The 72,089-nt window shown below is 40.7% G+C and overlaps 1 protein-coding gene across 5 annotated transcripts; it reads right to left on the bottom strand.

The window, feature by feature from the left end:
• Positions 1-22,469: 22,469 nt before the first annotated feature.
• LOC148023231 (uncharacterized) lies at positions 22,470-59,675 on the bottom strand. Of its 5 annotated transcripts, none has more exons than XM_087696245.1 (3): positions 59,370-59,663; positions 22,737-22,877; positions 22,470-22,662 (listed from the first exon to the last, which is right to left on the bottom strand). In XM_087696245.1, the coding sequence occupies exons 1-2, from the start codon at positions 59,529-59,531 to the stop codon at positions 22,740-22,742; spliced, it is 300 nt and encodes a 99-aa protein (XP_087552371.1). In that variant the 5' UTR covers positions 59,532-59,663; the 3' UTR covers positions 22,470-22,662; positions 22,737-22,739. The 5 variants fall into 5 exon arrangements, 4 of the variants coding, with proteins under 4 accessions (XP_087552371.1, XP_087552374.1, XP_087552370.1 ...); XM_087696248.1 differs by adding an exon at positions 58,298-58,368 and having other exon boundaries at positions 22,470-22,877; positions 59,370-59,506; XR_015693626.1 differs by lacking the exon at positions 22,470-22,662 and adding an exon at positions 58,298-58,368 and having other exon boundaries at positions 22,854-22,872; positions 59,370-59,674.
• Positions 59,676-72,089: the final 12,414 nt, after the last annotated feature.

The following is a 72,089-nucleotide window of genomic DNA, read 5'->3' on the forward strand; positions in this document are numbered from 1 at the left end:
CCATTCATATTGAACACAATTAATTTTCAGGTTGTGGGAGGTAGCTATACATGCATACATGGAAGGGTGAGCACCCATGTATATGTATGATGAAAAAGAACACTACATTACAATCAGATATTGTACAAGTTTATGTAAACATGTTACCTTTGCTCTTAGATATCTTCCATCTTCGGTGAAGCGATACAGACATGCAATTAGTTTATTGGAATTTAGTGCTACCAATGCAAAGTCACCACATCCCACATTGCAATCTAAAATGGTGTCCCTTTCTTTTGTGTACATTTGCAAGAACAAGCTCCAAAAAGCCCTACCACATTGCATGCCACCTACAATAATTGGTAGTCATATAACAGATTACGAATCTACTAAATGTTTACAAAACATATCTACAATAGTTTAACAACATTGGATCTCATATTGACCTCTCATTAGGGATTGTGATGTATCTCGAACCCACTCATTCGCAACAGTAATGTCGTCTTTTATGAACTCCGAAGGTATGCTTTCATTGTAAGCGATATCTGAATGCATGTATAGTAATTATACTCACTAAATGGAGCCAATAAGTGTGATACATAAACAATATCCAACATGAGCATACCATAACTTTAAAACTCTCACCTCTCTACCTCCAATGACACATATAGGCATCTCGCAATGAATTACCGGTGCCATGCATAAGGCCCAACACTTTTTCCCTGACTCCATCTGTCGGTGTCGATCCTCCATAACCTACTCGACAAGCTTTACCATGGAGTGTGTTGTGGCAAGGAAAAGTAACATCCTTGCGTCCTTGAGAACACGATCAGCCAAATACATGGCATCAACTGACGTTGCCTCAGCATGGGAGTTCCATAACAAAATTCCATTCCCCAATCCATGCACGGCACTATCTTCAGGGAGACAAACCACCATGATATTGCATGCTGTGTTTGTGGTTTCTTCGTCAACCTCGACCATCTTGTTTTGGTTGACCTCCTCCAATGCCTCTACCAATTGAGAGAACACCTCACTTGGTGGATCATTTCCCAATGCATGTCCGATTCTCGAATGGGTCGCAGAGAATAGTATGCCACTCCACCTTCGCCATCATATCGGCATGGAAGATAGTGACTTGTAAGGGGTCTTCCATGGGGCTTTCAATGTTGTGGACCTCTACACATTGACTCCTTGATTAGTAACATATTCTTCTTATTGAATGTTAACGATAGATAATATTCTTCTTACATGTTTGTTTACATGCATGTGTGGTTCGAATATCTTGCACCATTGTAGCTTTGTGGGATACGATGTCTTGCAAGTGGACTTCCACGTGACTTTTAGTATGGGCCTGTGCATGATAAATACATAATTAGTAACATATTTTTCGTTCAAAATGTTATTGTAGATAGTATTATTGAGACACATTAGTTCACCAATTTTTGTTTCTAGCACATCCTCCAGCATTATAGGTTGAAAATCAAAAAAATATAGACCATTCTTATCAGCATTGTATTGTGGGAAAAAAAAACCACAAGTCACGCTTGTTTACCAGTAGCTGCCATGTCCCTTAGCATGGCTAGTTTGTGTTCTTGCATTCTTTCCTTCCCTACAAAAGGACACACATCACTATTAACATCATATAACGATAGAATATTTTAAAGCTCTGATATCATCCAATCATGACATGTGTAGAATTCACGAGCATCGTTTCTTTACATCTCTGCGCATGCACCATGTCCAATGTGACCTCAAATCCAAGACACTCAATTCATCCACCTTTTGCATGTTAAAAAATATTACTGGTGTTACTTTGGTGATGAAAAAAATTTATGTGCCTTCACATCATGAGTTTTGTACAAAAGCAAGCTTACCATCTTAGTGCTCTATAATACGTGTGTCAATTCCATGCGATGCCTCACTACTTCTCGTCATTGTCATGCATCTCTCTATAGTTGTGTGTAAGGTAACACTCTCCACCGCAAGATCCGAAAGAACTTGTTGTATCCTTCTATCCATGCCAATGTCGCGGACCTCCTCGGTGATGCCTTTAATTGTGATCTGCTATTCAATGGTATCAATGAAGGGGCCTACATGGTTTGGTGGTTACGATTCATATTCAAGGAAATATTTTCACTACTGTAGGGACACAAGAGATGTCTTGGCTATAGTACTTCAACACATCAAACCTTTTAGGTGTGAAGAAACCAAATTAATTGGTGATGAGGGCCATCTTTGCTTGGCCTCTCTTCAATGATATTGGATGTGCGCTTGCTCTTTTGTTTTCTTTTTATAGTAACCACACTACTAGTATCAGTTTCCTGTGAACTCATCATAGTCTCTTCATTAGGAGACATCAAAGTGCAATATACTCGTGTCTTTGGATCCTTGTGTCTCTTGTGTTTGTTTTTTTCTTGAGTATTTTTGGTACAAACCTTTCTCATTGGAGGGGTATTCACCTTCTGAATATTCAAGGAAAATAGAGCATCTTCGATATACCTCCTCGTCCCATTCTTACTCTAACTAGTAATCCTCATACATGCACTGATCCTCCTACACGTTTGCCCAGTCCTCACACTCTCCGGGCAGAGTTTGTATAGCCCTCCTCTCCATCTGCCCGTGACTTGCAAAGTCAACATTACAAATCTTGAATGGATTGGCAAGATAGCACCACAAACATGCTACTAAAGAAGGATATTGTGAACTACCTGTACAGAAGCCTCCATGCTACCACAGACTTTTGTGAATCTATATCTTCGTTTGGCTAGACACCAGAGAAGACTATGCGAAACATTTGCTCTCTATGTTTTCTCTTTATCTCTTGGGTGTATTGGAAGAACAAACCGTGTTCCACTCGAATGTTATAGTAGTCCTCTCAACTCAAAAGCAATCTCTTTCTGTCGTCTTGCAACATGGCCCAAAAGTTATCTTATCTTACCCAACTTTGAAACGGTGCATTTCCATCTACTTGAATCAAAGACATGTCATTTAATACTAATTCGTCAAACTTATTATGCACATAATTTAGATGAACAAGAATAACCTACATTCATGCATGCCCATCAATGTTCGAATTTTCCTGTCAGAACTCTCCACTGCCTTCAATATCCTTACGTGATCTACCTCGTTTAGCTTTGAGGATGCCAATGTATATACTCTCTCCTTGTTCAATACACCCCCCGTCTTGGATGTGATAGTTTTGCATTGACAAAAACATTGTTACTTGGACCAATGTTGTATGGGTACATATAGATGGTAGGTACAAAGAGGTAGCAACTTACTGATACCACTTCTCTCCAAGGTTGGGATCTCCAACTCTTAGCAAACGTAGAGTTTTCTTGGCGAGTTTTTCATTGACACTATAGTACGCCTCGCCCCACTTGGTTATAAACTCAAAGTTAGAGAGCTCTGTATGTTTCTGTTCGATCAGTCACACTGCCATATCATACTCGTCCTACACTTGGTAATTAGGGACATCATTGCATTAAGAAAAAATGAATCAGGAAAAGCATTGTTAAGATAGCTTGAAGAACTACCTACCTTCCACATAATGTAGGCCAGTGTAATCAATTGTGCCTTGTACCATGCGAGAATGGGCGTCAGTGGCTTTTTGTGCACTTGCACCCATGCCTTTGCCTCATCAGTTAGCTTGTCAAAAATAGTTGCATGGTCAGCCTGCCCTAGCATCCTTGCTTCACAAACAAGGTCTGGATACAAGGTATGGACAATCTTCCTTTGTGCTAGCCTGTGTACATTCTATATTAGGATCTCATGAATATGGTCCATTTCACACCTGTTTGTCCTCTGCCAAACTTGTCACTTTCACAAGGCGACAATCAACGCGCACATGTTGCCTCACATTATCTGGAAAGGCTGTTGCAAACAGTCAATTATGTTAAGGATGATGTAAGAAACAAACACATTGCAGAATGTTAAGGTCTTTTGGTTTAGGACCACTCACATGTGCATATCTCATTCATCCATGCTGTGAACCAATGGTTACCATCCCAAACATAAAACATGCAATTTGACAAAAAGACCCAATCATTGCCGCTAATTTTTTGGTCAAAATCCTCATGCTTCTTTAGTCAATGGGGGTCCCACTCAGTTCTAATCATATCATCAATCTCCTTGCACTGGTGTCTTAGAGTCTCTAATGACACTATGAATATATCCATCCCTCTAACGTACCCATTGCTAAAAAAGGTTTTTGAGAGTTGCTTGTACCTCAATGTGACCTGTCTAATTGTAGGCATGGAAAGCAAACCATATAATGGGATGGGTGGCAAACGTATGGACGTCCACATCCGAATGAGACGATGAAGTAATTAATGTCCAATCAACGTAAAGAAATAATAACCATAATCTAAATCATGCTACCATCTCTTACAAGCACTCACCGTCAATGTTTCCAATTGGTCTTCTATGCATGCTTGCATAATATATTTATCGCAAGTGACTGTGAGAGTGGTCTCTCAACGTCAATCTCAATATTGTCTTTGACACGAGCCTTCACACCCCTCTAATGCACAATGGTGATAAGAACTCCCACTCGTCCAGGGAGCAAGCTTGGTGAGGAGAACATTTGTCGAATTAAACCTTCTGCAATCCTTTCATCACCCTCATAAAGGGTGACATGAACTTATCTTTTGAAATCAAATTTGGGCATGATAGAGGGGCTTAAGGTTACTTCTACATATATATTGCTTCCTCAATTTCCTGCCATTGAAATACCAATTGTGTGTGTGTGTGTGTGTGTGTGTGTGTGTGTGTGTGTGTGTGTGTGTGTGTGTGTGTGTGTGTGTGTGTGTGTGTGTGTGTGTGTGAAGGGGGGAAGGAAGAGAGATAAAGAGAGTATGTGTGTGTGAGGTAGATACACGGAGAGATAGCGAGAGCAAGAGCGACGGAGAGGGAGAGAGACATAAAGAGGGGAGAGAAATGAGGGGATAGAGAGAGGGAGGAAGGTGGGGATAGATTGAGAGAGAGAGAGAGTGTGTGTGTGTGTGTGTGTGTGTGTGTGTGTGTGTGAGGGGAAAATCCTAGGATAGAATGATAAGATAGAGTATGTGTGACTATGTTAGAGAGAGAGGTGTGGAGAGAGAGGGGGGAGAGAGAGACAGAACTGTACTGAGGGTAGGGAGCAGAAAACAAGAAGTTGAATTGCAAGGGGAGGGGGGTCCTTTTTAAAGACAAAAAGGAGAGAGAGTGAGGGAGGGATAGAGAGAGAGAGAGAGAGTCACATACTAAGAGTGGAACGATTTGCAATGTGAAAAGGGGGGATGGGTCCTTTTATAGGTGAAGGAGAGAGAAAATAGGGGGAGAGAGAAAAAATGATGAAAGAGAGGGGGAAAGAGGAAGAGCATGTGATATGTGTAATTTTTTCTCACCAAAAAGAGGTCGCCAGCAGCCCCTTGTCGGACGAATCGTTTTTCGTTGACCCATTCTTGGATAGTAATTTTTGGCCCAACTAGATTTGTGGCTTTTTTCGCCCACTAAGGGGTTGTTGGAAACCCCTTTTTAGCAAAAAAACAAGCCACATATCCAAGAATATACAGCATGGGGAGAATATGGACCAATACAACTAATGGATTTGTGGTTTGTTTTTTCGCTAAAAAGGGGATCGTCACAGCAACCCCTTATTAGGTGAAGAAAACCCACAAATCCAGTTGGGCAAAAAGTTACTCTCGCAAGGAATGGGTCACCATTAAAAAAATTTGTCCGATAAGGGACTGTCAGTGACCCCTTTCTGGCGAGAAAAAATTACACACATCACATGCCCTCTCTCTCATCACCCTTTCTCTCTCTCCTCCCATTTTCTCAACTAATTAACAAATATTTACTTAATTAACTTTACGAGTGAAAGAGAGATATAATTTTCTAAATAGTAGATCTTTACACTCTTGGAAGCATAATATGAGATAGTCACACAAAGTAGTAGCTTATATACTCTCATTCAAACATTGCTTTATTGCTTTAAAAACACACTCGTTCAAACATTGCTTTATTCATGTTCTCTCTCTCTCTCTCTCTCTCTCTCTCTCTCTCTCTCTCTCTCTCTCTCTCTCTCTCTCTCTCTCTCTCTCTCTTTGTTACTCTCTCTTCCCTCGCCCAACTAGATTTGTGGTTGTTTCTTCGCCAATTAAGGGGTTGTTGGCAACCCCTTTTTGGTGAAAAAACAAACCACAGATCCGAGAATATACAACATGGAGACAATAGGGACCAATAGGATATGGGTTTTTTTTTCCGCTCTTGGGTGGAAAAAAAAACCCGTATCTTATTGGTCCCTATTTTCCCCATGATGTATATTATTGGATCTGTGGTTTGTTTTTTCGCCAAAAAGAGTTGCCGACAACCCCTTATTAAGTGAAGAAAACCCACAAATTCAGTTGGGTGAAAAGTTATTCTCACAATAAATGGGTCGCTATAAAATTTTTCGTTCGGTAGGGGACTGTCGGCGACCCCTTTCTGGCGAGAAACAATTACACACATCACATGCCCTCTCTCTCATCACCCTTTCTCTCTCTCCCCCCATTATCTCAACTAATTAACAAATATTTACTTTATTAACTTTACAAGTGAAAGAGAGAGATATACTTTTCTAAATAGTAGATCTTTACACTCCCAGAAGCATAATATGAGATAGTCATACAAAGTAGAAGCTTATACATGCTCGTTCAAACATTGCTTTATTGCTTAAAAAACACACTCGTTCAAGCATTGCTTTATTCATGTTGTCTCTCTCTCTCATCCCTCTCCCATCACTTTGTTACTCTCTCTTATCTCACCCAACTAGATTTCTGGTTTTTTTTCTTCAATTAATGGGCTGATGGCGACCCATTCTTGGTGAAAAAACAAACCACATATCCGAGAATATACAGCATGGGGAGAATAGGGACCAATAGGATTTGTTGGGGGGAGGGGGAAGAGAATGTAATGTCCCCATTACTTTTTTTATTTTAATAAACAATGTACGTATACATTCCAAAGAAAATTGATTTATGTTGCACATTTTTAAAAACTAGCTCTAATTATGAAATTGACTCTACTTATGAAGATAATTGTTATTATTAATGAGGTTTTATATGCCAATTCATGGAAGAAAAACTTGAGAAATCCTCCCAAGACTAGCTTATTAAAATTATGCATGTAGTATAGAACAACAAAAAGAACTAGCCTAGCGGATAGTCACTTGGCATTTAAGTGTACTTGGGTGACGACAATGCTAAGATGGGTGAACTCCCGAGAAGATTTTCCCACAAGCTAGTGGGAGCTTCTATTTAATAGTAATTAGGTAACTAATTATTTAATTAACTAATTACTCATTAATCTTACTAATTAACTTAATTAATAAATTAACTTGCTAATTAATTAATTATACTAAATAACTAATTAGGTAAATAATTATTGAGTCAAAATTACATATTAACTAACTCAGCAAATTAACTATTAAGTATTTGATTAATTATTAATCAAATTCACTTACTAATCAATCTAATAATTAATTAAGCAACTAAAAATTTTAAGTAATAGCTTATTTGAACAATTGATTAATTAATATATTTTTTAATTTAATTATTTAATAAGTAATTAATTAATTAAGTAACTAATTAACCAATAAATTAATAATTAATTAATAATTAATTATCTAATTAAAAACCAAGTAACTAATTAAGTAACCATCTAATCAATTAGGAAATCAACAATTAATTAATAAATAACATTATATTTTATATTAGTTACATACTTAAATAGTTAATTACTTAAACTTAATAATTAATAAAACTAATTTTTATATTAACTATTAATTAATTACTTAATCAATAAAATTATATATTGATCGAATAATTGAAATGAAAAACAAATTGCTTAAAATTAGTAACTACAAACTAAAAAACAATTAGTAATAGTCAATAACTAGTTATTTAAAATTAATAAATAATTCATTGAAATTAATAACTAATAATCAATAATTGATGATTTATTAATTAGTTATAAATTAGTTTTTAACAACCAATAAATATCTTTTATTCAAGTAGTAATTGCTAATGGTAATATTATGTATTTATTTTATTTAAAAATATTAAATAATTTATCACATAGTTATTTAGTAATTAAAACTATTTATTTCTCAATTAATAAATATTCATCTATTAATTCAATTTATATTACTTTAATATAAATCAAATAATATTTAATAAGATAATATATGTTAGTTCATTGATTAGATAATTAGAGTATCAATCAAATTATATCAATTAAATTATTATTTAATTTCTTAATTAATAATAGTTAGCTTATTTTTTAATTTATATATATCAACTAGCTTATTGATTAATTAGTTATTATAGTAATCAATTAGTATGGAGTGAATCATTAGTATATTAATATTACTTAACTTGTTTATTAATTTATATATTACTATTAATCATTTCATATAAATCAATATATTGTAATAGTAATACTAATTAATCAGTTAATATGATTATACATTAATACGTTAATTGTATGGGATTTTTTTAAAAGGGAATAAAGAGAGTGCAAGTGCATGTGGATTAGGATCATTCTGCCCGCCGAGAAAGGGATCGCCAGCGTGCCTACATCTATCTTAGTTACTTGGGTTTAGGGTCCAAGGTATGAGAGAGTGTGTGTGTGTGGGCCAGGATGGCTAATGAGAGAGAGTGCATGTGGATTAGGATCATTTTGCTGCGAAAGAAGGGGTCAACGATGGGGGCCCAATATTTGGTGTAGAAAAATATGACTAGCACCCCCCCTTCTCACATCTCTCTCTTCGTAAGGCACATCTCTCTCTCTCTCTCTCTCTCTCTCTCTCTCTCTCTCTCTCTCTCTCTCTCTCTCTCTCTCTCTCTCTCTCTCTCTCTCTCTCTCTCTCTCTCTCTCTCTCTCTCTCTCTCTCTCTCTCTCTCTCTCTCTCTCTCTCTCTCTCTCTCTCTCTCATGCATTTAATGCCCCACTATGTCAAAGTGGGGCAATATAAGGCCACACACCCCCTATGACACAACGTCTCCCCCTCCCTCAAGTTGTGGATTATCTTCTTAATCTCACAGGTACATACATATCTCTCTCTCTCTCTCTCTCTCTCTCTCTCTCTCTCTCTCTCTCTCTCTCTCTCTCTCTCTCTCTCTCTCTCTCTCTCTCTCTCTCTCTCTCTCTCTCTCTCTCTCTCTCTCTCTCTCTCTCTCTCTCTCTCTCTCATGCATTTAATACCCCACTATGTCAAAGTGGTTATATAAGGCCACACACCCCCTATGACACGACGTCTCCCCCTCCCTCAAGTTGTGGATTATCTTCTTAACCTCACAGATACATACACATCTCTCTCTCTCTCTCTCTCTCTCTCTCTCTCTCTCTCTCTCTCTCTCTCTCTCTCTCTCTCTCTCTCTCTCTCTCTCTCTCTCTCTCTCTCTCTCTCTCTCTCTCTCTCTCTCTCTCTCTCTCTCTCTCTCTCTCTCTCTCTCTCTCTCTCTCTCTCTCTCTTTGTGTGTGTTATATATGACACTTGTATCCATACACAAACACACACATACACACTCTAAACCCTAAATCTCTCTCTCTCTCTCTCTCTCTCTCTCTCTCTCTCTCTCTCTCTCTCTCTCTCTCTCGTATGACATACACCCCCACACTGTCTTTCAATGTCACCCATATCTAACATGAGTATTCGTACATGTGTAAGCTTTGGAAATGGATCCATTGCTACACCAAATACCGAGGTCTGCATATATGTAGCGTCCCTCTTTGCTAAACCTATTATGCATTACACAGGTAGTCAGTTCCTGATGTTGAAGGAGGAAGACATTTGCAATGGTGATGGCTATCGTGCTCTTGCTATCACCCATACAAATGGCCAAATACAAAACACGCCGGTCCATTGTAACAATGACCATGAGGTTATCCAAGTATATGTTCTGGATACCTTGGTCTTGCAAGACTATCTTGTCGAATAAGGAAATGGGCCTACATTGCAACCTTCCCCCACCATAGACCTCACCCGGAGCCCTTGTAGCTTTGAGAAAACAACAATCTCCATGGAAGCCTCACCACCCCCCTTGGACATTGAGAAAAACAAAACCATCCCTATCATGCTTGATGTGGAAGAGGAGGGGATGCGATAATCCTCTTATGTTGTAAGCGTGGTTGAGTACATAATGTCTTCGAGGGGGCGACATCCAATCTTACATCATTTGCTTCAAAATACGAGTGCTATAGAGAGAGTGGAGGAGATCCCAGTTTTCTAGTATGGCAATGTGGCGTACGAGCTTCCACCAATAGCAAACAATATGCGTCCAATGGAGGATATGGAGCAAAAGTACGATGGCCATTGCTGAACAAGGCCCACGTCAACATCGATGGCATTTCTCAGTATTGTTCGCCGAAGCAAATGTATCGGAGAGCTAGAGTGTCTCAATAGAGATTGTACTCGCAAGTCGATTTTTAGCTCCCCAAACAAGGTGGCATGGACAAGTGCAAGATTCTTGATTCGCTCCACTATCATTAAAGTGATTGCAGAGTCGCATGACATGGTTCTAGTATCCTATCGCAAGTAAATTGCATTAATCAAGTCCAAATACATGCCATGCAGGTAAACTCAGTACCACCATATCGATTGTTGGAATGTCAACTGATGGTCTCAAAAGCCTTGGATACTTTTATTGTAAGAACCCCCCCATCCTGCTCTCCAAGTGCAAGTGTGTAGTGTATTATGTGATGTCAACAAGGCCAATGTCAAGACTATTTATTCATCAAGGCATGCATAACCATGAGGTACAAAGAGGCACATGTAGAGCTAATGTCAAAGAGGTGCGAAAGACCGTAGAGGAAATGGTAAGAGACTTTAGTGCAGCTGGACCTCGACACCTGCAAATGATTGTGGCTAGAAGGCTAGTGATGGGTGCCTTGGTTCATGAGCAAGGTGTCCCCATGTCCAACATTGGACTCTTGATGATGCTCAAGGAACTCCAACCATTGATTCAGAGGAACAGGTAACATATTATTCCATTCACAACACATTTCAAAATATCTTTAAAAGGCCATGCATATGAGATCAATATTTTATGCACGCAGGTTCAAACACATGGTTCGTGCAGCACGCGCTGAGGGTGATGAGGGAATGAAATCTCATCTTCTAAAGTTAAAGCAACATTGTGCATGCATATTTTTCCATGGTAGCCTATTTCCTATGCAAGGCGTTGACAATGATAGTAGGTGCTTTATATTCAAAATGTCAACAACTAGGCTAGCCTCAGGGGTTGACTTAGTGAATCGTATGCAAAGAAATGGCATTGGGGACCTACACAATAGCTGGGTATGCTTTCACCATGTGCATCACATTAATTATTGGACCACCATGGCAGCACATGTGTATGACCCAAGGTAGTTTCTCTTACCTGATTCTAGTGTCACAACACAAACTTAGGTAACATAGTTCTCCTTACTCTCCCATTCCTTTCTTGTGTTTTTGTAGTGTACAAGAGTTGATGACTATGGCAACATGTGAGATGAAGGAAGATGATATAGATACACAAGCTCTTTTTTGGACAAAGATGAATGAGGTGATGGAGAAGTGTGGACACCCAAGTGCTGATTTTCGAGCATTCATGGCAGACAAGGCAGCTACCAATTGGAGGGCCATCCGCACACTGTTCAATGGTGGTCTAAACAACGTAATGCAAGGGAGAGATCTTTCTTATTTCATTGTGAACAAAGTCTCCAAATACACACATCACAATATGTGCACAAGACTCTTAAAGATGAGCATAAGCGCTTGTGCCACATGTGGAGGTGTGCAATCACGGAAGATGGTGCAACAATGCAATATCGATTCATTCGGGCTTGGTGGGCCTCAGGGAAGGTTGCGGATTGCAATATACCAGCAATGGAGTGTTGGCTTAGTTGGTGGCATATCAGATATCCACATTGGAAGTGGCACTTTATTGAGGTAAGACCAGTTTGTAATAGCAGGATGTGACATGTGGTGCATTTTTTTTCTCACGCTCCATACCTTCTTGTGCTGTAATTTTGTCCAAGTGGTGGAGGACATTGCTCATATGCCAACCACGAACTTGGTAGAGCCAATGCATGCAAGTTGGTTGGCAAGGGAGGGATTCAAGGGATCTATCAGCTTGTACGATGCATGTGTCAATGATTTGGCCAATGATTTGACCAACGCTCTACTACATATCACAAAATCGTATGCATTCATTGGTGGAAAGTTCCATGGTGTAGGACCTAGTGTAGAGAAGCTTTTGAGTTGACTACAACAAGGAATTAGCACCATACCTTGAGCAACGGTAAGGATGGTTGAGGAGGTGGAAAGAGGAACTGAATTGCATAAACATCCCAATTTTTGAGGGGACAATGTGACTATAGTAAGAAAATGCAAGGTTGATAGGAAAGTGGAGTTAGAGGAAGCCAACGCCTCTCACAAGCCTAAGTATGTGACCGAAAACATACCTAGAAGAAAGGGTACAAGAAAACTAAACTTTGAGACCAAGTTTCCTTCCGACCAATCAAGGGAAGTATCACCAAATTGTTCGAAGGAAATGATGATGGAGAAGTCCTTCATGACACTGTTTGGGATATAAGAAGGATTCCATCTCGCAGATGTGTACAATGTCAAGGATGGTTGGGAGCTAGAGAGGGAAATTGCAAAAAACCTATAAAAAATACATCACATGGGATACCTGCACCTTCATTTTGGGGCATCATGGAGTGGTCTAGCTCAAGAGGAGAAGCTAGCAATCAACATGGAATGCGGCGCCAGTTCATGTGGTTTTGTAATGATAGTGTGGCCCATACATGGAACATTTGTTCTTCCATTCAACATGCACTGCCCAAGGTTCCACAAGTATGGCCAGTGGAACAAGGCACTAATTTTACCGTAGAATAAATCCACATGTTGGAGAGTGGTGGGTTTTTTACATAGGCGGCACAAGAGGTGGATGTTAACGAGGGCTCGTGTAGATATGGAAGAGATGTTTCACAAGCTACAAGGAAAAGGATAGAACACAATATTAGTGAGTTTGGGATCTACCAATTCCCATTTTTTGAATACTAAAAAGGTGGCACCCGGATAACATGCCCATAAGTTTCTCAAAACCATATGATGTGACCTATCATTGAAAAGCGCTTGAAAAATGGAATCTATTGAGCTATAGAGTGCTCGATTTGGAGTTATAGTGTTCAAGTTATGAAAAATCCAAAGATTTGACCACGTGTCCCAAACTTATGGAAATTTCCCATATTCCCCAATATGGTGTTATAGACTCAGCATTGGCTCTAGATGCAACTGTGAAGGGCCACACAGTGGTGAAGGCCTTGAAGCATGAGGTTTTCAAACTAGACACAACTAACTCAAGTGTCATCCATAAGTGTTGTGATGTGCACATTGCAAAGAATCCAACATGTAATTGTTGGGATTTCATGGACCATACCGCAAAATGAAAAACGTATTTGGCATGCAAGCACCTATACGATGTGTACCTCCGAGTGTTTGGGATGGATGCAAATGCTAACATGTTTATACACCGACCCACACTCACTGAAGAAAACTTGCACATTGTATTTAGAAGTAGAATAACTTTTTCCACACCACCTATATACTGACCAACAATGCAATGCTAACACTACCTCTTACCACAACCGCATTTTATTTTGTTGAGAAGTCAATGTTATACAATCCATTTGAATGGCAAGCCTTTGATGAACTTGTCTCTCTTAATTTGACAAGCAAAAGTACATTTTCCAAAGTTAGCACAATATAAATGTACATTTGGATTGCTTGTATGAATTGTCTTTTATTATATTTGTTGGGAAGAGGAGGGGAAGGGAGAGAGAGAGAGGAGGGAGCTATCAATACATTGAAATTAAAGTTCTAAAAACACCGAGTGGCTACCCAACCATTCACATTATGTGAGAGAGACAGAGACAGAGACAGAGACGTATTAGGATTTAAGAGAAGCGCTTGTTACAACACATGCTATAATCTAATGTAAGGCATTATGATACAATGTGGAGTAATTGCATGCATAAGAGAGAGAAAGTGAGAAAGATATATATATATATAAACACGGAGAGTGAGTGACTAAGATTTATATACATATATATATATATATATATATATATATATATATATATATATATATATATATATATATATATATATATATATATATATATATATATATATATATATATATATATATATATATATACGTGTGTGTGTGGGGGGGGGGGAAGGGAGAGAGAATGTAGATTGAGAGGGAGAAATTGCATATACAACCCTAAACTAAGAGAGAGTAAAGACATGGAGTAATTCATGAGAGAGAGACAAAGGGAGAGGGAAAGAGAGAGAGAGAGAGAGAGAGAGAGATGTGGGCCGTGGTGTTCCATTTTTCCAAGGTGATCGCATGAATGAATCCACGTTAGATGCTAGAGAGAGAGAAATTGTTTACATGAGATGGAATGCTATTTGATCGAGTGTGCTAAAAAGAGAAAAAGAGAATATACACATAGAGGGAGAAACTGAGAGTAAGTGAGTGAGTGTGTAAGTCAGTGAGTGAAGGTAGTGGTGGCAATCATGGAGGTGGTGGGGATAATGGTAATGGTGGTGGAGATGGAGATGGCAATAGTATTGGTGGCCGCGACAGAGATGGTGGTAGTGGTGGAGGTAGTCATGGTAATGGTGGCGGCAGTGGCGGCAACGGCAGTGGCGGTGGCAGTGGTGGTGGAGGAAGTTGTGGTGGTAGTGGTGGTGGAGGTCAAAAAAATCAAGGGGTGGAATAAGTGGACTATGTGGAACAAGAAATGGAGGTTTCCCAAAAAAGCTCGCTCAAAAAGCTTGCTTCTCGCACGTACTCGGACTAATACAGACGCAATGCTAGAGGATACATTGAGTAATGTTACACTGTGATATGCCAGAAAGAACCGTCTTTAGCTGAGGAAGAAATCTCTAAAAGGATTTGTGATGAGATATGGCTTCTATGAAGAGATCCAAGAGCTCAAAGGAGGTAAGGTGCATGCTAGCTATGGTAAACGTGAAGCAGAGTTGAGATGAAGTGAGAAATGAACTCATGAGATGAGACTAAGTTGAGCAGAGGTAAAGAGGAGCTAAGAGAGAAGTTTGCTGAGCTAAGCCATGCTCACCATGGCTCTGATACCATGTTGAGAAGCATGGATCTAGAGCATGGCTACGGAGGATGAAACACAAAGACTAAACCATGATGACATAGACTTAGAGACAATGACTGACATAGACTTAGAGACAATGACTATCACACAAGTGAATTAGGTTCCAGGATGGAAACTTGGACTCATAAACACAAATCTTGTGTGTATGGAAAATGACACTAAGTGAAAGGACAAAGTACAATAATATATTGCATTCAAATGATAGGCAAGTACAATGCTTTATAGTCTTCTGGGTAGGTAGCACTTTCCACCACTGTGCTTATGGGATTCAATCTCTTCTCCTAGATTGCTTGTGTTTCCCTTGCCCATTGCTCCATACAAAGAGGCACACAAATGGATGTGATTGCCAAAACTCTCAATAATATCTTGATTTCATTGTTTATTAAATATACCATGATCCCACACATCCATTCATATAATATAGCAAAAGACACTTGGGATATACTCACACATTTATATCAAGGAAAAAACGAGGCATGTGTTACTAGCTTGCATAAGCAATCAAAGAGTAAACATATCAATGAAGGTGTCTCCATGAAAAGTTTTTTGAAAAAGATAAAATATCGTAAGGAGCAACAGATTGTTGCATATGAGATTTTGCCAGATAATTCACTTGTGCAAATTATTTTCAATGATCTTCCTAATTCTTATCAAAATTTTGCAATCTACTCTATGTTTGATAATAAAGGGGAATCTAAATTATTGGTCATTTGATGAGTTGATTTTTATTTTTCTATAAGAAGAACAATCTCAGCATCCATTATACGTGTTGTAGATCAAGTTTTTGTGGCTAGACTTGGAAAGTAAAGAAAACACTATTTTTTTTGCTAGTAAAGTAGAAAATTGCACATATTATTCAAACAAATAAGATTGAGGACTAGAAGGAAAATGAGAGCAGAATCCCTTGTAGATATAGTAAGTCAAAAGATCATGTCATTAAGTACTATCCTAAATTGTCTGCAAAGGAAGCTAAGGGGAAAGATTCCAATATAGCTATTATAAATTCCTCTCCTCCTAAATCAAAATCTACAAATGTTGTGCAAGATACTGAGCAAGTATTTAGTGCACAATATAGTTATGGCACTTCTTTACATGAATCTTGCATGTTTATTATGGATTTAGATTTATGATACTTTGACAACGGTGCGACCTAAGCATATTACTTCTAAAACTAGTATGTTCACTTCTATCAAGTATATCCCTATGGACAATACTGGATATTTTTCATTGATAGCTATACAAATGCTTCCTATGTACTAGAGTTCAATAAGAATTTGCTATGATTTTCCACATTTGCCAAGATTGGCTTGATTATCAAGTTCATTGATGACAAATGAATAGCCCATTACCTCTCTTGTGATAATATAGTAATTATAAGCATTATATTATGAGTTATACAGCCTCAATAGCTATGGTACAATTGTGGAAGACATGGCATGTACAGTTTTAGGTTTGCAAGCCATTTCAAATGCAAAACTTTGACATGCATGTTTGAGTCATCTGAATTTTACTACTTTATTGCACATGAAAAAATTAGATATGCTTTCTTCATGCAAAATTAGATATGCTTTCTTCATTGCCTACTCTTGAGGCACCTATCAAACACATTTATGAGGGTTGCATATTGGGTGAAATGCAATACCTTTCGTTTCTAAAAAAAGGTTATGTGAGGTTTTTTTGCAAATTATATCTTGTACACAATGACGATTATGGTCTAATACAAACACTATTATTTGGCAATTACTATACTTCATGACTTTTATTTATGATTACCCTAAGCATGCATGGATATATCCTTTAATAGCCAAGTGTGACGTGTTCTTTTGCTTCAAAAATTTGCAATGTAGTTGAAAATCTGTCATTATCTAAAGTGGCACTCTCCATTATGATCAAGGGGAGCATATGTCTAAGGAATTTAATGAATATTTGGTTGAATGTGAAATAAAATACCAATCTACAGTACTCTTATACCATAGAAAAATGTTGTACTTAAGGGAGAGAATAGATCTCTCATAGAGATGGCATAATACATTATCAAAATATTACAAGTCACTTTCCTCCATCTCTCTCCTCTAGCTTTCATGGCTACCTTCTTCTTTTTCTTATGTTTCTCTCTTCTACTAGTGTTTCTCTCACCTCTTCCCTCTTCTCTTTCTTACACTCTTTCCTCTCTATAGTCTTTCTCTCTCCTGCAATCTTCTCTCTCTCTCTCTCTCTCTCTCTCTCTCTCTCTCTCTCTCTCTCTCTCTCTCTCTCTCTCTCTCTCTCTCTCTCTCTCTCTCTCTCTCTCTCTCTCTCTCTCTCTCTCTCTCTCTCTCGTTCGTTTACATCCTTAGACATATACTCCCTCTTTTGATCAAAACAGGGATGTAGATCCCAATAAATTTCCAACCATGCATATAAACTATTTGAAGCATAAAAACATGTCTAACTTAGCTTTCAAAGGATATATATGTGCATTTCTTTGTAATCATCAAGAAAATTCATAAAAAGAAGTAATCACCGAAAGATTGTGTTTGCAGGATGACAAAGTAGAAACTGCAATTCGCTATCCCAATAGTAGATAATAAAGACACCATGTCAAATTTCTATAGGTGGAGTAAAACTAGCAAAATTTAAATGACCAAGACATGCATATCAAAGTTTTGTATCTAAAACAACCTATGTATCTACAACAACCTATGAATATATACATTTACCATAAGTATTAAGGTTGTACAATCCATGACACTCGATGGTCACTTATAAGAATCAAAAACACCATTAAGAAAAATGTGTACATTTGAACTATTTAGCAAAATCTCATCTACAATGAAATACTCTTTAAAATCTTTGTTCATCAAAAAAGTGTTCATAGAGTCATCTTCATCCCTATATTCACTCTCTACTTGCTTATGCAGGTAATTAACACAGGCTACAATTCTTCCTAAATACACACGTGCAAGTATGAATATGTGAAATCATGGTACATTTAATAGACAATGTAATCAAGGCATGAGCCTTTACATTTCTTTTATCCCGTTGAATCTGCACAAAAGTAGGTGTTGTGATCTAGCATTAATTGCACAAAAGTAGGTGTTGGTGATAACACATGTTTCTACTACACTTGCAGCTTCCAAAACCATAAAATGATGTACTTCAATTCCCTACATAATGTTCCAAAGCCCTTCTACAACCAATGCGTGACGTATCACATAAAATCCACAGTGGATAGCTGCATCCATCCAACTTTTCCTCAACAATCAACATATAAAATACCTCATTGTTGCCAATCATGACCATCAGTTACAATTGATCAAAAAATTACCTATATAGAGAAAAATTTCCACAAAACCAATATATTCTACATAGCACAACACAAAGTAGATTGTAAACCTTACTTATAAAAATAATTATTATCAAAAAATTTGCACAAAAGGGCGAAACAATATGTGAAGTACTAGCCATAGTAAAAATAAAACTCGAAATGAACCCAAACCAAATATCTAAAAAAGCCAAGCCCCGTGAACTCGCCCACAATATTAGTTGATACACACATCCCAATCAAAGGATATGAAGTATAACATGTTGACAACTTCACCCAAAAGATCAAAGCCTAAATTTTTGGACTTACGGCTAAAACAATACAAACACAACTTGGAGAAAGAACAACTTGAGAGCACTCAACACAAAGTGTATTGAGAGATATAAATAGAGAAGATTAACAAGACTAATTATACCCTTCAATGAATAGACATATATACAAGGCCAAGGGAAAAAAGCCTCCTAGTGAGGGAAAAAAGTACCCCAATAATTCACATACATCACTACTGAAATATGGTAATAGTCTTACTATTGTGCCATACAACTTAAGAACCCCACAAGGAGGGAGGGATTCCGTGGATAAGAACAAGTTATACCTAGATAGAAAGGAGCATATATTAAAAAAGATGACATTGTTTTGTTGTATTCAATATCCCTCATTCCCTTTGTTCCCCTCCTTTGAGGCATGTATGAAAGGCCTTATTGAGATGGGCATGAAAATAATCATAGCTATAAAAAAGAAATGCACCAAGGGATTTGAGACATAATATCTATTATATAACTATAACATCAAAATCTTGTATACAATGTGAGCTCATTTAATGATCATGTATAGATTCACTAGTATTGAGTTGCATGTGATCACTTAACATGTTCATTACTTGCCAAAAAGAAGAGGTATTCCCACACCAAAGAGAAGCATTAATTGGTGATAGGCACAAATATTGATCCTACGTAGATCCATGAGATTGCCCTATTTCGCAAGTTTACATCACATGAACTTGCATGTAGTCTTTTCTTTCTCTAATTGTGGTTGCACTTTGATTGATGTAGCATGAACATATTTTAGAGTGATTATTACTATAGGTGAAAATACTCAATTGTGCCAACATATGTATGCAACCATGAGACCAATATGGAAGATCTTTCTAAGAAGGTTGGAAATTAATCAAAGATATCAAAAATGAATACACAAGGAGATTCTAATGAGTCATATTATCTACTAACATGACCATACCTTGGAAAGCTTGTGAACAATGTGAGTTGATTCAATGATTGTGAAAAGTTCAACATCATAAGGTTCAAATCATGGAATAGTGTATATTTTAGACAAGTATATTGAAACAATTCAACAAGGAGCTTAGGTAGTTGGCTAATCAACATGGTGAAAAGATAGAAAAGGTGTGCATTAATCTTTGGGAGAGTACAAACAACTATGTCAATGCTTTGCTAACTCACCAACTACTTCAAACATTGAATATTAACCTAAAGCTTTGTGATAAGGGACTTCCTAAAGACAAGCATTGTTAACACATCTCTATGGGAATGAGCTTGTAGCTAGAATACAATATGGGATGGCAACAATTGCAAACTACATTGCAACAAGACAAGATCTTATTGTGTTAGTTGACAACGCCATCTACAAACTAAATAACAAGTTTATGTTATTTAGTTTCGCAAGTGATTAATCCTTATCTTACAACTATATAGATGAGTCACCAACTCATCTTTGGGCATGTAAGATGTTTCTCACACAAAGCACATTATCATTAATCACCATCCCCATATGGTTTTATTGAGTTTTTAGCCTTATGTTTAAAAATAAGGTGGTTGTGGGATATTCTTACTAAGGATCAAAGGTTCCATCGACAATATCAACTCATGGATGAATGCTTATTATGTCATTGATTCCAAGTGACAAATGTCCACAAGTGATCAATCTTTACCTTCCAACTATGTGAATGAGTTGCTAACATATCTTTGGGTATATCATGCTTGTAGGCCAAAAAATTTGTTAAATAGGTGAAGCATTACTATCAAATGTTGCAGCCTAACATTGTACAACACATTCTTATTCACCATACCCCATATGGCTTTTATAATTCTATAAGCTTTTATGTAGAGGTGAGACTACTTTTAGTATGCCATAACACTCTATCTACTGTATACAATCCTAATACCCTCTATACAAGAGTTTACTAGCACATAGATATGATGCACATTGATGTACTATCAAAGATGGAGAGCAAATGCTACTTTCGTGTAGATGATGTTGAGGCATCTAAAAGTATCATCTTCTTTGCTCTGCATCTTATTTATTGGATTTAATTTCAAGATCTAAATGTATAATTGTTGTGTATAAATCACGACAACTGCAACAAACATCCAACATTGAGTATGTCTTGCTCAAAATCTATCTCAAAGGAAAGGCACTCATAAATAATATGCATATATAGCATTCCATTCATTTGGTTCTGCAATATAATCCTAATTCTACGCAATGCAAATTATGCATGGTATCCAATAATGCATTGGTAACAATTACCAAATAAGCGATTATGATCAAACCCACCTTTTGGAGTTTGTTTTCTTTTTGTGAAGACAGGATGAAACAGAGATAGAACCATGGCAACATGCAGTTTGGATACTCATATGTATTCAACTTAACAAATAGGGCCAAAGTAATATGTAATATTGGCAGTTTTAGAATTAGTCAAGCAACATGTAATGGCTCTATAAAGGTGACAAAGGTTAGACTTCCTGAATAAAAGTTGCTACTATGTAAATTTGATCATGCTTAAACTTGAGCCCAAATATCTGCCCTATCCTACAAATATATTTTCATACATAGTAGTTTGAGAGAGAGAGAGAGAGAGAGAGTGTGTGTGTGTGTGTGTGTGTGTGTGTGTGTGCGCGTACACGCGCATGCTCACTAGACTAATACAAATGACACCATCTTATAATCATGACAAGGACAGCAACAACAAGGATGCATGCCTTGAATTACCCTTGAATCCAAGGATCCATGAGACCACATTCAATGGTAAAAGTGCCTCTCATTGTAAAGCAACGATCATCATTGCTTACAGAAACAGGTATGCCTGCTCGTATCTAGTCCACATGATGGCAAGCTGATGCTGGATGATAAGCAATGTAGTCTGCATGCTCTAGTGGGCCCTTAATATTGATATTTGCCATGGGTAGTGCCGAGCCTGAGTCCACAGAAGGATGGTTGAGATGTGATGAACCATCCTGCATGCCAATCGCTTAATAGAGCCCCCAGTCCTGAGTTTGATGGCAGACATCCTGGCCAAACTAAATGTCAAGGGCATTGATTCAAAACTTCCCACTGAATTGTGCAACTAGCCTCTCATCACTTCCTAAATTCAAAAGTTCCCACTGAATTGTGTGACTAGCCTCTCATCACTTCCTAAACTGTACTGATGTCTTCTCACCCACTTGACCTCTTCATTATCTATCAATAACATGTTTGAACAATGCTCCTTTGCCAGTGATCTTTAGATTAAGTTCGCACAGTAGCCTCAGAGTAGCTATTCCATTGATGTGGCACACATCTGTTTAATGTGTTAGGATGACCTAGATTAAGGTCTACCAAGGAGAGAGATATAAGGCACCAATGCACATTGCCACCACAGAAACTGGATACACTGGAAGCACAGCAGTAACAGCTCTCTTGTTTAACTACATTCCTCACAATCACCTTCACTCCAAAAAGTAACTTCAGGTAAAGGAGACTTTGCCAACAATGATGCATAAGAAAAAGCTGTGTTAATTGTTCCAATTCAATCATAATTTAAAAGATGCAGAAACCCTATTATTGCTGAGGTTTAATAGAATTTCTCTTCGTTGGGGAAAAGAAAGGATATATGTGACCTCAATCTTGTTACAAAACAACCATAACTAGACCTCTTCAAACAGTTTCAAATAAAGCCATTTGAGACGGTGAATTTGAGAAAAAGGAAAGGAACCAGTCATCATACTCCTTTTGACTTCAAGCCCCACACTAAAAATGTAACATTCATCTAAACAACTGCATCAGACATGAAAAGAAACAGCTTTCCAATAAGCATAGCTTGGGTACATTCGCAAAAACTGCTGTAAGTGTGTATATTCTCCATCCCTTCGCAACAACTAGCAAGAAGCTGCAGAAATCTGCATGTAGCACTAAGTAGAGGGCAAATGCGAGCTGACAACAGAATGGAAAAAAGCATGACTCTATGACTTACTATTTACGACCCTGCATTTGTAGCATCTGTAGAAGATGAGGCTGATGCATCCGGACGTACATATATCTTTTCTCTTTTAACTATCTCAGAGACGATCCATCTCTTTCTCCTGCTTAATGGGCGTGAAGGATTGAGCCTGACCTGCAAAAGTTAATCATGACTCCCCACTCTGTCATCGTGCATATGCTACTTTTCATCACAACTCTTAAAACTCATCATTTCAAATGCCATCAGCCTTGTGTGTGTGTGTGTGTGCGCACTTTCACAAGTGCATGTGTAAAACCTCACTAGCCTTCAATTCAAATAGAGAGATTCTTCAATTTAATGAATTTCAATAAATACAGAATTTAGAGGAGCTTGCAAACAACATGTTACTCTAAAAGCATACATTTTATCATTGCTCTATGTATACAACCATGGCCTATATTCCCTCAATATACACTTCTCTGAGTGTATTGTTCCTTACCTTACTCTTTCAATATACATAATTGCTTGCCAGCCCCTGAAAGGTATCTCCTTGCTGTCCCCTACCTACTGAGGACCCCAGATGACTGTCTTCTATAGCAAATTGTTGTTCTCTGATTAGAAAATGGTCCAATAGCTCCCTATCTCTTCTCTCCCCCCCAGGCTGTAAACTAACTAGATGGTTGAGACCCAGCCAGCAAAAACGTTGTCTCAGCTTGCATGGGCATTTTTGCCAAGTGGCAACCTTCTAACCCATTTTTCAGCATTATCCAACCATTTAACTAATTTTCAAAATTAAATCATCTTGAAATTAATTTCAGCCCTTCTGACCCTGCCCAAAATTAAATGTGCCCATCCATAATTAAATTGGCTAGGCCATTTGCAACCTCGAGTGCTCCCCAACTTTTGTTGACCCTTAGACAAGCATTAATTACTTAATCGATCCTAGTCCTTAGTATCACCATTGGCAGTTATTGACTAAACAACTGTGCTAGGGTCAAAACTAACACCAACTAACCCCCAAAGCCTAGCTGGCATAACTTATCACAACTTTTGTCTTTGACACCCCTTGGGGTCCTTGGCCTGTTACCATGAAATAACTACCGTGTGCATCACATATGCTAAACAACCCTTGCACATTTGATTAATAACTTAATCAAATGTTATCCACAAGATTAAAGCATCTTAATTTCACATCCATGTGACACAATCCCGAAAAGCTGCATATATCATGCAAGGTTCTCAAATCAGGCCAACTACATATTGCTTCCACTTTTGTAAAATCCATTCTAACACCATTTTTTGAGACAATATACCGTAAGAAGTGAATCTTTGACATGAAAGATTCACTCTTTTTTGCATTAATAATCAGCTTGTGCTTTCTAAGTTTCCTAAATAAAGTAGTCAAACACACCTGATATTCTGCCTCATTCTTTGAAAAGACTATAATATCATCAAAGAATGTGCCAACGAAAGATCTATAGTGTTGAAAAATTCGATCCATCATGTGATTATATGTCATAGGTGCATTTGTAAGCCCAAATGGCAAGACTATGAACTCATATAATCCAAAAGTGGTCTTGAAAGCTGTCTTGTACACATCTTCTGGTCTTATATGTATCTGATGATACCCACTTTTAAGGTCTATTCTACTAACAATTGCACTTTCCTCTAATCGATCAAGGATATCATCAATCCTCCATATAGGAAATCTATTTTTAATGGTGTTTTTATTCAAGTCGTGGTAATCAATACACATTCACCACGAACTATTCTTTTTTTGCACGAGTACAGGTGAGTAAAAGGGTGGCAAACTAGGCTGAATTAACCCTTTTTCCAATAACTCACTAACCTAATTCATTATTTCTTGTTGTTGGGCAGCACTCACTCAATAGGATAGCTTGTTTGGAGGTGTAGTACCACGCAAGGTCAATAGAATGATTCTCTAGTCTTTCAGGTGGTAATTCTCCAAGTAGAAAGTCAAAAAAACAATTTTTACATTTTTTTTAAGAATTATGTCTACCCATTATTCAACATTGAAACACTAGACTTAGCATCATCTTTGCTAACATCTTTCGCAAAAACTAAGTATGCAAAAAGATCATTTTGCATTACTAAAGAAATTGTTGAAGCAAACATAAGAGAAATAGACTCTCGCTTCAAGTTTATATCAAGAACATGTTGTCTTCCTTTATGAGTGGAAGCGATTTTCCCATTATATACATCAATCATTGCATGCACTCTATGACACCATGGAACACCCAATAAAACATTGCAGCCCTCAAATGGCATACTGTGAATTTTGAAAATCCTCAATATCCACATATGACTGCGAATAAATTCAAACTTTTCCAAAGATAGGAGCAACTGGCTTTACATGTCTAGGACAAGCCAAACTAGCCTCACGCATGGGACCCATCTCATCATCTTTAATGCCCAACTTGGCTACCAATTCTAGGGAACTCCTGCATGAAAGAATACTAAAGTATGTTGATCCCTCACTTTGCCCCATGCATGCCATAGATCTCAAAAGTAGTGCACTAGGATCTATTAATCAAGTGAACAGCAGTAGTACTTGCCTCAGCCCAAAATGTATGCGGTAAGTCTATCTGACTAAGCATACTTATCCACTCCACAACACCATTTTGGGGCGGGATATAAGGGACAGTCAACTAACACTTAATATCTCTCTTATCACAAAACTACTCAAAAGCACACGAGACATATTACCCCCAGTGCCAAATCTTAGGCATTTCAACGTAATGTCCTCACTACTCCTCACACATAGCAAGAAAGTGTTGAAAAGTAAATAAAACTTCTGACTTTTGCTTTATGGAATAGGCCCAAACTTTGCCCCATGCATGCCATAGATCTCAAAAGTAGTGCACTAGGATCTATTAATCAAGTGAACAGCAGTAGTACTTGCCTCAGCGCCCAAAATGTATGTGGTAAGTATATCTGACTAAGCATACTTATCCACTCCACAACACCATTTTGGAGTGGGATATAAGGGACAATCAACCAGCACTTAATATCTCTCTTATCACAAAACTACTCAAAAGCACATGAGACAATTCACCCCCATTGCCAAATCTTAGGCATTTTAGCCTAATGCCCTCACCACTTTTCACACATAGCAAGAAAGTGTTGAAAAGTAAATAAAACTTCTAACTTTTGCTTTATGGAATAGGCCGAAACTTTATGCGAATAATCATCAACGAATGTAGCAAATTACTTAGCACCACCCAAGGACTGACAAGACATGGATTGTTACCATTTCGATGGTTTTAGACTTACATTCTAGGCATTCACGTGCTATATGCCTCTCTTATACACAAACATAGCATTTGTTTGCACCATATAATGCTTTTTTTAAAAGCAACTTTCTTAGCACTAGCAAATGGCCTTTTGCCTTGTCTACCTTTTTGAAAAAATGACTTTGATTAATTTTCAGCATATTGACCCTTTTTTGAGGAATTAAACTTGCTGCTCAAAAATTCAGTCTTACTGCCCTTATTTTCGGCATTGTCCTTTGAAGCATCTTTGCTACCCTTAAATCCTATGCTATGCTTTTTCATCAATGCATAAATTGTATTTGTATTTTTAGTTAATTGTGCCATGCTGGTCACTTTTATCCTAGTGTAATAATCACGGATTTATTTGGATAGAGCACAATAGTAGGTCTCTATTTGCTCAATCATCATGACCTCACGAAAAGAGCTGGCTGACAACAAAGCTGCCCAAAATTTGTTACTATACTCTTCCAAATCAACACAATGAATTACATCTAATTTCTGCCAAGTTGTCACAACCACTTTAAAAGAGTTTGTGAGCCATTGAGAAGAGAAAACCTGTTTGAATTGCACCCAAGTTATCAGTGCCTTGCCTTGGGTCAAAGGGTCATCCATCACTAAAGTACATTTCTTCCTTTTAAAGGAGTGGCTGCCTTGCACACTATCGAAAACTTGGAAAATTTGTCCCCAGAGTAGGCTACATCAAATTGTTGAATGAAGGTCAAAGCCTTCAATCTATCTTGCATACGATTAAAGGTTTCTAATTTGATTGCTACTCCACCTTCTTTATAGCATTTAACTTTACCCAAAGGTGTCAAGTTATCATAAACGAGTGGCTGCAAAAGTGGTGGTCCCAATGATGCCATTGCTCCATTTGCATTTGACATATGCCCAATAGTGCCTCTTAATTAACCAAACATTCCAGTTTGCATATCTGACTACATACCAATTCTACCATATATACTAGTGTGCATTTGAGGTTGCATTGCCCCATGATAGTTCCCCTAGACACTTGACATAGGTGGCTAAAAAACAACTATATTTTGCATGCCAACATTGACAAGTGTAGTGGCATCCGTAGCCTGAACGCTAAAACACTAATCCATCCCCTAAATCACATGGATGCGTAGATGGTGGAGGAATTGTTTGCTATCCATGAGGAATATGTTGCTGAAACACTGATCCATCCGTAGCCTGAAGGCTGAAACACTGATCCATCCCCTAAATCACATGGATGCGTAGATGGTGGAGAAATTGTTTGCTATCCATGAGGAATATGTTGCGCATTATTCCCTCATGGATGATGTCACAAGACTGTGACAACTATTACCTTTTTGTTGATTTCTTTATTACATATTTTATTTGGTTTTTCTTTCTGGAAGGATCCCTCTTGAAATCTAAACGCCTGAGTTGCATGGCTAGTATGTGAAATGGACAAGAATGTCTAGTGAGTCGAGACTGGACAGGTAAGGTCCAGTACAAGTCTGGAAGAGACTGATGGCACTGTAAATTGACAAGTCTGGAAGAGACTTGTGAAAGTGTATATGGACAAGTGTGTTGAAGAACTAGCCTGGAAGAGTATAGTTCAAAGGGAAGATGGACAAATCTACAAGAGATTAGCCCATGTGGGGTCATCAGTGAAAATTCACTTTCAGTTGAGCTACATTACAAATTTGGATGTAGCCATAGTCTGCAAAGATGGTCAGAAGACTAGTGGGGATGCAATGGAAGCAACTCCTAAAATTTAGGGAGTTACTATTTCTGGACCTCAAAATCTGTTCGCGTCATTATCTTCGTTTTTGTACGAGGATTAATCCTTTGGTCTGTGCCGAGGTCAAATTTTGAACCGAGGATGGAGAATTTTAAACCAGAAGGTTAGAACGGGAAATATCTTACAGTGCTGCCATTTGGCACAAATTGGTGCACTTACCTCTTTAAAGAGGGCTAGCGTGCAGTTTTTGGGGAAAAGGGGCTCATTTGAAGTGGATGGAGGAACAGTGGAGAAGATTGGAGAGCTTGCCTACCTTGTCTATGCTGCACAGAGGGCTGAGCTTGTTCCCTTCTCTCTCTCTCTCTCTCTCTCTCTCTCTCTCTCTCTCTCTGACAGTTTGGTTATGCTTCAGAATCAAGGGCCTTTCTTCTGATTTAGGTACAGTTGTGTAGGAATATGCTGTCTTTGCATGAGGCAAGAGCCTCCTTTCCTCAGGAACAGGAGCAGTTGTTTGCAGTTCCCAACAGGGACAGGTGAGGGTGGTAACCTCATCAAGCAGGTGTCTGAAACAGCACTAAATCAGTACAGATTCTGGACTGTTCAGAGGTTATTTCAAAGCCCAATTGATGATAGAATCAAGGGGCACTTGGCCCACATGATGCAGAACAGTACAAGGATCAATATGAACTGAAAACAGGTTTCAGAACAGGTCTGAACCAGTAATTACAGTGGGCTGAACAGTACAGGGAACAGTATGAGTTGAAAACAGGTTTCAGAACAGGTCTGAACCAGTAACTACAGCAGACTGAAATGGTCAATTCTGCACTCCAACCAGAAGTTTCAGACTTGGGCAGAGTTTCCCCTCCTGGTCAACTTGTTTTGGGTCAGTAATTGTACTGTTATGCTGCCAAATTTCACCCAGAATAGGTGAAAGACAGCCCATTGTACTTTCTCTCTTTAAAAATAAAGAAATACCGCAAGGGGTGCCTGACTTAGGGGCCAACAGGGTGTCTGTGTGGCAACAGGAGCATTCTAGCTTCCTGTATTTCTTCTTGATTCTGTGTTTTTAAGTTCAGTTAAAGTGGGCGACTGTTAATTGGGTGAAAGCATTTATATATTTTGGTTGTACACTACCACCCTTTTCAGAGAATAGGCCGGTTACATGGTTCCATTGCCGGGATCGAATCACTTTTTCCTTAAAGAGTGAGCCAGGATTTGTTTGCGTGTAAGACACAGAATTGTGCATTATGGCTGATAGAAAGGAAGACACCAGAGAGGAAGCGTCATCATCACAGGAGATCCCTGTTGTTCATGAGGTGGGAGAGTCTTCTAGATCTCCACACTTTGTTACTCCTCCTGTTATGGTTGATTCTGTTTCTGACACAAAGTCTACTGTTCCACCGGTCACCCCTCAGGAGTTACCACCGGTGGATATCCCAGAGTCTTCTGCTGATGGAGAGAGACGAGGAGAGGTTCGGCCTCCTCCTTGGGCCCGTGACACACTGCATGATTCAGGGATCGAGGGGGTCCCTGAGGAGTGGGGACCGCAGGATGGTCCGCGGCGGTCACGGCGGCACCAGGCACATTCTACAGAGCTTGTTTACTCTAACTATTGTTTGATGACCCGTGTTATGCAGGATCGAAAGCCCACCTCCGTGAAGGAGGCTTTACAGTCCGCACCATGGAAGAAAGCTATGGAAGCCGAGTTGGAGGCTATTGAGAGGAATGGCACTTGGTCACTCGTGCCACACCCCCCGAATAAGAAGGTGATTGGCGTCAAATGGGTCTTCAAGACCAAGTACCTTAGCAATGGTTCTTTGGACAAGCACAAGGCTCGCCTTGTTGCTAAAGGTTTTGCATAGCGCCCAGGGATTGATTGTCATGATACTTTTGCCCCCACTGCTCGTCTGGCGACTATTCGAGCTGTTCTTGCCTTGGCTGGCCATAGGAGATGGCCTGCTACCAGTTGGATGTGAAGTCGGCCTTCCTCAATGGTGATTTGAAGGAAAAGATCTATGTTGAGCAGCCTCCTGGCTTTGGATCTTCAGATGGGCAAGTCTACAGGTTGAAGAAGGCCTTGTATGGCCTCAAGCAGGCTCCGCGTGCATGGAACAAGAAGATTGATTCGTTCCTTCAGTCACAGTTGGGATATCGGCGTTCTAAGGCCGATCCGCAGCTTTATGTTCACACTTCCGAGGATGATTGTGTGTTTTTTGTGTTGTATGTTGATGATTTGCTGGTCACCGGTGATCATGCACAGAAGGTCCAAAAGACGAAGGCAGCTTTACATCGGACGTTCGAGATGATGGACTCGGGTCATGAGATTTGGGCCATGAGATTTATCAGTCTCAGAGGAGGATCTTCATCTCTCAGCAGAGATATGTACAAGAGCTCTTGGTTTCTTTTCCGATGGAGGATTGTCAGCTCCTTTCTACTCCTATGGATCCGAACTGGAAGGCCACTTCCCATTCAGCTTCTCCCATGGCGGATGCTTCCCGCTATCGTCAGTTGATTGGCTCATTGATTTGGCTTCTCAACACTCGTGTTAATCTTTGTTTTGCTGTTGGGCTCTTGGCAGGGTTCATGAGTGAACCTCAAACAATGCATTGGCAGGCTGCTCAGAGGATACTTCGGTATTTGAGGGGGACGTCTGATTTAGGGATTCATTATCCAACAGGGACAGATGGTTCAGATCTTGTACTTGCCGGTTGGAGCGACTCGGATTGGGCCGGTGATGTGGACCACATGCAGTCTACTACAGGGTATTGTTTTACCTTGGGTGCAGGTGTTATCTCATGGAGTAGCAAGAAGCACCCACGGTAACCCTTTCGTCTACTGAGGCGGAGTATCGGGCCGCGTCTTCCACCACATGTGAGGCTGTGTGGCTTCGGAGATTGTTGGAGGAGCTTGGCTGCCCCCAGACTCGTCCTACTTTGCTGCAATGCAACAATGAGAGTTGCATTGCCTTGGCACAGAATCCTGTTTTTCATGCTCGGACGAAGCACATAGAGATCCAGTACCACTTCATCAGAGAGAAGCTTCTGGATGAGACCATCACTGTGGAGTACTACAAGACGGAGGACAATCTTGCAAATTTGTTTACAAAGGCGCTTCCCCAGGCTCTCCTTCGGACACATTCCAGATCCCTCAGGCTTCTTCCCCACCCAGGCTCTGAGAGGGGGTGTTAGCAGATCAGATCCTGGTTAGTTAAACTGACCAGTCGGACTGCCACGTGGCAGTCCGACCTGGTACTGCACCAGTCGACCTGCCTGTTTTTTCGCCCAGTTTTTGGCTATTTATAGCCGGGTTTTCCCACAGTCTCCCACACTTTTCTGCTCGCAGATTACAGACTGGTGGCTCGCGCAGATTCCGTCTCTGTTCGCAGATTTCTGGCAGGAGACAGTGCAGACTGCAGCGGACTTCAAGGTGAACAGCAGGTTGCATCGTCAAGGTGGAGACACGCAGTCCAACGCACTGCACCCGTGTACATATCTGCATATCTCTGTATACAGCACACTTTATACAGCAGATCTTCGTCTTCCACTGTCTCTTTCTCTCTTCTCTCTCTGTGTTCTCTCTCTCTCAGTCCTACGCTTCCGCACCGCTGCACTCTGACATGTTATCAGATCAGATGCTGGTCAGTCGGACTGGCACGTGGCAGTCCGACCTGGTACTGCACCAGTCGGCTGCATTTAACGCAGCCAACCTGCCTGTTTTTTCGCCCAGTTTGTGGCTATTTATAGCCGGGTTTTCCCAGTCTCCCACACTTTTCTGCTCGCAGATTACAGACTGGTGGCTCGCGCAGATTCCATCTCTGTTCGCAGATTTCTAGCAAGAGACAGTGCAGACTGCAGCGGACTTCGAGGTGAACAGCAGGTTGCATCGTCAAGGTGGAGACACGCAGTCCAGCGCACTGCGCCCGTGTACATATCTGCATATCTTTGTATACAGCACACTTTATACAGCAGATCTTCATCTTCCACTGTCTCTTTCTCTCTCTTCTCTCTCTGTGTTCTCTCTCTCTCAGTCCTACACTTCCGCACCGCTGCACTCTGACATGGTATCAGAGCAGTGTTAAAGGGCTGACTGAGTGCAGAACCAACCTAAAGAGGAGTTTCTATCGCGACACAAGGTTGCGTTTTCAGCGTTTGAGGGCAAGCAGGAAGGCTGCGCCTCAGAACAAGGCTGAAGCGAGCGTGGGCGCGCAGGAAAGGAGTCCAAGTGGTGGATTTGCTGCTGTTTACTGCTGTTTGACGAGGAGGAAGTTTGAGTTTTCAGCTTTCAAGTGCAGGTTTTGCTTTTTCATCGCCTCCGGCGGATGAAGAAGTTTACAGGACGCGGAAGAGCCCTAGCAGGCTGAGTTATCACAGTCAGAGGAGGCTGCTTTTGCGTTTGTGAAGGCATTACAAGTGAAGATGTCTACCGAGATTGACTTGGAGTTCCAAACGATTATGGACCGGAAGGTGCCTGTCTTACCAGCTCTTCCCGCAGATCAGAAGCTTGATGGCGACAACTACCGCATCTGGCGCGTCATGATGTTGGCCATCCTTGAGTCCTATGATTTGGCGGAGCTTGTACAGGAGGAAATCGACCGGCCCTCGGTGAGAGATGAGTCCAAACTCTCTTCCGATGCTCGTCCGGAGTTGGCCAGGGCACAGTCTCACTGGGACAAACTGAATGCCAGGATTCGTTCCTTTCTTTTTCTGTCTTGTACTACAGCCGTGATAGCTCACATCAAGCACTTGACAATGGCTCGGGAGATATGGCTGGAGCTTGATCGGATGTATAACCGGATGACCCTAATGAAGCGGGTTTCTTTGGAGGTTCAGATGCGGACCTTGTCCGTGAACAAGTCTTCTTCGTTGCGGGAGCACATCAACAAGCTTAGACAGCTTTAGATGCAGGTTCAGAATGCGGGGAAGCCGATTTCCTCCAAAGACATGGCGATCACACTCTTGTCCCAGTTGCCGCCACGATTCGGTGCTTTCTACTCTGCCCTTATTGCCTCGGGACGCGAGTCCACTCTTCGGTGGGAAGAGTTGGTTTCTATGGTCTTGGACCAAGAGGAACAGCTAAAGGGACAGAATGCTTCCAAGTCGGAGTTACTGGCAGGTCAAGCCTCTCAGAAGAAGGGGAAGGACCAAAAGAAGAAGAAGGGGAATACTAAGTCAAAGAAGGACAAGGACAAGGACAAAGAATCCACATGCCATATTTGTGGAAAGACTGGCCATTGGAAAAAGGATTGCCCTAACAAAGACAAGAAGGACACCAACAAGAAGGACACGAAGGATTCTGGAGCGGTGGCTGCACCCTCATCAGCTGCATTTCTTCATCTAGCTGTCATTGAGGACTCTACACCGAATGCTTCTAATGCTGCGATGACGGCTCCCCAGGCTCGAGAGTGGATCGTTGACAGTGGTGCCTCCCGGCACATGACTCCTTCATCAGATGGTGTTGCCCAGTTGCGACCCTCGCGTGGGCAGATTCTCATTGGAGATAGCTCTTTTGTGTCTATTGCAGGACGAGGTGAGATGCAGCTTATTCCAAATGGACGTGGTGGTACCCATACCTCAGAGGTCTTGCATGTACCACGTTTAGGGTATCATCTATTGTCAGTTCATAAGATTTGCTCCCTTGGACTTTTGGTGGAGTTTGACAATGATTCGGTGCGCGTCCTTGATCGTGGGTCAAGGAAGGTTATATCATCTGGATATGAGGAGAACGGCATCTATAAATTGAAGTCTTCCACCGCCCTCTCAACTCTTCTTCTTACCTCTCAGACACAGTCAGAGGTATGGCATGCTTGATTTGGTCACCTCAACTATGATTATCTTCGGAGGGCGTCACGTGGACAACTTGTTCAAGGGTTGCCAGATATAGTGGTGAGCCAGCAACCATGTGTCTCCTGCATTCGTGGGAAGCAGCATAGGGATGCCATTCCCCACAAAGCTTCGCGGCGGTCTACTTCACCGCTGGAGCTTGTATCTACGGATCTTTGTGGCCCTATGGGGAACGAGTCCTTGCGAGGAAGCTCTACTTCATGTTGATCGTAGATGACTACAGCAAGATGACATGGGCCTATTTCTTGGCATTGAAGTCAGAAGCTTTCTCCCACTTCAAGGATTGGCTTCTCTTTGAGGAGAACCGATCCGGCCGGAGATTGAAGACCTTGCGATCCGACAAGGGTGGTGAATTTGTTTCTCATGAGTTTGCTCGTTTTTGTGCAGATAAAGGTATTCACCAGGAGTTTGCTAATACCAATACTCCTCAAGAAAATGGCATTCTTGAACGGAAGAACCGCAGTGTGATCGAGATGGCGCGCACCATGATGGAGCACCGACAGACACCTCAGTTTCTGTGGGCCGAGGCTGTGGCTACTGCAGTCCACATCCTTAACCGATCCCCCACTTCGGCCGTTGATGGGATGACACCTTTTGAGGGTTACTTTGGGACTAAGCCCGATGTTTCTTATTTTAGGGTCTTTGGGTGTGATGCCTATGTTCACATTCCCAAGGCTCATCGTGATAAATTTGAAGCAACTTCCCGAAGACAAGTATTTGTTGGCTACAGCTCCCAGTCCCAAGACTATCGTTTGTATGATCCCGTCAAGCGGGCTGTGTACACCAGTCGAGATGTGTGGTTTGTGGAGGTTCCGGCCCTACCAGCGGGAAAGGAGCATCCCGTTCTTGGAGATCCAGGGGAGAGTTGGGCTCCCGCTACAGTTCCTATGGAGCCCACGCCTTTTGATTCTGATTCTGTTTCTGACACAGAGTCTACTGTTCCACCGATCACCCCTCAGGAGTTACCACCGGTGGATATCCCAGAGTCTTCCGCTGATGGAGAGAGACGAGGAGAGGTTCGGCCTCCTCCTCGTTGGGCCCGTGACACACTCCGTGATTCAAGGATCGGGGGGGTCCCTGAGGAGTGGGAACCGCAGGATGGTCCGCGGCGGTCACAGCGGCACCAGGCACATTCTACGGAGATTGTTTGCTCTAACTATTGTTTGATGACCCGTGTTATGCAAGATCGAGAGCCCACCTCCGTGAAGGAGGCTTTACAGTCCGCACCATGGAAGAAAGCTATGGAAGCCAAGTTGGAGGCTATTGAGAGGAATGGCACTTGGTCACTCGTGCTACGCCCCCCGAATAAGAAGGCGATTGGCATCAAATGGGTCTTCAAGGCGGATGCTTTCCGCTATCGTCAATTGATTGGCTCATTGATTTGGCTTCTCAACACTCGTGTTGATCTTTGTTTTGCTATTGGGCTCTTGGCAGGGTTCATGAGTGAACCTCAAACGGTGCATTGGCAGGCTACTCAGAGAATTCTTTGGTATTTGAGGGGGACGTCTGATTTAGGGATTCATTATCCAACAGGGACAGATGGTTCAGATCTTGTACTTGCCGGTTGGAACGACTCGGATTGGGCCGGTGATGTGGACCACAGGCGGTCTACTACAGGTTACTGTTTTACCTTGGGTGCATGTGTTATGTCATGGAGTAGCAAGAAGCAGCCCACGGTAGCCCTTTCGTCTACTGAGGCGGAGGATCGAGCCGCGTCTTCCACCACATGTGAGGCTATGTGGCTTCGGAGATTGTTGGAGGAGCTTGGCTGCCTCCAGACTCGTCCTACTTTGCTGCAATGCGACAATGAGAGTTGCATTGCCTTGGCACGAAATCCTGTTTTTCATGCCCGGACGAAGCACATAGAGATCCAGTACCACTTCATCAAAGAGAAGCTTCTGGATGAGACCATCACTGTGGAGTACTGCAAGACGAAGGACAATCTTGTAGATTTGTTTACAAAGGCACTTCCCCAGGCTCTCCTCCGGAGACATTCCAGATCCCTCAGGCTTCTTCCCCGCCCAGGCTCTGAGAGGGGGTGTTAGCAGATCAGATCCTGGTCAGTCGGACTGCCACGTGGCAATCCGACCTGGTACTGCACCAGTCGACCTGCCTGTTTTTTCGCCCAGTTTTTGGCTATTTATAGCCGGGTTTTCCCACAGTCTCCCACACTTTGCTGCTCGCAGATTACAGACTGGTGGCTGGCGCAAATTCCGTCTCTGTTCGCAAATTTCTGGCAGGAGACAGTCCAGACTACAGCGGACTTCGAGGTGAACAGTAGGTTGCATCGTCGAGGTGGAGACACGCAGTCCAACGCACTGCGCCCGTGTACATATCTGCATATCTTTGTATACAGCACACTTTATACGGCAGATCTTCATCTTCCACTGTCTCTTTCTCTCTCTTCTCTCTCTGTGTTCTCTCTCTCTCAGTCCTACGCTTCCGCACCGCTGCACTCTGACAAGCTACTTGTTTAGCGAAACTTTTGCTCAAGCTTGTTGTGCTAAGAAATGCACTTAGCCACTTAAACAACCCCAAAACATGCTTATTTTAGGCTTATTTTAGCCAAAACCCTAAAACGAGGAGCGGAACAAAAAAGTTAAGTGGGAGAGAATCTAGAACCCTAATTTTCTATAAATTGGCAGCCAGCCCTCCACTCTTTCACAATCTCGTTTTTGTAGGTTTCAAGTGTTACCAGCTTGCTGCCCATACCCCGGTCACGGAGAACATCTCAGCCCTTGCTGTCCATCATTGTTCCCTCCAATTTGGCGCCTGTTTCTAGCCTTCCACACGTTGATTGCTGCTATTTATGCCTGGCGACTGACTGTTGTTCATCTGCACTACTGTCGTACAACCTGCCACGCTAGATAGATGCTGCGTTTGCAAGCTCCAGCTGCCGCCCTGACAGTTTTCTCTCCTGTCTGCAGTCCCTGCCATCTTTCTCTCTCCTGCAGACTGTCCTGCCTGTGTTTTCAATATTTCTCTCCTGCAGGCTCCGTTTTTAGTCTTTCTCTCTCCTCACTGCTGTCTGCATCAGATCCAGCTTCTCACTGCTGCGTTTGCTCGTGCTCGACATCCGGAGGCTGCCTTGTTGCGATTCGGGATTCGTTTGCAATACGATACTCTCCACCTCATTGCCCCTGCCCTAATCCTAGAGATACAGGAGTTCGAGATTTAGTATTCATTCACTGCATAGTGTGTTTGCTGCATGAGCATCGTATTATTAGTCGTCATACCATTTCATTTATTCACCGTGTTCATTGTCTCTAAGTTACTCTAACCCTACCCTAACTATGTTCTTTTTATCAGTCTGTGCTTTGTCGTACGGTTAATGTTTATGTTTCTGTGTTAGGGTATTTTTCTTTACATGGTATCAGAGCCTAGCAATCTTTGAGAAACCTAGGCCTTTGATCTGAAAGCTCTTCATAAGAAGCAAGAACAACAGTAGGTTCAAATGACTTTGAACACATCAACACCGATTCAGTCTCCAGATCATCCTATGCCGAGAACCAAGCGAGAGTGGGCCGATCAACTTGCTCCACAAAGTTCCGACATGGTGGAAGAAACATCTGAGTACATGGAAGAAAAGATAGGCAAGCTGACCTCTGAGGAATATAAACTAATCATTGCCTATCGATAAAAGAAGATTGAGGAGATCGACCGAAGGATGCCCTTCAAGAAAAGCTTCTAAATGAAGGTATGCATAGATTTCACTCTTCAGATGTTGCGCGTAAATCTGATGATGTTGCAGGGTCATCGAGACCTCCATCAAGCATGGGCCCTCTCTTGGAGAGTAAGATCCAGAGTATGTTCCATTTTTCAGACTCTTCCGTCCTCTCTGGTACAAGGTACTTTTGATTCGTCTTTTGTGCCTTCTTTTACCTATTCTGTTTTGCAATATACTGGTAGAGATCATGTGGAAGAAAGAGTCCAGCCTGTTGACTACGAAAAAGGTCCTCTAGAGGACCAATTCTTGTATGTTAGCATGCGTCGCGGGGATTATAAGAAAAAGCTAGGTAACTCTTCTTCTGTCATTTCTTCTTTTTCCGTCTACTTCACATAATTAGATTGAATCTAGTGTTCCTTTCACTTTATTACATGGTGTATCATTATCTTCACAATTTCATTTTCAAACTTTAAATGATAAAAATGAACAAAAAGAATATGCACCTCATACACCTCACTTTCAAAACCCACCCATCCCACCACATTCTTTCGTTGCTTCACCACTTGCATTTACACCATTTACATTTCCATTTCAGACACCTCATATCGCACCGCACATCACTCTAGGGGATTATGGAAACATAGGCACATCCTTTAGAACCTCATCCTTCTCTCAGTCGGGTGGTGTTCCACCTACCTCATACACACTTTCGGGATCATTGCAGCCTGGGTACCCCACTCGGTCTCTCCCGAGTGTGGATCAGTTTGCCTCCATGGCATTGTCTAGTGGACCTTCTGGTCATAATGCTCTGTCCTAGCCTTACTTTGGACAAGGCTATTGTGTCCCGGTGCCTCCACCTACACCCGCACCTTATGGAAACATTCATGTTCCAGTGCCTCCACATCAATCGGCACTCATTGGACACTCACAGTCTACTTCTACCTACCCACTTCTTCCCGCTCCTTCTTACTCTTATCAAACACTCTCACCTCCACCATCTTTCCCACCATCATCTTACTCCACCCACCCAACACCTCATGGTTCTAACTCATATTCTGTCAAGAATGCATTTAATGACAAGACTCGTTTTAACAGGTCAAACTTTACTACTTGGTCGAATTTTATGAGACATGTCCTTGATTCACAGGACCTATGGGATCTAGTGCAGGGGTTGGAACCCCAACCCGATCCCGCATTTGTTTCATATGAGGTCGTCCGCTCATGGAAGGCTAGGAATGCCTCCGCTATTGTCAAGCTGATACACGGCTTATTGCCAGAGTTTCAATCTCAGCTTCAGCATTTTGACTTAGCGTCAGACCGATGGGCACACTTGATTGACCACTATGCGGCTCGAGATAGGACCCATCGTATTAATCTTGACCATGACCTTCAACTTCTCAAAATCACTGATCGGGATGACTTGAAAGTCAAGTTGGCTGAGTATCGACATCTCCGCTGATTTCTCCACTACGGAGACTCCCAAGCCCTCTGACGATCAGGTCACATTGTTCCTAAATAAACTCCCCAAGAAATACTTCAATTTTGTGGAAGGAATAGTTTCAAAGCCTACCATGCCTACATTCTATGAATTTGAGTGTCAGTCGTTGATTTATGCACGTTTGTTCGATCAGTTTCATATGAATTCCTCTTCAGAGAGGGCTCTTCTTGCTCATTCTCAGAAAGAGCAACAAGGAAAGGGCAAACCAAACCAAACCTCCACTCAAAATCAAAATCAAACTCAAAAGCTAAATCAATCTAGGGATTCTCAAGGAAACTCCCAATCACAAATCAAACCTGGGTGGCACGAGGCACCTAAAAAGAATAGGTATTGTCAACATTGTCAAAAGGCTGGCCATTTTGACAACGAGTGTCGATCAAAGGCACGAGGCACACCACCAAAAATCTAAGTCTCAAACCCCCGCCCCTCAATCGAGCAACCCCTAGCAAGGGAGGTAGGGTGATGGCAAGGGGCAGTTTAAAGGTCAAACTCACACTGCCACCGCACAGTCATCTCAATTGACAACGTTAACTCCAAAGGGCTTGTCTGATTGGCCAGCAAAGGCCTATATCGTCTCCATATAGACATCAAATGCGAGTCTCATCCACATCTGTGAGTTGCCTCCGGACGAGGTTACTACAGAGGCCACTTGTCTCACAGCCGATCACTTCAGCTCCAATTTGGATTGTGGGCAGTGGAGCTACACATCACATGACTCCTATAGAGAACATTTTCCGTATCCGAGTCCCTGCAGCCGGGCGGGTCCATGTAGAAAGCAACTCCTCGATCAAGATTCAAGCTCAAGGTTACGTCAATTTTGCCACTGACAAGGGTCCGGATCTGGCTTCGCTAGACAATGTATATCATGTCCCTCAGCTTGGGGTAAACTTGTTATCTGTTCAGCAGCTTTACCGTTTGGGACGAGCAGTTTTCTTTACAGCAACCACAATCAAGGTCCTTGACTCTCTAACTGGTTTAGTGATTGCTCGCGGTGAGGCACAACCTAATGGCCTATACCACATGACACACTTTCTGACCAAGCCGACTGCCAAAGGCTCCGTGTTCCATAGCTTCCAAGCCTTAGCTACATCTTGAGAGCCTACGCACAATGAGCGTCTTTGGCATTTTCGCTTAGGGCATCTTGGTTATGACTCGCTTTATGAGTTGTCACGTTGTAAGCTAGTTGAGGGCCTTCCACGCCTGAAGCTAGCTCGAGATGTCTGTAAAGCCTATCAGCTCGGGAAGCAACACCGTACCCCATTTCCTCAGTAGTCTACACATAGAGCTGAGGAGCCTCTTAGATCGATTCTTGTTGATCTTTGTGGGCCAACATCCACTGTTGCTTTGAACGGCGCGCTGTACTTCTTTTTGATAGTGGATGATCATTCTCGATACATGTGGGTGTACTTCTTCAAGCTTTCACATATTTTTCTGCTTGGGTACTGTTGGTTCATAACCAGACTGGTCGTCGTGTTGGATGCATGAGGAGTGATAGCAGTGGTGAGTTTATCTCCCATGAGTTTTCCAAGGTTTCTACAGAAGCATGGCATTTCTCACCAGCTCACCTCTATCAACTCCCCCTCTCAGAATGGAGTCGTAGAGCGTAGGAACCACACAGTCATGGAAATGGCACGCTCTATGCTGTTCGCAGCAGAGCTTCCTGAACGCCTTTGAGTCGAGGCTGTTAACACTTCGGTGTACATCCTCAACCGGTGCCCATTTGCGGCTCTTCCTTAGAAGACCCCGTATGAGGCATTTTTTGGCTCTCGGCCTGTTATTTCCCATTTCAGAGTCTTCGGGTGTCGTGCATACACACACGCACTTGATGACAAGATGGGAAAGCTTACTCCCCGAGCTGATCTCCTTATTTTTGTGGGATATTCCTCTGAAGTAAAAGCCTATCGTTTGTTCGATTCTCGAACAAACAAGGTGATCGTTAGACGGGATGTCGTCTTTGACGAGAGGGATATTGTGCAATCTTTTGCACCGGATTCCGATCCGCTTCTTTCTTCCACATCATCAGAGATCGTGCCTACTGAGTCTAGTCTACTTCTCGCTCCTAACATTCCCACAGTTTCTTCACCTCCCAGGCCCCCTTCGCGAGACCCGTTACCTCGTTGGTACCAGCAGACCATGCGAGATTCGAAGGCCCTACCACCGGATTCCACTCCGGGGGACCTAGAAGATCTGCCCGGTTTGCTCCTTACGCATCATTTGCATCACTGTTTACAGCTGATTACATAGCGCATTCTGAGCCGAATACCTGGCAGGAGGCTCTTCAGCACCCTCAATGGTGACAGGCCATGGGAAAGAAGCTAGAGAATACTGATCAAAATGCGACTTGGACATTGGTGGATCGTCCAATCCACAAGAAAGTCATCGAGACAAAGTGGATTTTTCGAACAAAGCTAAAAGCTGATGGGACTTTAGACAAATACAAGGCTTGCCTTGTAGTGCAAGGGTTTCGACAGAAGTACGGCATTGATTATGAAGAGACCCTTGCCTCTACTGCACGGTTGACTTCCTTTCGGTTGCTACTCACGCTCGCCGCTCACCACGGTTGGTCAATACATCAAATGGATGTCAAGAGTGCCTTCCTGAACGGATACTTGGAGAAGGAAGTCTATGTGGAGTAGCCACCGGGCTTTTCCTCAGGGAACCCTAGGGATATGGTATTCCGCTTGCAGAGCTCTTTATGGGCTGAAGCAAGCACCGCGGTCTTGGTTCCATAGAATCGATGAGTTCTTACAAACTCATGGATACCATTCTACCCCTTATGACCCGAACTTATATATTCGATCCACTCCAGAGGGGGTTAGCTATATCCTGCTATATGTTGATGACTTACTCATCACAAGTTCAGATTCTGCTGCCATAGCGGAAATTAAGGCTAAGCTTAAAGCTACATTTGAAATGACAAACCTTCGTTTGTTGTCTTATATTTTGGGGATGAAGGTAGTTCGTTCTGGAGGATGTATTTTTGTGTCATAGCAGAAGTGCGCACTTTAACTTGTGGAACAGTACACTTCGGATCAGACACGGCCAGTGGCCACGCCTATTGATCCTACTGTCCACTTGTCGAAGGATACCCTAGGACAGCCCTTCAATGCACACACCTATCATTCTATTATAGAAAAACTTCTTTGGTTAATTCACACTAGGCTAAATTTAGCTTACTCAGTTAGCATACTCAGTCAGTATTTCACAGCACCTAGGATGTCACATTGGATTGCATGTCTTCGTGTATTGCGTTATTTGCGCTGTACTATTTCTTATGGCTTGACATATGGTTCTGGCTTAGGTTTGCAAGGGTACACTGATTCTAATTGGGCAGGAGATCTTAACACCCGGCGTTCCCATGGCGGCTACCTCTTTACTTTGGGCACGGCTCCCATTTCTTGGTCCAGCCGTAAGCAAGAGACGGTGGCGGCTTCCACGGCCAAGGCTGAGTACCGAGCTCTCTTCGATGGCACCACCGAGGCCATCTATCTGAGGAGTCTACTGGCGGCGCTTCATTTTCCATGTGACTCTCCCACAGTTGTCTACTGCGACAACCAGAGTGCCATTGCCCTTGCGGGCAATCCAATCATCACACCACGGACACGGTATGTGGGAGTCCACTTCCACTTTTCCAGAGAGTAAATTGAGCTAGGCACTATTCGCCTAGAGTTTGTACCTTCATCAAATAATTTTGCAAATATCTTGACCAAAGCGATCAACGGCCCAATTCTTCACTACTTGCTACCCAGGATCGGCTTGGGTACACCCTCCCCTACTTCTTCAGCTTGACGGGGAGAGGATTCTTTCCTCTTGCTTTCCCTTTTAGTTTGAAAGGAGGCAGCTCCTACTCTTGATCGTGATAGTGATGATGCTTACCGGTTTTTAGACATTACATTGACTTATTCTTTTGTATTGTATTATGGGCATTTATAACTTCATCCGCACTATCAGGATGACCTCATTGTAAAAGGGCACTTGGACAAGTGAACACTTCTCCTGCGAGGACACTATCCCAGTGGCACCATTGCATAGCATATTGCATAAGCATGACACCTTGCATCTCCCTTTGCATTACCCTATGCATTGGCATTCTGTTCATGTCAAAATGCAACTGTGCGCAATTATCCCTTTTCGGTCTTTTGGAGTCGTCAACTCTAGGATCCACCATATTCGTAGCATAACACATGCAGTTCTCCTAAAGGCAGTTTCCCTACCCTTGCTTACTTGCTTGCTTTGCTTATCTTGCTAATAAGCCCACCGTTTTTTTTTCCTCTCACATATTCAACACATGATTGCAACATACACTCACTTTTATCATCCTTAGACACTTATCCGTGTCAGAGCGAGGGATTGGCTTGCTAGTTTTGTGAATAACTTAGATTTAAAACTCTCTATCTTTTCCTATCTGTCACTTAATCGGCCGCTACCCCTATATTACTTATGTATTTTCAAAACACTTTTCAAAAAAAAAAAACAAAACAAACAAGTCCATTGTTGATTCCATCCACCTTTGTAGGCCTTGGTAGGCCCTTGGGCAGCCGACGAGCACCCTAGGTCTGATGCCCTGACCTCTCTGGGGTGATCACTTGGGCTCCCTTGGTAAGACATCCATCGCCTTTGTAGTCTTAGTAGGCCACTGGGCAGCCAACGTGCACCTTTTGTCCGATGCCTTGGCTGCTTTAGAATGGAGCGCCTTGGGATAAATCAAATTTTAGGCTGGCCTACTTTTCTCACTCTATTTTGGGCTTGAGAGGGGGTGTTGTGCTAAGAAATGCACTTAGCCACTTAAACAGCCCCAAAACATGCTTATTTTAGACTTATTTTAGCCAAAACCCTAAAACGGGAAGTGGATCGAGAAAGTTAAGTGGGAGAGGATCTAGAACCCTAATTTTCTATAAATATGCAGCCAGCCCTCCACTCTTTCACAATCTCGTTTTTGCAGGGTTCAGGTGTTACCAACTTGCTGCCCACACCCCGGTCACGGAGGACATCTCAGCCCTTGCTGTCCATCACTGTTCCCTACAATCTGGCGCCTGTTTCCAGCCCTCCACATGCTGATTGCTGCTGTTTTTGCCTAGCAACTGACTGTTCATCTGCACTGCTGTCATACAGCCTACCACACCAACAAACTGCTGTGTTTGCAGGCTCCAGCTGCCACCCTCACAGTTTTCACTCTCCTGTCTGCAGTCCCTGCAGTCTTTCTCTCTCCTGCACGCTGTCCTGCGTGCGTTTTAAGTCTCTCTCTCTCCTGCAGGCTCTGTTGTCTTTCTCTCTCTTGCAGGCTCTGTTTTTAGTCTTTCTCTCTCCTACAGACTCCGTTTAAAGTTTTTCTCTCTCCTCACTGTTGTCTGCATCAGAACCAACTTCTCACTGCTGCATTTGCTGGTGTTCGACATCCGAAGGCTACCTTGCTCCGATTCAAGATCCGTTCGAAGTACGACACACTCTCCAACTCATTACCCTTGCCCTGATCCTAGAGATACAGGAGTTCGAGGTTCAGTACTCATTAACTGCATAGTGTGTTTAATGCATGAGCATCATATTATTAGTAGTCATATCATTTCATTTATTCACTGTGTTCATTGTCTCTGAGTTACTCTAACCCTAACCCTAATTGTGTTCTTTTTATCAATATGTGCTTTGTCATACGGTTTTTGTTTATGTTTCTGTGTTAGGGTATTTTTCTTTACAAAGCCTTGCTGAATAACTTAAGTGTCCTAAGAGAGTTGCTTACTGGGCGAAACTTTCAATGTAACTCAATTATAAGGTGCAAACTTTCAATTTAATGAAAGTTTCACGTTGCACCTTGTTCCTTTAGCCCTAGCCATATACAACATGGCCCGCACACTTGTCCACCATATATCCCAATGTTAAATCCTTCGTTGCCGGTGCAATGCTCACCATACCAAGAGCTAGGGGCACCAAATTAAAGTTCTTTTTAATCAAAAATCTTCATGAAGTTTAATCAAATCATTAAATTCATAAGTTCATTTCTCATTTTGGTGACAAAATGCAAGTCCCTTCAAGAGTACTAATTGCACCAACTATGTCCTGAGAAATGCTAGACCAAGGGATAACTAATCTCTAACAGTATTTTGGTTAGAGCTGACTTTAGATTGGGCTCATTCAAGTTCACCAGAGCATAGAAGACCCAACGCTCAAGGGAGAGCTTGCACCTCCACTCCCCTAGTGAGGGGCTGAATGGAGAGCAGCATACTTGTTTATAGAAAGTTTAGGCCCTACCAAATGGATTTGTGCTTATGGGCCACAGAAACTCACTAGGATCACATTTCTTTTAAATAAACTAGCTTTTTTCATTAATTAAGCAAGTTTTGGAGCTGTTTAAGTAAAGCTAATGCATTTTTAGCTCAACACCCCCTCTAAAGCCCAACAACGGTGCCACGAGAAAGATCTTTTATCCCAAGGCGTCCCACCCCAAAGTAGCCAAAGCATTGGACAAAGGGTGCGCGCGGCTGCCCAGTGGCCTACTAAGACTACAAAGGCGATGGTTATCTTACCAAGGAAGCCCAAGTGATCACCCCAGAGAGGACAGAGCATCGGACAAAGAGTGCTTGTCGGCCACCCAGTGGCCTACCAAGCCCTACAAAGACGGATGGAATTAGCGATGGACTGTTTTGTTTTTTTTTTTAATTTAAATTTGATAGATTTAGCATTAAGTGTGGGGTTTAAATCAGTTTTCATTCTATTTAGTATTCATGCCCCAAACGAGAGAATGATAAAGTATCGTCAGATCCAAGATCTTAACAAAACAAGCATACTCTCCCTACCATTACTCAGTGTTAGTGAAAAAAAATAAGGCTAAGGTGTAGAGATAGCAAATATATGAAGCAAGCAAGCAAGCTAAGGAAAAATTGCCTTGGAGACTACCATGGGCAATGCCACGAATATGAATATGATGGATCCAGAGTCGATCACTCGAAAAGACCGAAAAAGAATAAATGCGCACAAATGCATGTTTACATGAACACAATGCCAATGCATAGGGTAATGTAAAGGGTGATGCAAGATATCATGCTCACGCAAGATGCAATGCAACAATGCCACTTGGACAGTGCCCTCGCAAGGTAATTGTTCACTTGCCCAAGCATCCTTTTCCATTCATGTCATCCTAATAGTGCGGATGAAGTTACAAATGTCCATAATACAACACAAAAGGATAAATGAATGAATATCTTAAAAAATGTAAGCACCATCACTATCACTATCAAGAGAAGTAGCCACTCCCTCACAAACGAGAAGGAAAAGCAAGAGGCAAGCACCCTCTCCCCGTCAAGCTAAAGAAGTAGGGGAGGGTGTACCCCACACCGATCCTGGATAACAAGTGTTGAAAAATCGATTAGTTGACCGCTTTGGTCAAAATATCTGCAAAATTGTCGGAGGTGGGCACAAACTCTAGACAGATAGTACTTAGCTCAACCTGCTCTCTGGAAAAATGAAAGTGAACTCCCACATGCCGCGTCCGTGGTGTAATGATCGAGATGCCCACAAGGGCAATGGCACTCTGGTTATCGCAATAGACAACGATGAAAGAGTCGCATGGAAAATGAAGTGCCACCAATAAACTCCTCAGGTAGATGGCCTCGGTGGTGTCATTGAAGAGAGTCTGGTACTCAGCCTCGGCCATGGAAGCCGCCACTGTCTGCTGCTTATAGCTTGACCAAGAAATGAGAGCCTTGCCCAAGGTAAAGAGATAGCTGCCATGGGAGCATCGGGTATTGGGATTTCCTGCCCAATCAGAATCAGTACCTCTACAAACATAAACCAGAACCATATGTCAGGCCATAAGAATAAGTACACTGTAAATAACGCAGCACACGAAGACATACAATCCAATGTGACATCCTAGATGCTGTGAAATACTGACTGAGTATGCTAACTGAGTAAGCTAAATCTGACCTAGTATGAATTAACCAAAGAAGTTTTCCTACAACAGAGCAATACGTATGTGCATTGAAGGTCTGTCCTAGGGTATCCTTCTACATAGACAGTAGGATCAAGAGACGTGGCCACTAGTCGTGTCTGATCCGAAGTGTGTTGTTCCACTAGCTGAAGTGCGTACTTCTCCTATGACACAAAAATGCATCTCCCAAAACAAACTACTTCCATTCCCAAAAAATAAGACAACAAACCAAGGTTTGTCATCTCAAAAGTAGCACTAAGCTTTGCCTTGATCTTTGCTAGAGCAGCAGAATCTGAGCCTGTGATGAGTAAGTCGTCAACGTATAGCAGGATATAGCTAACCCCCTCTACAATAGATTGAACATATAAGTTCGGGTCATAAGGGGTAGAATGGCATCCATGACTCCATAAGAACTCATTCATTCTATGGAACCAAGACCGCGGCGCTTGCTTCAGCCCATAAAGAGCTTTCTGCAAGCGGAATACTGTATCCCTCAAGGTCTCTAAAGGAAAGCTCGATGGCTACTCCTCATAGACTTCCTCCTCCAAACAACCATTCAGGAAGGCACTCTTGATATCCATCTGATATATTGGCCAACTGTGGTGAGCAGCTAGTACGAGAAGCAATCGGAAAGATGTCAGCCGCACGGTAGGAGCAAAGGTCTCTTCATAATCAATACCATCCTTCTGTCGAAACCCTTGCATGACAAGGCGATCCTTGTACTTATCTAAAGTCCCATCAGCTTTTACCTTGGTCTTGAAAATCCACTTGGTCCCAATTACTTTCTTATGACTTGGACGATCCACCAATGTCCAAGTCTCATTTCAATCAATACTCTCTAGCTCCTTCTTCATGGCCTTTCGCCGTTGAGGGTGCTGAATCCCTGAATCCCGCATGGTCTACTGGTACCAACGAGGTAACGCGCCTCTCAGAGGGAGCCTAGGAGATGATGAATCTGCAGGAATGACAAGAGCGGAAAGTAGACCAAGCTCAATTAGGTTGTGCCTCACTGCCAACAATCACTAAACTAGTCTAAGGATCAAGGATCTCGACTGCGGTCGCTATAAAGAAAATTGCTCGCCCCAACCGGCAAAGCTGCTGAACAGATAACAAGTTCACCCCAAGCTAGAGGACATGGTATACATTGTCCAGCAAAGCCAAATCCAGACCCTTGTTAGTAGCAAAACAAACGCTATCTTGAGCCTAAATCTTGACCGAGGAGTTGTTTCCTACATGGACCCGCCTGAAGATATTCTCTATTGGAGTCATGTGATGTGTAGCTCCATTGTCCACAATCCAAACAGGAGTTGAAGTGCTCGGCTATAACGAGTAGGCCTTTGCAGTTACCTTGTCGGAAGGCAACTCACAGATGTGGACGAGAGTCATATCTGATGTCTCTATGGAGACAATGTGGGCCTCTACAAAGCAGTCAAACAATCTCTCTGAAGTTGAGAATGTTGTCGACTGAGATGGCTGAGCCGTGGCAATATGAGTCTAACCTTTAAACTGCCCCTTGCTATCACCCTACCTCCCTTGTTGGGGGTTGCCCGACTGAAATAAGGGTCTGAGACTTAGATTTGGGTGATATGCCTCTCGCCTTTGAGTGACACTCGTCGTCAAAATGACCAACCTTTTAACAATGTTGACAATACCTATTTTTTAGGTACATTCTGTCACACTTGTTTGAGTTGTGACTAGGAGTTTCCTTGTGATTCCCCGAATTGATTTTGTTTTGGATTTTGAGTGGAGGTTTGATTTTGTTTGCCCTTTCCTTGTTGCCCCTTCTAAGAATAAGCAACCAGAGTCCCCTCTAAGGAAGAGTTCATATGAAATTGATCAAACAAGCGTGCCTCACGCAACAACTGACACTCAAATTCGTAAAAAGTAGGCATGGTAGGCTTTGAAACTATACCTTCCACAAAATTGAAGTATTTCATGGGGAGTTTCTTCAAAAACAATGTGACTTGATCGTCAAAGGACTTGAAAGTCCCCATAGTGAAAAATTCGGTAATAAGTCGCCGATACTCAGTCAACTTGACTTTAAGTCATTCCCATCAATGATTTTAAAGAGTTGGAGCTCATGGTCAAGATTGATACAGCACGTCCTATCCTAAGCCACATAGCGGTAAGTCAAGTGTGCCCATCGCTCTAACGCTAAGTCAAAATGCTGAAGTTGAGAATGAAACTCAAGCAACATGCCCTACATCAGCTCAACAATAACGAAGGCATTCCTAGTTTTCCATGAGTGGAAAACCTCATATGGAGCAAGTGCAAGATCGGGTTGGGATTCCAACTCCGTTTCAACTCCTGCACAAGATCCCATAGGTTCTGGGAGTCAAGGACATGTCTCATCAAGATTGAAAGTGATAAAGTTTGACCCGTTAAAACGAGTCTTATCATTGAAAGCATGCTTGGCAGAAGATGAGGTGGAACCATGCGGTGTCAAGAAAGTGAAATAAGATAAAGGTGGATGGTAAGATGGTGACGGTGAGTGTGTCTGATAGAAAGAATGAGGGGAAAAAAATGGGTAGGCAAAAATAGGTTGGGAGTGTCTAGTGAGTTCCAATTGATGCGGAAACACTAAAACATGAATGTTTCCATAAGGTGCTGATGGAAGTGGAGGCACTGGGACACGAAAGCCCTGTCCAAAGCTTGGCTGGGGCATAACAGAATGACCAGAAAGTCCACTAGGTAAAGCTATAGAGGCAAGCTATGGAACCAATTGATCCACACTTGAGAGAGATTGGGGAGGATACCTAGGCTCCAATGATCCGGAAAGTGTGTGAGAAGAAGGTGCAACACCACTCGACTAAGGAAAGGATGAGAGCCTAAAGGCGGTGCCTATGTTTCCATAACCCCTCGGTGCGGTGTGATGTGCAACATGAGGTGTTTGATAGGGAAATGTAAATGGTGTAAAAAGGAAGTGGAGAAGCAGCGGAAAAATGTGGTGCGATGGGAGGGTTTTGAATTTGTGGGATGAAAGATGCTGATGCATTTTGTTCATTTTTATCATTTAATGATTGAAAATGAAATAATGATTATGATGATGCACCATGCAATGTAGAAATAGAAACACCAAATTCATTCTAATTTTGAGAAGTAAATTGAAAAGAAGAAAGAATTGAAGAAGAGATACCTAGCTTTTTCTTATAATCCCCAAGACGTGTGTTAACATACAAGAATTGGTTCTCAGGAGAACCTTTTCCGTAGTCAACTGATTGTACTCTATCTTCCTCATGATTTCTACCAGTATATTGCAAAGCAGAAGAGATAAAAGATAAAGGAACAAAAGACGAATCTAAAGTACCTTGCAATGGAGTAGTCGGAATAAGATGAAAGAATGAAACATACTCCGGATCTTTCTCCAACAAGGAGGCCCATCCCTAAGAAAGGTCTTGACGGCTCTACAATATCATCAAATTTATGCGCAACATCTGAAGAGAGAAATTCATGCATACCTTCATTGAGTAGCTTCTCCTGAAAGGCAATCCTTTGATCGAGCTCCTCAATCTTTTTTGGTCCAAAGTCCATGATCACATGATATTCTTCAGTGGAAAGCTTGTATAGCCTTTCTTCCGTGTTGTCATAAGTGTCTTTCACCATGTCGGAACTTTGTGGGGCAAGCTGTTTTGCCTACTCTCGCTTGATTCTCAACATAGGTTGTTCTGGAGATTACATTGCTATTAATGTGTTCAAAGTTATTTGAACCTACAGTTGTTCTTGCTTCTTGCGGAGAGCTTTCAAATCAAAGGCCTAGGTTTCTCAAAGAGTACCAGGCTTTGATACCATGTAAAGAAATACTCTGACATAAAAACACAAATAACAATCGCACGGCAAAGCACAGACTGATAAAAGAACACAGTTAGGATTAGGGTAACTCAAAGACAATGAACACAGAAAATAACTGCTGAATATACAATGCTCATGCAACAAACACACTATACAGTGAATGACTACTAAACCTCAAACTCCTGCATCTCAAGGCTCAAGGTAGGGGTAATGAGCTGGAGAGTGTGTCGTACTCCGAGCGGATTCCAGATCGCAGCAAGGCAGCCTCTAGATATCAAACGCCAGCAAACCTAGCAATGAGAAGCTGAATCTGATGCAGATGGCAGTGAGGAGAGAGAATATACAGTAAATGCAAGCTGATGAGAGAGAAAATTGCCAAACTCAAGAAGCACATATTGGGTGACAGTAGAGGAGAGAGAAAATCTGTCAAATGCAGGGCAAGACTGCCTGGTGACAGCCTACAACAGCAAACGCATGGGATGTGATGACGTGGCAAGCTGTACAGCAGCAGGTCTGTGCAGGAACAACAGCCGCCTGGCTGAGATCAACTTCAAACTACGTGAAGAGGGTTGGAAAACAAGTGTCAACTAATGTAGACAGCAATGGACAACTTCGACTGAGATGTTCTCCGCGAATGGGGTGTGGGCAGCAAGCTGAAACACCTGAAATCTGCAAAAACAACATTGGGGGCTGAATGGAGGGCAGCATACTTATTCATAGAAAGTTTGGGCCCTCCCAAGTGGGTTTGTGCTTATGGGACACAGAAACTCTTTGGGATCAAGTTTCTTTTAAATAAACTAGGTTTCTTCATTGATTAAGCAAGTTTTGGGGCTATTTAAGTAAAGCTAATGCATTTTTAGCTCAACAAGGCCATCTTGTGGGCTATGTATTGATGCCCTTTGATCCATGACCCGGGCTTCCTAGGCATTTTTTATTATAAAAGGATGCTTTGTGTCTCATTAGCACATAAGTGTGGCATTATTCAATGTGATCGCCTTAAGCATTATACTCTCTCAAACTCATTAATACGCTGCTGCTCATTTGTGATCGAGCATCATCATGCATCAATTAATTATTTCATTCTCATTCATTTTCTATTAAATTAATCTCACAATTGCTCCATGCTTGGGCCAACAATGGTATCAAAGCCACTTGCTTGCTTCGTCGTCGCTCGCGATAATCTCCGATGCAGCCATCACCATTGAGCACCACACCTTAGCCAGCTGCCACTCAAAGCCATTGCCATCGAGCCGGCTTCCATCAACCCCCGTCAACGGTTGGACGCCATTGTTTTGACCATTGTCGCCACCACTTGGTCTTATCTTTAACACACTAGGTCTGTTGGTCCTCATCTCTGACTCCATCGACAACAAGAAGCTTCGCTTCACCATCGCTGCTATGTCTGCCACCCGTAGCGCCTTGCTCTACAATGCTCCCATGTGTTGATACGCGTTCCTACCCATTGGGTTAACAATTTGCTCACTTCGCCTGCTAGGCAATTCCTACAGCAATGACTCACCTGTTGTCAACAATGGTGTTGTTGACCACTGTCCTGCAGGTTGACACAATACCCCACCTAAAGCATTGCCTAGACCTACCAAGTTGCCCTTGTTATCAACCTACCGCATCGCCATCGATGCCATGCCACCACCTAACCCAACCGCCGCTGAAGCACCACCCTTGTCACCTTTGATCTACCGCCTTTAACATCATCTATCCCCCACCACCAATTGCCACATCTCCACTTCATTAGCTAACCTACCACTTTAGTCGATAATCATGACACCTTGTACCCAATCACCTAACAAACATTTTTTTCTTGGCGTCATGTTATCACAACAAATCAGCCGACCTGTCATCTCTCTATTGATAGCATCAACATCAAAATCCTTTTTTTAAAACAATTTTTATTCTTTTAATCTTTCAACCAGCAAGCCCCAATTCTCACGTGTTGCCCTACCTAAGCACCAATTATATCAAAATTTGGGACTTTTCTTCAATTCAAGGGATTCATCATCAAATTGCATATTTTCAATGCTCATCTTCATCAAATTTGAGGATTTTGCTGCACACCTCTAATTTTCCTCCAATTTCACCGCCAAATTTGGGGCTTTTCAAGAATTTGGAATTCTTCATCATTAACATTGAGGCTCAAATTCATCATGGGCAACATTTGGTATCATTTAGGGTAAACATTTCACACAAATTGTCAAAATTCACTTCAATTTCTCAATAAAATTTGGGGCTTTTTATCATTCGAGCTTAATTTTACCCCAATTTCTTTCAGAATTTGGGGCTTTTCCAAAATTCATCAAATTTCATCAAAATCAAGGCCCGCTTCAGCTTGAGGCATGGCATTTGGCACCAATTGGGTAATAATTTTATCCGATTTCTTTAATTTCTCTTCAATTTTCGAGCAACTTTTGGCGCTTTTGCCCAATTTTCCTTCTTCGGCATACATTTCGCCCCTCCTAATATTGTCTTCGTGTTTCTTCTTCATTGGGCTGCTAAAATTTGGGGCTTTTGCTTCAAATCATCTCCTTTGGCTACTACGCATTGAAAACATCCTTTATATGACTATTCATGCCTATCTCCATCAAGATTGAAGACAAATTTATTATTTTGATGTATTATTGGGCGAATTTTAATTATATTCTGCTTCTGTTCGCATTATTGGAGCACTTTCAGCCATTAATCTCTGATTTCAGCATATTGCTGATTGCAGCCTGATCCCCTAATATTTTATTCCTGAAAATAATTATTTTTTGCATTTTTTTCTCTCCCCTCGGTAGAAAAACAACAAGAAAAAATTATTCTTCATGTTATTCGACTTCATTGAGGCAAGCAGAATCTCTTCTATCAGTGGCTTATTATTATTTGGGCATCTATTTTCTCTCTCTTCACTTGGAAAATATCATTTTATTACTAATTTCCACTCATGGCCAGCAATAATAATGATTTGTTGGGCATGCTTAGCCGCAACAACAAGCTCGACGGCACCAACTACCCAATGAGGGCATACATGATGCAACATGTTCTTGTCCCAAAGAATCTATGGCATATTGTGAATGGCACCAAGCAAAGGCTGGCTTCTCCAACACTTGCACAACCTCCTACTTCCACATCACTAGATGTCTCTCATGATGCCAAATCATCTTCCTCTTCCACAACGCCTTCCACTCAAGATCAAACTCGATGGGATGGCCGTGACACCCAAGCGCATGCCCTAATTGCTTTATCTGCATGGGAGAAGAAGAAGGAGTCCAGTCTTCCCCTCACACATGAGACCGCAAACTATTCTCAATTCAAGGATTATACTTTTTTCATCCAATGTCAATATAATCCTTCTATTGATGATGCTTGTTTTTCTATTACTAATGTGGCTTCTACTTGGGATTTCAACAATGGCACATCTAAGTACATTCCCTCTGGCAAAACATTATTTTCATCTCTCTGCAATGTACCTAAGGGAGATATGGTCATGTGTGCTAACAATGCCTCTTATGCAGTTAAAGGCATTGGATATGTGCAAGTTGTCTCTGTCTTGGGCACCCCTTTGACATTGAATAATGTTCTCTATGTGCTGGGCATCAAGAAGAATCTTATTTCCATTTAAACCATTGCAACTTCAAGGTTTCATGTCATTTTCATGGCCCCCAATATGCAATATATGATGATCAAGTTTCTTCTTCCATTGTCTTGACAAGCACCCTCATTAAAGATCTCTATTGAATTGATACTTATGATTATCAAAGGCTTGGCCACATTAACTATAGAGCATTGATGAAGCTCCAATCAAAGGATATGGTCAAAGATCTTCCAAAACTTCACTTGCCATCAAGTTACATTTGTGAAGGTTGTTTACTTGGTAAGATGCATTGATTCTCCTTTCCTAAGGATTCTCATGTTCATTCGCTATCTATTTTGCATCTCCTTCACAATGATGTTTGTGGTCCTAATCCATTGGTGGATTTCTATATTTTATCACATCCATTGATGACAAATCTCGACTTACTTGAAATTATGGGCTAAAATCTAAGTCTAAAGACTTCTCTTGTTTCAAGACTTTTATTGCCATGGTTGAAAACCAAAGTGGCTTTCGCATCCAGACCCTTCGCACAGACAGGGGGGTGAATATCTTTCTGAACAATTTTCAGAGCATCTTGCATCTCGATTCTCAAGGTATTCATCATCAATGCACCATTCCTTACTCCCCACAACAAAATGGAGTAGCGGAACAAAAGAATAGGTCACTCATGGAGATGGCAAGATGCATGCTAAAGAGTAAGAATTTGCCTAATTCTTTTTGGTTCAATACTATTCTATGTGCCACTTATGTTTTGAACAGGTATCCCACAAGAGCTTTACGCACCATCACTCCTTATAAGGCATGGACTAACTCCAAGCCTTCTCTCTCTCATATGAGGATTTTTGGATCATTGACATATGCTCATGTGCCTTCTCAGAAAAGGCATAAGCTAGATGATAAAGCTGTTCCATGCATATTTATTGGATATAGTACTAAAAGCAAAGGGTACCACCTTAATCAACCCTCTACAAGCAAGGTTATTATCTCAGAAAAGGCATAAGCTAGATGATAAGGCTGTTCCATGCATATTTATTGGATATACAACAAAAAGCAAAGGGTACTGCCTTAATCAACCCTCTACAAGCAAGGTAATTGTCAGCACACATGTTATCTTCACTGAAAATGCTTCTCACCCTTGCTAAACTGTCAATAACAGCCTATTATTGATGCTTCAAGCATCTTTGATAGCCTACTACCACTTTTCCATAATGGTTCCATGGCTGATCCTTCTTCTCAAGCTTCATTTCCACCACCTACAAATATATTACAGCAGTCTATTCAGCCTGATTTACAGTCACAACAGCATTATGATATCTTGTCCAATAAGCAGCCCCCTATATATGATCACTTGGAGCGCATAAGGGCTGAAATTCAGCATCCTAAAGTAGTCCCTCGCTAGCTGCTAGACACTCTTTGGGACAGCAAGCAGCCTCTTCCTTTGGCTGCCCGCACCCGGGCCTCCGCTCATAAGGAACAAGTTAATCTTCTTGAATGTGCATTGGTGGCTACAGCATGCAATAAAGAACCTCTATGTTATAAAGATACTTTTTCAAATGATCATTGGGTGGAAGCAATGAAGGCAAAGATTGATTCCATCAATCAAAATGACACTTGGGAGCTGTGTGACTTGCCTCACGGTAAGCGTGCAATAGGTACCAAATGGATTTATAAAATTAAAAGAAAGTCAAATGGTTCTATTGACACATACAAAGCCCGCCTTGTTGCCAAGGGCTATGCCCAATAACAAGGAATTGACTTTGAGGAAACTTTTGCCCCTACCTCTCACATTACTACCATCACTACCATCAAGAGTATTATTGCCCTTGCTGCCCACTTTCATTGGAAAGTGCATCAGCTGGACATCAAGATGGCATTTCTCCATGGATATCTCACTGAAGAGGTATATGTTTCTCAATCTCAAGGACTTGTAGTTAAAGGCTCTAAGCACAAAGTCTATCGTCTCAAGAAGGCTTTGTATGGTTTGAAGCAAGCTTCACGGACTTGGTATACCTGCATACATTCTCATTTATTGCATCTTGGATTTTAGAATAGCCCTACTGAGGCTACTCTTTACATTTGACATCAAGGATCTGCTCTTATTATTCCTGTGCTTTATCTTGATGACATGCTTGTCACGAGGACTAATGCAGGTCAAATTGTAAGATTTAAGGCTGATTTGCAACAAACCTTTGCAATGACAGATCTTGGTCTACTTCACTATTATTCGAGCATCCAATTTGCAATCATTGAGGGGTGCATTATCATGACACGGTCCAAGTATATTGGACAACTTCAACGCTTTCAATCTGAGGATTGCAAGCCCATGTCTACTCCCTTGGAGCCTGGCTTCAATTTCACTTCTAATGATAGTAGCAAATCCTTTGATACTACTTTATATCAACATGCTATTGGATGCTTGATTTATCTATGCCATACAAGGCTTAATCTTCAATTTGTTGTCTCCAAATTGAGCAGATTCATGCACAACCCTTCAGTACTTCATTAGCAGGTAGTGAAGCGTGTCTTTTGGTATCTTAAAGGCACCTAGGATCTTGGCCTTTTCTAAAAGGCTAACTCTTTACTCTCTTTGCATGGATATTCTGATAGTGATCGAGTTGGATGTTCATATTCTCGTGTCTCTCACAGTGACAACTGATTCTTCTTGGGTATATCTCTTGTTTCTTGGTCCAATAAGAAACAAACTACAATTGCGCTAAAGAAGATGGAGATGTTAGAAAGACAAATATTTCTCAATATGAGTTCATTACCAAACTACTTCTCTTGTTTGTACTTAGGTCTGGACTTAGTCTTCCTTCTTTGTCTACAAGGCTTTCTCTCTCATTATCTAACACCCTCATTGTCCACATGTGAATAAGGAGCTGGTACTTAAAACCAAATATCGTTCGTAAATTATGCCCAGTCAAGCAAAGAATCCTTAAGAAGCAAAGATCCCCTAATACTTTTGGCTTTGACAATTTGACTATCTCATTGGAAGATCCTTTGTTGGTTGCAGAAATGTTCAAGCTTTCCAACGACCCGATATTCATTACCTCCCCAAAGGGATCTCAATAATAAATAATAATGAACCCTGGACAATGTCCAACAATTAGATACAGACTAAGAAATGCAAAAATTGACCTAGAAATGCACATAGAAAGCCAACAATTGAAGGAAATGTACCTAAAACTGCCAAAGCTCCTATGTCTCCATTAGACTCTGACAAGAGCTCTCAACCAAGAGATGACAGACTGACATGACTAAAATAGGCAAGTTAACAAGACTAAGCATGTATAGAGCAACACAAATCTAAGGGAACAAGATCTAATGGAAAGTAGTCTAACAGAAATCCTACTTGGGAAAAGACTTTTGATATTGCTTGCCCCAAGAAAACTAGAGCGAAGTACTAAAACTTTGTACCGAGCATGTTGAAGAAAGTTAAAACTCAAGAGACCAAAGCATACATGCCACAACAACTTCAACTCTATTGAAGAATGAGTTGCCAAGACGGTGAGCTAGCAAAGCCCTCTCCTAATGTCCAATCAAAAGGGTATCTCTTGAAGATATTTCCTCCACCTAATCTCCTCTTATGTAAATATAACTCAAGTGTCATGCCAAGTGAGGCCATAGGTGAATAGAAGATTGAAGCCCAAGTCTGCTACATTCAGAACTTTTGTTGCAGCTCATGATTTTAATGGTCTAAAAGAGAAATAGTATCAATACCTTGAGTAATTAATTCATAAATTGTTGTCGATGGTGACTAAGCCCTTGCTATCATAGAGATTCTATATCTAATCACCTCTATAGGTCATACAACTCAATACACTGCTATTTGTGAGTCTAGGTTTCTCAAATGATGAGCTAGAGTAGTATCATCTACCTCGTAGAGAGGAATGAAGACTAACTCTATCATCATGCCTGATGCAATTTTAGAATCCTTCACTCCATTCTTCATCCCAAGTCGAATGAATGGTCTTTCCACAATGAGGTCACTCAAGGCAACTTTGGGACTTCTCAACATTACCATTGTCTTTATCTGTTTGTTCCTTCTTGAACCTCTTTCTTTTCTTTTGCATTTTTTGTTTCCTTAATGTGTCAACCACAAAGCCATGATTTACATATCTTAATCCACCTAATCATTTTACCATATGTCGCACATTTTGCTCGAGAACCATAAGCACTAACTCCTCCCAAGTGAGTGTTCCGAACAGAGTAGTGAGAAGTGTAAAAGATATTATAATTTAGAGATGCTAGATATGACAATAGGATCACAACCATAGCATCCAAAGTACCTTGTCTTCAAGAGATGCAAGCTCATCTGAAATTTTCTCCTTTGTGATGTGATCTTTCATAGACGAGAAACCTACAACAAAGAGCTCACATAGCCTCATCTTGATAGTCACCATGTATTATAAACGCCTCAAATAACGTAATATATTCAATAATTATAATATTTATTTATTTGTTTTCAAGACTTAATATTATAAAAAATTAATGTGTTAATTATTTTAAAATTTACAATTATGATAACATAAAAATAATGAATATTATAAAAAATTAATGTGTTAATTATTTTAAAAATTACAATTATGAAAACATAAAAATAATGGAGACAAGATTGAGGATTAAAAATGGGCAACCCTCCTATAGGAATCTATTTATGCTTGACTCAATCGAGTCCTTAAGCAAAGAGCTCTATCACAATCAACCAAAGAGTAAGAAGAAATTATTTTCACTCTCATAAGATCGTGTAAAGATATACATGTATACATATATCGCTTCTTATGCAATAAAAACAATTGATTTTTTTGCAAGATAACAATACAACGAGAAAAAATTAGTCTTCCCCATAAATGAATAGCAATACATCAATATGGCTTGCTTTTTTTCTTGAAATGGAAGAAAAGCTTAAAAGAAAAAACGGAGAGCTAGTGCAAAAAAAAGTACAAACAAGTGTCCAAGCACATTTGATAAGATGTGACAAATGAAACACTTAAAATCTTGTGTGACAAGTGTTCTAACACCTGTCTCTTCTCTATGGCTTTCCTTTTTAGAGTAAGTATTGTCAAGAATAAAAACAGCTAAACTTAGTAAGCACTCTAAAAACACAAAACTTATTACTTGTAAACCCTAAATGGACAATCCAGCTCCCTGTGTCAGGAGCCAAAATGCAGGCTAAACAGTGTGCCTAAAAACCATGATACGTAGTGAACCAACAGGTTGGAGAGCTGGTAGACAACCTCTTGGCTAGTGACCAAACAGCAACGTTTGTGTATCTAGAGCTTCTTATGATTCCTGTGTAAACCCAGAAACGGAACTCTGGCAAGCAAGCCCCAAAGGACAAACGAAAGTGAACTTGCTTACCCAGTCGCCTATGTTGCACTCATTGTTCTCGTCGTGAGCCATGAGCTTGGTTCTGCGCTGCACTTTCTTCTTGTACACCGGATGCTCCCAGAAATGGTAGGAAGCGACCACCACAGACTTCTGCATCTTGTTGGAGAGCACCATCCCGATGATGGGTTTCATGACTCCTGACTCCGATGCTCGACTGGCTAGCCCAGCTTGCACTCCCGCGAGCGAAAACCGGTCTAAATGCTGAAGCGTGTGCCCCGTTTCTTGAGCAATTCAAAGGTTTTGCAGGTCTCTTTTACTTAATGGTCATCATGCCCTTTAAGCCAAAAACGTCCATATGACTGTTAGCATTGCCACTTAAGGTAATTAATAATAATGCTCTTAAAAGGGTACATGGCATTATGCATAGTGAGCTTTTACCCAAAATTTACTCCTCTTAACTTGATAGGAGGCCTAAGTTTTTGGATCATGTGAGGTGCCCAAAGTTCAAGTGACAAAGTGAATTTGATTGTTTCAAACTAAAATTTGTGAAATTTATAAGCCTAAAACAATTTTGTCTTTCTTAAAGAGAGATTCGAGAGCAAAGATAGATTAACATGAGAGAGAGAGAGATTTTGAAAAAATAGATTTTTTATATATAATTTTACTTGTATTTTTCTATGTATATATATTTGTTTGTGTGTGTGTGTGTGTTCTCTCCTCTTCTAGTCTTTATCTCTCCTTTACTCGTATTTTCTTTCTCCTCAAGTCCATTTTCTTACAAATAGTATTAGAGCTATGTCTTTGATCCATTCCTTTTATTTCATCTCCATATCTCATTGCCAACACTAATTCAAGGAAATCCAAAAACAAAGCTAATACAACTCCATTGGTGTTACATTTTTTGCTAAAGGATCTTAGATAATTGACTGCGAACGTATTTGGAGTGGACGTGATCAAACATGGAGGGAGAAGGATACATAAGTTTAGTATGTTATGATCTATTTTGGGCCATTTTAGTGGTCATTTTGATGAAAGATGGCTAACTGAACTCCAAAGAGGCTTTACTGGTCTGTACCTTTGAGACTATGTTCTTTTTCCCTCTTCTCAAGCACTTCTCTCAAGCTTTCACGAAGTTTACAAGCTTCAATCTCTTCATCCTTCCATCCTTGACACTAATGAATGACACAAGAGCTTTCTATTTGCAAGAGATTGAGCATGATATTGAAGAGGTTTGTAGTGAGATTGATCAAGCATCCCATTGAGTTCATCAACATAATTTGTGCTAACTTTCAACATTTTCCTCCCCATTTTCTACAAGAATGACTCCCACAATTATTGTTCAAGCTCCAAGCATCAAAGTTAGTATTCTTTTGGCCTATTTTAATCTCCAATATTCTTCTTCATGCCATTCTTCACTACTTGAAACCCTAAAACTCAACAAGGTAGCCATGGATTCTTTCTTCAAGCTTCAAGATTCTTCGAGGAAGCTTCATTTCTTGGTCACATAACATCTATATATCAAATACACAAAAGAGGCTTCAAGATTTGAATGATTGAATGTCCCATTGCTCTAAGATTACAAGAGGTATCGAGATTTGGAGGAATCTTCTATTTCAGTCTCCATTCTTTGTGATCGATATATTTAAACTCAAGGAGAAGTGTTTAAAGGACATGACAAAGGAATCTACAAAGCTCCGTGCGAACTGGATTGATCTACATGAAGCATTTTTGCTCCTACAAGCTTCATTTGGCTTCATTACAATATGTATTCTTTAAGTAATCCCCATTAATCTCTCTTGATCTACTTGTTTAACTTATCCAATTATTCAAGAGAGAGATTTTAATACTTAGCTCTTGATTTAGGCCATTTGATTGTTAATCACTTAGATCATAATTTTAGAGCTTCATTGTATCAACAAGCTTCAATTTCTATTCCTATGATAAAACTCCATTTGCCAATAGGATCAATGATGCCTATATGGATTGATCTAGCTCTAATTGCCGTGCTTTCTTCTCTTATTTAAGCAATTGATAATAAGAGGGTACATAAGTGATTAGTGAAGATTGTTAAGTACACTCTTATCCTTCCCATTCTAATTTTCAATTCTATTTTCTTCCATTGAAAAGCTTTTTCATTTCTATTCATTCTATTACATTTTCATAGAATGCTTAACAATTATGCTCAAAGCAAGACTACTTTCACAATGAAAAAGGTGGATGTCAAGAAAGAGAGTAACATAAAAGAGAGATGACCTTCCCTCCCTTGCTCTTTAGGACCTTGAAGGGCACCTTGCAATTATTTAAAGCCCACGTAGGTCCCCTTGTCTTTCGCTTTATCCCTTACACAAGTACATTAGCATGGTGTATTTATCATGATTGAGTTTGGAACTCTAGAGGTCAAACAAGGGAGCTAACAAATCAAACAAGGCAATGGTGGATTGTTTCATTTAGACATAGAACACCAACTATTTTTCATTTGGTCTAAATATAGAGCTTAAGTGCTCTACTCAAAGAGGGTGTTGTTGGCTTCAAATGCACTAGAAATTTTTGTGACTAGAGTATTCTAATTCTAGTTGAAGCTATTTTAGTAGGACTACATTACTATGATAGGGAACAAGGAAAAAAGCAAGGCCCATGAGGAGTTAGTCAATCAAATGAGGGATAGCATATTGGAAAATAACCCTCAAACACCTTAAGAGGATGCTCATATTCAAGAGGAGATTGAAAATATCCTAAAGTAATTCATTAGAGTACATGTTTGGTGGACTTTAAATAATAATTAATTATAAAGCATAGTGAATTAGCATTTCAAACTATATCATGATGTATACTTATGTTAACCTTAGCATAAGAAAAAGTGAAAAAAGTGGAAAAGTGATGCTATGAGGCATATTTCACGGTGGATTCCGTGAGGTTTTACGGTGGATTCCGTAAACTTTGTTGACCGAGGCTCATACACAAAGTGGATTCTTTGTGCGAGAAGTTGATGGGGACGCCTATCCTTTTCGGGCGTTTCATTAATTTAGTGTGTATATGGGTGATTCCATATCGGGTGATTCCGCAAAATACATATTAAATTAATAAACGTTTATGAGTTTAGAGTGCGCACTCATGATAAATTAAGGTTAGGATTGATTTCTAACCAGTTGATTTATTTATGTAGCTGAAGACTGCTAGGTATTCACTTTTGTCGGTTTAATTGTATTATTTTACTAACGATTGTGAATGCTTCAGTTGATGTGTAGAGATAGCAGCAATGGCGGAGGAAAGCATTGGAGGATAGCGTGTATTCGAGTTATCACTTATATTTTGATAGGCGCATACCTTAGGCATGGCGCTTATATTTTGTCGCGCATATTTATTGAGGCGTTGGATATTTATTTATTATTTTGTATGTGCATGGACGCACGATTATGATATTTGTATTTGGACATTGTATTGGGTATGCCTGACTCTCTGGGCGCCCGCCCATTAGCTTTATTTCTATTTTGTGCTAAAGCAAACTCAAAAGCCAAAAGCGTGCTATTTTGTAATTTGGGCTATTATTTAAGCTTGAAGATGATTAATACATAAAATACATGCTTTGTGGAGCGCTCACACAAGGCATGGGGGGAGATTGCACCCAATTGGTCTCTTATTCATGTCATGCATGCTTTCTACCTTGAGTTTTGTGCAAAAAGTAGAGTTCTTTTGTTCTTGGGGACCTTCCGACATTCACTAGGCAAGCATATAGCATCCGATCTGCGCACCAGTGGTACCAGAGCGAAGCTGAGATCGAGAGCTTCCAATCGCTATCCATCTTGTGCGAAGGTGGAGCTCTTGGAATGATCGAGCTCTACGGTCAATCTCATCGCGAACGGTCGATACGGGTGGATTCCTGGCGGTCAAGAACCTCTGTTTACAGACTCTGATCGCGAAGGACCGGCCTGTAACGGCGGAGGACCACTCCTACATCCCCTTCTCCAATACGTTTTTCCACATTCAAACAGATAAGCCTCCATATCTTAAAAAGTTCAAGCTTGAGTTTAAAGCTTATAAAGCTTAATAAGAAGCTTATTAAGCTTTAAATTTTCAAAACAGCGGCAGGGCGGCCCTTCTCCGTGATTTCCGCACCAAAAAAACGCCCCCCCTAAAATTTGACGATTTCTGGCCACTAAGCTTTAAGCTTAGTTACCCAAGTCCTAAATCACATAAAGTTCCAAAGCTCTGCAAGTTTTGTAAGTCTGCAACTCTGCAAGTCCGGCAAGTAACCAGAAGTCAGAACTGACTTGTGCTCAAAACTCCCATAAGGATTATTCCTGCGCAGAAGCACTGAACTGCAAAGTTGTTCCTTGGAAGGCTCTGTTCGCATACGTAGATTTGCTGAACTAGTTTCAGCACGCGCAGAAGGTCAAATGCAGATTTTACAAAGATTTTAAATTTCGCAATTGCCAAAGATGAAGACCGTGAAAGCCAAACAAAAATATATAAGCCTTGTACACCCGATCTTGAGCTACGCTCATCCCGCTAACTGGATTTTGAGAGTATAAGGTCTTTTGAAAGTTTTGTAGGATGACGGAATAAAATATGAATGACTTAATGGTTGAAGGCGATCTTCCTGAACCTACGGTGGAACAAAAGTTGGATTTAATTATGATGCAGTTGGATGAAGAACGAAGAGCCCGGCAAGCATTACAAGCTTGATTGGCCAATTTACAAAGATCGACTATCGACAAAGAGGAACCACAATCCGAAGATCTTATTTGAGAACCATTAATACGACTCTCGAAGCTCAATCCATCCGCAAAGAAACAAAGATAAGTAAAAGAAGTTTCAAATTCCGTACTTTCAATGGTACTCGAGATGGACAAACTGTTCTTGCATTCATCAGTCAATTTGATGATTACTTTCATGAAGAGACATACGTTGAAAAAGATAAAATCAAGTGTGTCACTAATCATTTAGTGGATAGAGCATCTCTTTGGTGGACCGTGGTTCGTAAGAGTATAGATTGTCCCACTACCTGGGAGAATTTCAAGAAGAAGTTTATGCAGAATTTTCTTCCTCCACAATTCCATGAAAAAGCCATAAAGCAATGGGACCTTCTTCAGCAAAAAGATCCTGAGCCTATTTCTCAGTACATCGAACGCTTTTGGAATGCCTTACTCCACTTACGCATGCTTGAAGACGTACCTGAAGCGACTCATAAGCGCAAGTATATGTTTGGATTACTTGGGCATTACCACGCTAAAGTCAATATGTTTAAGCATGCAACTCTTGAATATCCAATTTCTTTAGCTCATGACACTGAAGACAAGATTCGAGGAAGAGACAAGCGTCCACAACAATTTCAAGCAAATGGTAACTATGGTTCTAAGCAATTCAATCCAAATTTTAGAAGATTCAATCAAAGTCAATTTCCTTCATCATCTTTCCGTAAGTCTTGGACAAAACCACCTGCTTTGCCATCAAATACCAATCAAAACCCTAAGCCATCTTCATAGCCAAATCCTAATATTCCTAGACTTCCTGCCATTGCAAACAATGTATCTAAAGCCAAACCTATAGTGTGTTACAAATGCCATCAACCTGGACATCCAGCAGAGCCAATTGCCAATCGAAGAAGCCACCTGTCCATATCAACTATCTTGGAGCAATGGAAGATGAAGAACATGAGGAAATACATGACTTTACGAAAGATAAGGACGACATTACTACTCCTTTGGATACTTTATCAGGTATGCCAACTCCACATTCTTTGCTGATAATGAAATGTTTAGTGCATGGAAAAGAAAAGATTATTTTGCATGATGATGGTAGTACACATGATTTTATTTCTGCAAAGTTAGTAAAAGAATTGAAATTACAAACTATTCCTACGCACTATCGCATTAAAGCAGCATTCTTAGGCACAAGGTATAATGAAACACAAGAGGTGCATGATCTAGAAATTCAAATTGGTGAATATACTGAAAGAAGGAATTTTCTAGTTGTACCATTAGAGTCCAGTGACATTATCTTAGGTATACCTTGGTGTCATCAGCATAATCCTGATATAAATTATTCCACGCATTCAATTAACATTCATTTTCAAGGAAAACACATTACATTGTATTGTATGCATGTATCTAGTTGTTTTCCACTGCTTACTCATACTCAAGCTAAACGTGCAGTACGCAAAAGTAGTAAATCTTATCTACTTTGGGTGAATGAATTGCAAGCTAAAGAAAAATATATGCACCCTAGGCATAAAGAATTCATTGCACAATTTAAAGATTGTTTTGCTGAAGATCTACCACTTAGATTACCTCCTCACGTCCTAAAGACCACAAAATAGATTTAATTCCTGGTACACAACCACCTTGTAAAGAACCATATAGGCATAACCAGATAGAGCAAAAATAAATTCAAAATCAAGTTGATGAATTATTAAATAGAGGATTGATTAGACCTAGTAGTTCTCCATTTGGTACACCTGTTTTAATGGTAAAGAAGAATAATAATACTTATTGTATGTGCATTGATTATTGTGCCCTAAATAAGATTACTGTAAAGAATAGATATCCAATTCCTAGGGTAGATGATCTTATGGATAAACTACAAGGTTCTGCCATATTTAGTAAAATAGATCTTAAATCTGGTTATCATCAGGTGAGATTAGATAAATCTGACATATTCAAGACTGCATTTAGAATACAATTTGGTCATTATGAATTTTTAGTGATGCCTTTTGGATTGACTAACGCACCTGCTACATTTAGTAGAATGATGATTCGCATATTTTTGAAATATCAGCATTGTGTTATAGTATTCTTTGATGATATATTGGTATTCAGTAAAAACGAGAAAGAGCATTATGAACATCTGTCTTTGGTTTTCAAGTTGTTGAAAGATAATCAATTGTATGCTAATCCGGAAAAGAGCGAGTTCTTTCAAACAGAAATTGAATATCTAGGTCATATTGTGTCATCAGAAGGTATTAAGGTTGACCTTAAGAAGATAGAAGCAATATTGAACTGGCCAATACCTAAAAATGTGTGTGAGTTACGTTCTTTTCTAGGTCTTGCTAGTTTTTACAGGAAATTTGTGCGAAATTTTTCATTACTTGCTTTACCTTTGACTAAACTTTTAAAGAAATGTATTGTTTATCATTGGTGTGATAATCAATAGAAATCTTTTGATTTATTGAAACATGCATTAACCCACGCTCCTGTATTACAACTACCTGATTTTAATAGACCATTCTTTTTAGTAGTTACTGATGCTAGCGGATCTGGAATAGGAGCCGTACTTATGCAAGATAATCATCCCATGGCCTATTCTAGTTGTAAACTGAAACCCTCCGAACTTAAATATTCCACATATGATAAAGAATTATTAGTTGTGGTACAAGCTTTAAGACAATGGAAACATTACTTAATGGGTTCTGAGTTTATGATTAAGACTTATCAACAAAGTATTAGACATTTACTTAGTCAACCTTAAATATCTGACCGACATATCAAATGGGTAGCTTTTATTCAGAGTTTTTATCCCCTTATCCAATATCAACCAGGTAAAGAAAATGTAGTGGCCAATGCATTAAGTAGAAGACCGACTATTCATAATATCTCTGTTATATCATTTGATTCTCTAACCCCTATGAAAGATACATATCATCAGGACATTACTTTTCAATCTGATTGGAATAAATTAGTTCGAAATAACTGGATTCCTATTGATTCACTTTCTTACAATGATAGATTCATGTTTTATGAAAAGAGATTATGTGTTACAGTTCCATTTAGATCTTTTGTTTTGAATGAGATTCATTGTCCTCCATATCAAGGTCATAGAGGTATCATATCTACTTTACGTACATTGACTGAAGATTTTTATTGGCCACATATGGACACTGATGTATCTAACTTTGTTTCTGAATGTTTGATTTGTCAGAGAGTTAAGAGACATCGTGGTAAACGGTATGGTTTACTTATGCCTTTATCTATTCCATCAAGACCATGGGAACAGATTTCTATGGGTTTTATTACTGGTTTACCTAATAGTAAAGCTAACCATGATATGATTTGGACTGTAGTAGACAGGTTTAGTAAACAAGCATATTTCATTCCATGTAAGAAAACTTTAACAGCATCTCAGGCAGCACAATTGTTTTTGAAAACTGTTTTCACTAATCATGGATTATCAAAAGTTATTATTTCTGACAGTGATTCTAGATTTTGTAACAACTTTTGGATTACTTTGTTTGCTAACCTAGGAACAAAGATTGATTTCTCATCTGCATTTCATCCTGAAACTAATGGACAAATAGAAGCCACTAATATTACTATTTTAGATCTTTTACATGCTTACACTATTTCTAAACCACAGACATGGGACACACATTTGCATTTACTGCAGTTCGCATATAACAATAAACCACACACAACTACAAAGAAAGCACCGTTTGAAGTGATTTATGGTTATAGATTGTCTACACCTGTTGCATATTTATCAAATAGAATTCAGAGTGCTGATGATATTGCTAATATGCACGCTACTATTTTTTATGAGGTTAAAGACATGATTGCCAAAGCCCAGCAATCATATACAAAACAAGCCAATAAGAAAAGACAGGCCATGAATTTCAAAGTTGATGACTATGTTTGATTGAGAATAGAAAAACGTAGATTACAAAGTGTAGATAAACACCCAGTTGTGAAATTAGCACCTAGATTCTATGGACCATTTAAGATCATTCACAAAATCAATGACAATGCATTCAAGTTAGAACTACCACCTCACTGGAAAATTCACAACACATTTCACATTAGTTTATTATGACCCTTTAGAGGCCAATTACTTGTACACCCTGTTTATGAAAACCCACCTTTGTTAGATGAAGAGACTGAAATACTTGAACCTGAAGCTATCATAGATACTGATTTCATGACCACTAGAACTGGACGTAGATATTCTAGATATTTGGTCAAGTTTAAAAACCATCCTGTTGAAGAGGCCCAATGGATGCATGCTAGAGACTTAAATGCTTTCCCCACTCTGTTAGCTCCACGTTGAGATAATAGCAATTGAGGATAATTGCTATCCCACCCCGGGGTTATGATGCCAAGAGGCATATTTCACGGTGGATTCCGTGCCACGGTGGATTCCGTGAGGTTTTACGGTGGATTCCGTAAACTTTGTTGACCGGGGCTCATACACAAAGTGAATTCTTTGTGCGAGAAGTTGATGGGGATGCTATCCTTTTCGGGCGTTTCATTAATTTAGTGTGTACATGGGCGATTCCATAGTGGGTGATTCCGCAAAATACATATTAAATTAATAAACGTTTATGAGTTTAGAGTGCGCACTCGTGATAAATTAATGTTAGGATTGATTTCTAACCAGTTGATTTATTTATGTAGCTGAAAACTGCTAGGTATTCACTTTTCTCGGTTTAATTGTATTATTTTACTAACGATTGTGAATGCTTCAGTTGATGTGTAGAGATAGCAGCAGTGGCGGAGGAAAGCATTGGAGGATAGCATGTATTCGAGTTATCACTTATATTTTGATAGGCGCATACCTTAGGCATGGCGCCTATGTTGCGCTTATTTATTGAGGCGTTGGATATTTATTTATTATTTTGTATGCGCATGGGCACATGATTATGATATTTGTATTTGGACATTGTATTGGGTATGCCTAACTCTCTAGGCGCCCGCCCATTAGCTTTATCTCTATTTTGTGCTAAAGCAAACTCAAAAGCCAAAAGTGTGCTATTTTGTAATTTGGGCTATTATTTGAGCTTGAAGATGATTAATACATAAAATACATGCTTTGTGGAGCGCTCACACAAGGCATGGGAGAAGATTGCACCCAATTGGTCTCTTGTTCATGTCGTGCATGCTTTCTACCTTGAGTTTTGTGCAAAAATGAGAGTTCTTTTGTTCTTGGGGACCTTCCGGCATTCACTATGCGAGCATACAGCATCCGATCTACGCACCAGTGGTATCAGAGGGTGGGATGCCAGGAGGCATCCCACCCTCTGATACCACTGGTGGGATGCCAGGAGGTATCAGAGAGTGGGATGCCAGGAGGCATCCCACAGTGGATTTCGTGCCACGGTGGATTCCGTAAACTTTGTTGACCGGGGCTCATACACAAAGTGGATTCTTTGTGCGAGAAGTTGATGGGGACGTCTATCCTTTTCGGGCGTTTCATTAATTTAGTGTGTACATGGGTGATTCCATAGCAGGCGATTCCGCAAAATACATATTAAATTAATAAACGTTTATGAGTTTAGAGTGCGCAGTCGTGATAAATTAAGATTAGGATTGATTTCTAACAAGTTGATTTATTTATGTAGCTGAAGAGTGCTAGGTATTCACTTTTGTCGGTTTAATTGTATTATTTTACTAACGATTATGAATGCTTCAGTTGATGTGTAGAGATAGCAGCAGTGGCGGAGGAAAGCATTGGAGGGTAGCGTGTATTCGAGTTATCACTTATATTTTGATAGGCGCATACCTTAGGCATGGCGCCTATATTTTGTCGCACCTATTTATTGAGGCATTGGATATTTATTTATTATTTTGTATGCCATGGGCGCACGATTATGATATTTGTATTTGGATATTATATTGGGTATGCCTAACTCTCTGGGCGCCCGCCCATTAGTTTTATTTCTATTTTGTGCTAAAGCAAACTCAAAATCCAAAAGCACGCTATTTTGTAATTTGGCTATTATTTGAGCTTGAAGATGATTAATACATAAAATACATGCTTTGTGGAGCGCTCACACAAGGCATGGGGGGAGATTGCACCCAATTGGTCTCTTGTTCATGTCATGCATGCTTTCTACCTTGAGTTTTGTGCAAAAAGTGGAGTTCTATTGTTCTTGGGGACCTTCCGGCATTCAGTACGCGAGCATATAGCATCCGATTTGCGCACCAGCTCTGATACCACTGGTGCGCAGATCGGATGCTGTATGCTCGCGTACTGAATGCCGGAAGGTCCCCAAGAACAATAGAACTCTTGCCGTGGTTCTTGTTGAAGGTCCGGAGGAACTCCATGCGCTGACTACAGTCCACCACCTAGCCAACTTTCTCTACATATTTCAGTAAGTTGCATTGTTCCACAATGTGCTTTACGGCCTACTCCTCCATGGCTACATCCTCCAAATTCAAGACATGCCAGAACTTGAATTGATTGAAGGCCCTTGTCTCGACCAAGAGGTTATACTTTACCTGCTTTTCCTCGGAGAATGACAACTTACTAGTTTTTTCCTATTCTACCATTTCGATGCCTATCATGAAGCCACAACTTACTAGTAGTGTTCTTTGAAATAATTTCTTATAGAAAGACACATAGAAAATGGTTGTGTACTTATGGAAAATTAAAATGCTTAAGTACAAAAAGAGTATTTTCCTTCAAGCAATCCATGCATTCTAAAAATTGTTATGACACTTTTCCTTAATCCCAAGTTGTTTTTTATACATTCTTTTCTACTAGTCTGTTTTTATGTTCCATACCTCACCCCCTCCCCCCTGGGAAATGAGAAGAATCCTTTCTAGGATTTGAATGGTTAAGGGCATTCAACGCATGCTCACAATGCTTCACACTTTTGCATGAGCCAAGCGTAGAAGTTCAAGTAATACTCCATATTAGCATAGTAGTCTATATCGAAAGGTTGGATGCCTACATGAGTGATGTAGGTGAGGACATCCATTAGGAAATCACTAGAGTTTAATCTACTAGCAATGTGTAACTCCTCCTCTGTCAAAATGTGATCTAAGTAGGAGTGAGTCATGATGTGGTCTTCTAGAGGCCGATTGAGAATGGTAGTCAACACCCTATAGGAGGTTGGAACTATGTAAGTTGGGTTGTATTTTGAGGTCTTGATTGCATGTCTCTGCTCAGCATTGGTCATGATTTTGTAGCCCTCTTGCTCCCATTGAAGTTGGAGATCATACCATTTTCTCAAGAAAGAGGGTTTAAGGCCTACTGGAGGCTAGGGTTTTGACTAGACTCAATAGCTCAGCAAAGCTGACATCTGTAGTTGCAGGTGCTCCTGAGCGTATAGTTTAGCCTCTTATGCACTAAGTATGGTTTGTGATTTTGACATTGTGGTGCCAGATGTTTGTGAGGCTTTAGGGGCACTAGCAGGGCTAGATTGAGTCAGTTTGGATTTAAAACAAGCTGCGGTTTTGGTTGATAGACCCATTGAGGCTGGTAGGGTAAACGGTGTTGGGCTTTATGGGCTTCGCAGCTTGAGTCTTTTGTAGCTTTATCATGGGGCTTTGGGTGGTCAAGTTTGAGGGTGGCATTTGAATAGTGCCATTGGCCATTTTGGCTTTAGGCACCCATATCCAAGCATTGCCCTCGTAATAGCCTTACGCTTGCAATAAGGTCTTGGGGACCCATCGCAACTTCACCATTTGTCAATGCCTATAGTTTCTTATTTATCTCCTAGGTTTCGAGTATGAGTTCCTAGGCTTGCAAGGTCATGTTTGTATGCTTCTAGGTTGCAATCCTCCTTGATGTTTAGGCACCCAATTGAACTCTGGTTCAAGGGCCTTAACTTTGATCTTAGTGGTTTGCTGGTGGTGTGGCTTGGTAGGTTGTGACAAGTCACGACCCCCCTGCTTAGGCTTGGTGGTGGGTTTCTCTACATGTGGCTTTGCACGCTTTGATGGAGCTGCGCTACCCTTGCTAAAAGCCTTGACTATTCATACATCGCCAATAACAAAGTGAATATGATGAGACTCATAGTCGACATTACAATGTGCT

This window comes from Lygodium microphyllum, chromosome 16 (genome assembly GCF_053477565.2).
Source record: "Lygodium microphyllum isolate KBCC chromosome 16, Lygodium_microphyllum_v1.1.10, whole genome shotgun sequence".
NCBI lineage: Eukaryota > Viridiplantae > Streptophyta > Polypodiopsida > Schizaeales > Lygodiaceae > Lygodium > Lygodium microphyllum.

Excerpts from the sequence above, each read along its gene's own strand:
- LOC148023231 (XM_087696245.1), bottom strand. The coding sequence starts at position 59,531 with ATGAAACCCATCATCGGGATGGTGCTCTCCAACAAGATGCAGAAGTCT. Across the intron at positions 22,878-59,369 it reads AGTGCAACATAGGCGACTGG|GTCAGGCTCAATCCTTCACG; the intron begins GTAAGCAAGTTC and ends TAACTTTTGCAG.